Source organism: Sminthopsis crassicaudata, chromosome 1, assembly GCF_048593235.1.
Source record: "Sminthopsis crassicaudata isolate SCR6 chromosome 1, ASM4859323v1, whole genome shotgun sequence".
Lineage (NCBI taxonomy): Eukaryota > Metazoa > Chordata > Mammalia > Dasyuromorphia > Dasyuridae > Sminthopsis > Sminthopsis crassicaudata.
This window is the reverse complement of record NC_133617.1, coordinates 426,325,673-426,397,761: the sequence shown is the minus strand read 5'-3', so window position 1 is coordinate 426,397,761 and position 72,089 is coordinate 426,325,673. Positions and strand designations below refer to the sequence as shown.

Genomic DNA, 72,089 nt, shown 5'->3' with positions numbered 1-72,089 from the left:
TTCTATTCCTCCATTGTAACGTGCTCTCCTGGCAGTTACAATTACTAGTCTGTCCTAGACCCACCAGAGTACCTTTGACCACTGTCCTTTGCAGTGTGAACTCTACCCGGCTTTTATTTTAGAGATTACTACATGTAGTAATCTCCTCTAAAATTATAATCAATCCTTGGCTTTTCATAACCTTGATGATGCTCTCTAAACATTTTCCTTGAACAGAAGGTGTTTGCCCCATTTCACTATAAGAGATTGCTGGTTTAGCCCTTAACAAGTTAAGTTCCTTATTTATCTATTAGCACACTCACTTAATCTTTAACAAAGTTTCCTCGCTACTCACGGTTCTGGGTCAGAGAGACTGAGATCTGGATGGGAGGCTTTTTCACTGGAATCAGGATCGTGTCTGTCCCTGTTCGGGCGCCAAATTGCGAGGGTCTGGTCTAGCTCCTCTTGTCAGAATAAGCAAAAGTCCTTGCCCCACGTGTGGACGCCAATTGTAGCGTGCTGTTGTCTCCAGAAGCTGCCGGATCCCTCTCTGGGAAGAGATCTGCTGTGTCTACTCAAATCTTTCAGACAGATTCTTCTTCCTGTAGTGAACCGTTGTCTCCAGGCAGTTGCTGTTAACTCTTGTCCTTAGAAGTGACTTCCCTTCCTGCAGAGAGCCCCGTCAAGCCTGATGCAATGCAGAGTCTTTTTTCTTGAATCCTGGCTCTGAATCTCCTCCAGCTCTTATCCTTCTCCAGGCCGATCTCTGAGGCCTTCTAAGGTCTCTGGCCACAATCTCTTGAATCTATAGCTTAATAACCGGTAGCGCACTCAAGAACAGCCACGTGTAATCTTAAAAGCCTTTATTATACCTACTCACATAATGCCCTAACTGATGCCCTGACTTGTTGGTTCCCGAGTGAACACCTGGTCAGAAGACCCATGTGTTCACTACCAAAACCCTTACCTCTTTTGGCTACCCATCTTGGTTTGGCCACCCAGGCTAGGGAGCCAGAGTGAAGAGCACCAGGTTAAAGAGGGCAGTTGCTGCCTGCAGTGGGCTTACATAGGGCCTGTGAGGTCACACACACAGCCAATCAGCGAGAGAGTCACCCATTACGAAACTATCTCAATATGGCCAGGATCCCGCCCAAGGGCAGTCCTAATATCCACAGAAATTACTTCTGGGCCTCAATCTCCCGATGCACTGTGTCTGCCCATTTAAAGGGCCCTTACACTCCATCATCTAAAAACTTGAAGATTAGTTTTGAAATAAGGAAAAGCTCATATATTGCTTTGCTATCATAGATAAATATGGGACAGAGGAGGCTTTGGTTGTTTCAAAAATCAAAATGACACTAGTGATCTGTTGTCCCATTTAACAAAAAAAAAGGAAGGTAAAGGTTAAACAAATTAGTTTAATTCTTCATCTTCAAACTTGAGAGCCAAATATGATACAATGGGAAAAGTTCTGCAATGAGATTTTTAAAAATATGATCTCTAGAACCTTAGGCAAGTCATCCAAGATTTAGTTTCTTGATTTATTAAAAAAAAATAAGATACTAGGTGATGTCTAAGCCCTTTTTTTGATCTGAGAGGTAATTGAGTGGCATTGTAGATAGAACAGTGGACAGGGAGTCAAAGACCAGATAGCCTCTGCTGCCTCAGTTTCTTTAACTGAAAAAAGGGATAATGATCATATCTTCCTCCAAAAATTATTGTGAGGATTAAGTGAAATGTTTGTAAAGCTTTAAAAACAGTGCTTGGCATGTGTTAAGTAATTGGCACTTAGTAACTGCTTGTTTCCTTCTCTCCTTTTCAGTTCTAAAATGTCATTATTCTCGTACAGAAGTTAAATTCCCAAATTGCCTATTTCAGTAACTTCATTAAATGAACATAAACATATCTGTACCTTTCCTACTCCTGATTCACTTACAGGGTTAACCTAATTCTATTTCTAAATCCCTATGTACACTGTAATCAATATAAAACAAAGTTGATGGGTGAATCACACTTAAGAATTTTGAAAAAAAAAGCTATGTTCACTATTAAGAGCTTTCTTTCCTAAAGCATTTACTTTATATTCTGCTTTTTCCTTTTGTAAAAGGAGGTGAAGAGGCAGGGGTGATTGATCAATTAGGGTCCAATCATTACAGCATGCTCAGATTTGGGCTTCCTGGTAGGTTTGTAGTATTGGGTTCCTGTTATACTCAATTAAATTTAGTCTTTTTGAAGCTTATTTCCCTATTCTCTTTATGTTTCTGAGCTTCATGGATCTTACTAGAAACATGTACCATCAACCTCTGAAAAACAAATTCACCAAGTCTTTATTAAGCACCTTCTGTGTATAAAGTAATGTGGGAGGTACTAAGACAGGTAGAAATGTAGTTATATTTTCCCCTGCTTGATAGATATGGTACCTATAGAAAAAAGGTGTGAACAATGCAATCTATCAGGCATGGGTGAATGAATATTGATTATTTTCAAATACAGAAATGAAGGAAGGCTTCCTGGCTTGGGTAATCTTTGATTTGGATTTTTATTAACAGGTAGAAATTCAAGAGGTGAAAGTGGAAGGCAGAGGCCATAAGTAAAGGTACAAATTGTCCAGAAATTACACATTATGAACAGAAAATAGAAAGGGATCTGGTTTGGAACAGAGGAAATGTGATTTTAGAGTAAGAGAAGACTTAAAAGGTAAGGCAATACCATTGGGGGGGGGGGGGCTAAAATACTAGCCAATGAATCAAAATTTGGGAAGAGATGGAGAATTTATAGAGCATTTTGAACAAAGTGGTGACAATGATATCTACTGAAGAAAATATGGGTTTCTTATTCTGTAGATTCTTTTGTTTTTGAGACAGATTCTTTCCTTCTTTTCTTTAGAGTGAGAATGTGAGAATGTAATTCCTTATTATTATTTTTTATTTATTTTAATTTAAGGTCTTCCTACAATAATGGCTCTAAAGAATATCTTTCTTTTCTCCTCCTAGTAGACATTGTCAAATGAGGTCACTGTCAGTTCTTCTGCCTTCTTACAACAAAAAGTTCAGAGATAGTTTTCAATAACTTCAAAATTTCAAAAACAAACCAGGCAGGTAATTAGCATTTATTAATCAACTCCTATGTGCAAGGCACTGTTACAAGCAGGACAAAGTTAAGATCTAAAACAGTGGCCTGAAATTAATTTTATATGTTTTTTTTAAGTTACATAACTCATTTATATTTGTACTTCTATTTTTATAAATGGTTGTGCATTAAAACAAGATAATATGATCATATATTCTTTTAAACAAAGAGTTAAAATCTCTTGTTCCCTTATTCTAAATGGTATCTATGCTATGCTTTAAGCGTCCAAAATATTCAGGTTAAAAAATTTATCACTCTCCTCTGAGTGGTTTAGTTTGGTTTTGTTTTGTTTTAAATTAACTGAAAGACCAAACTCAATTGAAGAGAAAATGCTAACTGCTTCAGATCTGGAGATAACATAGCCAATTATCAAGGCAAATACAATTTCCAAGTAACCCAAAAGCTGGCCTAGAAGCCTTTTATCACCAGGAGAGTGAAACTAAATATTTACTATGTGCCAAACAAAATTAAGATTTATTTGGCACCAAAGGAAAAAGAAAACTGCTTCTGAATGCTGGAATCCCAGAGCTGCAAAGAAGAGAACAGCTCCTTTGAAAGGAAAACATTTTAACAGTGTTTACAAGGGTCATTTCAATGTTTTTGAAACTCTGCTGCTAAATAATGCATGTTAGGCAAATTATAAAGGTGGAAAAAAAAACAAACCATCTTTGGAAGAGAAGGTTAGTTATCCAGGTGAGATGTAAAGCAACAAACTGTAGCAGTTATGCCCCCTTCTCTCCCAAGAGAGTAAAGGAGGGACCCCTTCCCTAGGCCCCTGGGATGTATACATAAGTTTCCTGCTATCTTTTCTTGTTGAGAGCAGAGCTGGAGTCTCTATATTCCCAGAAATAGAAATGGCCACTGTATTCATAAAGCAAGTTTTTTTTTTTTCCTACAACATATCAGACACTGAGTTTCCTCTCTTGAGAGCCCCAGCCATTCAGCTCATCAGCTGTTCCTAATTGCCTTGTTGATACCATTGCTCACACCTGTGTAGCACTTCGTCTTGCTGGCTGAAGCAAAAAAAAAATTCACAGACTTCCATCCTGACAGAGGTGGTTTAACTGATGGAAGGGCACTTAACAATTACCAGAGTTTAGTTTAGAAAATGAGGATGTATTCTGCCCAAAGATTTTGGAAGGAATGTAGATAACAAAAGTCATTGGCATTCTCTGACCAGGCTCAAATAAAAGGCCATTGCATTGCATTTTGGTAAGGAAAAGGTTTGAAAATATAAGGCAAGCATATTCATGCATGTGAAATACTTGGAAATTATAGGATCAAAGAATTAGAATTGAAAGAAATATTAAAAAGCCTTTTAGTTCAAGGATTCTTAATGGTTTTGAATACCAGATTCATCTCTGGCAATCTAGTGAAACCTACAGACCTTTTCTTCAAATATTTTTAAATGCACAAAATAAAATACATTAGGAATACAAAGAAAATTATATTGAAATATAGTTATCCAAATACTAGGGAGAAACTGAGACCCAAAGAATTCATGCAAGTAGTAAATTATCTGGATGAAATTTTAACCAGAATTCTTTCATTATAATTCCAGCAATCTTACCACTGGACCATGCTTCCTTCCAGAGTATAGCCAAAATGTATTTTTAAGTTGTGGTTCTTAAAACTTTCATTAACAGAAGGATTTTAAGACACAGCTTTGTTGAGCACATACAAGGTCCCTCGTGAAAAAAATAAGCTAGTCTAAGTTGAATGATCATTTTTTTGGAACAACCATAAAACAAACAAACAAAAAACCCACCCTTGAATACTAAATATGACATTTTGTTTGAATGTTTTACTTGATTTTATGGTATCTAATTTTTAAAGAGGTACTAGTTTCCCTTGATATATGAAGTGATAATCTTTATTACTAATACTGAAGTGATATGAATATAGAACTTAATTTGCCATCATAATAAGAATGTGGTAGGGAAGTTGAGAGAATGGTTTTTCCACTACTCTCTTTCCAAATGGATTTCTGGAATTGTCCCCTTTCATTTCTATATCCCTCAAACTAAGGATGATTTTGCTTCCAACCTGTAAAAAGACTTTTGATACTCAATATTTTTCACATGCTACTGAAAACATTGAGATCCATACACAAATGCATGAATAGGTAGATAGATAGATAGATAGATAGATAGATAGATAGATAGATAGATAGATAGATAGATAGATAGATAATTTTTGTTTCAGGCCTGATTACTTCAGTATGTAGGGGGAAGACTCCCTTTTAGCTCCCACATTCATAACATCTGGGCCACCCTTTGGATACTGGGGCATGGAAGAGGAGACTTAGAGGGGTAAGAGGTGCTTATGAACAATTTGATTAAAATTATTTTAAAATCTATGGCTTCATGTGAGATTTGTCCATGCAATTTTTAGATAATGAGTAAAGAAAAAGTACTTTTGTATTTGTTTATTGTCCAATCACCGAATCTTCTTAATGTCTAGGAGGGATGGGCATGACTTCAAGTTATTCTGAAGAGGTCCAGGTCAGTCTGTAGGTCTCTCTCTAGATAGGGAGATGGGGTTGGGAAGAAAGTTGCTGCAGTGTCTAGTTTCCAAAGATAATATCAGCTGGTGAGCATTTACAGAAAAGGTTGAGGTCCAATCTTCCTTTCTACCACTAATGGAATCTTGACTGATGCAGCTAACAAAGTAGTAAACGTCAGTATAGAGTGTGGAGACTACTGCAGTCATAGCCAGATTCTTCCTTTCTCAGCCATTCTATAGGTCACAGGGGCACCTATGATCTAGGTTAAGATCAAGAGCATAGCCAGTTCAAAAATAAGAGATTGATGCTGATTTCCTTGTCTCAGTTTGAGACTCAGATTTAAAGATTCATTGGAACTCTGTTGTTACTGCTGTCTGTAATGCTAGGGCCCTGCTTAGGGGAATTGAGAATAGAGACTGTATTTGCTTTTACTTCAGTCTAAAGGAGTTAACTTGTCCTGCCCCAATCCAATTTAATTCAATAAGCATTTCTTAATCATCTATTGACCTATACTTTAATCATGCTGAGGTTAGGAAGTCAAACTAAATGTTTTTGCTTCCAAAGCATTTTGGTATACTAAGGGGAAACAATACTTAAAAATAAAAATAAACAATCTTAAAAGTAAATTAAAAATACCCCCTCCAAATTAATACAAAATAAAAGAGCTATGCAAATGGGACATAGAGGAAATAGAATGAAAGATTTGGAGTCAGGAAGATGGGAGTTTGAATCCTATTTCCTATCCTGTCTATTACTTTGGGCAAGTAACTCTAGGCTCAAACTCAGTTTCTTTCTAAAATGGAGATAATAATAGACACCTACTAGGTCTATTAGATTGTTATGAGGACCAAGTAGAATAATATGAGCAAAGTACTTGCAAATCTTAAAGAACTATATGTTATTACTATTAGCTCTTTTTTTTTTAACTTCAGGTGATACAAAGAGGGGGATCTGGAAAAGTCTTGTGTAAGAAGTGGCACTTGAGAGGTCTCTTAAGGGAGCAAGGGTTGTTAAGAGGTGAAATAAGGAAGGAGAACAAAACATAGGAAGAAGAACTGGAAGGTATTTTGTAGAGAACACTGAGGAGGCCAATTTGGCCAAAGCAAAGATCGTTTGGGAGGGATTAAGGTGAAATCAGTCTAGAAAAATGAATTGAAACAGATTGCAAAGGGTCTTAAATACCAAATGGAACCATATGTTTTTTATCCTAGCAGCAACAGGGATTCACTGAAGCTTTTTCAGCAGGAGACTTAACAACATCAGATTTTTGCATCATTTCCCAATAAATGCATCACAACCAAACAACCATACTTCATCAAATTTGAAAATCTACTACTCTGAAAAGTTTCTTTTTCTCTTAGATTTGCTGTGGTCAAAAAAATAATCACCCTGAGGCTAAATATCACAAATTTACTAAATTTAATTTAAATTGTTTCATAACAAATTAATTTGTAATTGTTTTATAACCTTTATATATAATTATAGGATTGATAACTACACAGTGTTGTACATATTTTTCACATTTAATCCTCACAAGAACCCCATAAAAGTATTAGCCAGTTTGTCAATAAACATTTATGAAGCAGCAACTGTTATTTATGTTAAATCCTCCCCCTCCATTTTACAGATGAGGAAACCAGGACTTGGAGAAGTTAAAAACTTTCCTAGTCATACAGTTCATCAGTTACAAAGAAAGGATTTGAATTCAAAGTTCTTCTGATTCTAAATGCATACTCTTTACAAAATACCATGTTGCCTTTCCAATGGTGTCTTATTTCCAGGATAACTCATCTTCCTCTGATTGTTCCTCTGATCAATGGGTGTGATCAATGAGAAAACAGTTCCTTGTCACTCAGCACTAGTTGTCCTGGCATTTTCTAGGATATTTTCTAGACTAATAGTATGCATAGTTGCTGGTGAGTGGGTAGGTGGTTCTTACCTTGATTTCCTAAAATGAAGATAGCTATGTGACAGGTCTCTGTAATCTATGTAAAAAAGCATCCCTAAGATGAAATCATCTAGAACAAGGAAAAAGAAATTTGTATGCATATTTTTTTTAAATTATGGGAGAGTCAAGATAGCCCCCACCATGTGAATACATGAGGGTCATGCTTGGGGGACTTGTCTCCATGTCACCTCCCTGATGTCAACCACCTTGTATCTCTGAATCACAAGAAGGGAAAAATTACAGAGAAAAAGGTGCTGTATTATAAGCATTATATGTGGCCTCAGATCTTTGTTAAGTCCTAAATTAAGTTTTTATAGAAATTTAAATTTTGAAAGCCTGGGAATTTATCTCCCATTTATCATATTGTTCTACGGAATTAATTGCCTCTTGTTTTGTTGTTCTACCTAATACTGTCTTTTCACAGAATCAATTAAGGAAATCAGGTGGGGTATGCCTGTACATTCTTTGTGTTCAATTCAATTCAATGAATATTAAGCACCGTCTATATTCAAGTCACTGTGCCAGGCTCTAGGGATACAAAAACTAAAAAAAATAAATAAATAAAGATAAAAAAATTCACAAGTACACAAATCTGCATAGTGTAAGCAGGTGTTCTGAAACTACAGCCCGCAGGCCAGATGCTGTCTGCTGAGGACATTTATGTGGCCTACCAGGTTATGGCAAATGGGCTGAGGGGCGGAGGCAGTGTTAGTTTTTGTTTTTACTATAGTCCGGCCCTCCAACAGTCTGAGGGACAGTGAACTGGCCCCCTATTTTAAAAATTTGAGGACCACTGGCTGTAAGGCATGATATAAACAAAGGAGAGACCTAGATCAAAATCTCCAGAGAAATTTTGAAGATGGAGAAAAAATGCTTTCTGCTGAACTGATTAAGGAATTAATGGAGAACATGGCTACTGGAAAAAGAGATGAATTGGAAAGAAGAAATTGCTTCTAAATGGCAGAGACCCAGAAAGATTTGCTCTCAATGTGGTTGACTGCAAGGTAGCAAGAGATGGTTTGACAAGTTCAGGAATTATCCCCTAGTCCAGTTTGAGACATAGAATATTTGAAAGGAAATAGGATAAAAGGATAATAATGATGGTGATGCTAACTAGCACACATATAGTGCTTTGAGTTTTGCAAAGCACTTTGCAAATATTATTTCGTTTAATTCTCACAAGGACTCTGGAAGATAAGTGATATTATTTCTCCATTCCATAGATGGCATACAAACATGCAGAGATTAAGTGACTTGCTTAGAGTCACATGAGTAGTAAGTATCTGAGGTAGGATTCAAACTCAGGTCTTCCTGATTGGCCATCCAGTTATCTTTATCATTATGTAGATTCCTCATGATTCAGATAGATCATAGATTTAGAACTGACAATATCCTTGGGAGTTATCAAGAATAACTACCCTCCCCCATTTTATAGACAAGGAATTTGGTACAAAGGGTTTTAAATGACTAGGCTAATAAATAGGTAAAATATTATTTGAACCCAAAGACTCTTGACTCTATGTCCACTGTCCTATCCAGGACATAATGTGAAGTAATTCTGGAAATGTAGATAGAAACCAGAATGAAGACACTACATATCAACTTTAAAAGACTGAATTTTTTTTAATCCTCAAGGAAATGAAGAACCACTAACATTTGTTTATTTGTCTGAATTGGCAAGAGAGTAAAAGAGGTAACACAATATATTCCTTGGGAAGATTATTTTGCAAGCCATATGAAAGGTGGATTGGAGAAGGGATAGGCTAGAAACAAAGAGACCAGTTGAGAAGTTTGTACAATTGTCCCAATGAGTGGTTTTATCTAATTCATGAAATGATGTTAAGCTTCCTCTAGCAATTTGATTAAAGAACTGGGATTTGATTTTTGTATTTATATTTTCAGTGCTCAGCGCAGTATCTGGCACATAGTAAACCCTTAATAGACCTTTTGTTCATTCATTTGTTTGATCCATACAAAGCAGAGAACACACACTTTTAACTTTTTCGGTCACAACAACTCATTTTGGCTGTCAACTGAAGTATGAAGAGGTGGCAATGTATAGTGGTGGTGGGAATACTATGACAATGAAAGCATGGCTTTTTGAATGATTAATCACCTATTGACCAAAGCAATTTAGTTAGACTAGAGCTTGAGACATAAATATATTGTATAGGGAAGAGCAGGGAGACCACTGAAGAGATTCTAGATTGCTAGAACATACCAGCATTTGTATCCCAATGTCATTGCCTTTGAGAACTCATGAGTTTGGCTGATATCAAGTATCAGAATCGGATAGATAAAGTAGATAATAGATAAAGTACAAAACAGACCATAATAACATCAAATATATGGGATGTTTGATAGTGCAATTATCTTCATCCTTATGAGAATGAAATCAGTAGTCTTGAAGGGTTTACTTTTGTGCTCAACTGCCTGCAACCATCATTTTTAAATTGTTCTCTCAGCAATGCCATTCCATAATATCCATTCTCCTATGAACATAGAAGGAAATCAAGCTTTCCAAGAGAAGGCTTACAATTAACTACCATTTTGTTAAATGGTATGGCCTGGTGTAGAGCAAAGACGTCAAGTGCAATTCCAGACATCCTCAATATTTATGTACAGTTTGAGGATCATGAATATTTATCAGTGTCCCCTATAATGTGATTTATAGCATAAGCAGGAAAGAGTAAACTGTTTATTGATGCTATAAAAGTTCTCTTCTCTCCTTTCCCTGATAAGAGTCACTCTGGGGAGTTTAAGTGCTATCTATATCTATGTCTCTAAGCACCATAAGAGGAGCCCAACCACCACCTGGAATCCATGATTTGCCATTTAACTAGCAAGTAGATAGTAGCAAGTAGGTGAACTACATCAAGAAATTAACTTGGTTTCCCTTCCCTCACTTCCCACCTGTTCCCTGAACTTTCTATGATCCTTTAGAAAGTATGTGGCATAGAGCTTAGAGACATACCTTTCTGCCAAAGGGGAGTTATAGTTCTCCTACAAGAGATCAGTAGGATTTCCTCTATTCATTTGGATTTGGTGCTTATTTGAAAAAAACAAAAAAAATCAAAAAAAAAAAAAAAAACAAAAACCAACTCATTAACAGAATTCCTTACCCTTCACCGTATGTTTGTAAGGACCTAAAACTATACACCAATTTCTATATAAAGTGAGATATCAGGTTTAGCCTTCTTATGATTTGTTTCATAAAGAGGAAATTCTTATGTAGCTTTAAGACAAGTAGAAATTGATGATGAGCAAGCAGTTGTAGACCAGAGCACAATAAAATGTAAGGGCTGGAAGGGACCTAAGATGCTTATCATCCTCATTGAGAGATGAGGATAGATAAGAAAGAATGTGGAAGTGATCTATAAAATCAATGCATTGAGTTAGATGGCCTTTTAATAGATCTATGAATCCTGGGGCATATAACTAGTTAAAGAAAGAACTGACAGTAGAATCTAGGTCTCCTGATACTAATAAACTTGAAGATTTTAATGTGAGTCCTCTGAAATGTTCCTTTGGTCACTGTGATAATTGATAACACATAAGCTATAATTATCTTTATGACATTCACCAGTGTGATATAAGGAATAGAGGTCTGGACTCAGAGTCAAGAAGCCTTGAGTTAAATCCCACCTCAGATATTTTCTTAGTTATGTGACTCTGGGCAAATCATTTAACCTTACTGGTCCTATTTTTTTTCATCTGTAAAATGAAGAGCTAAACTGGATGACCTCTTAAATTCTTTCCATATTTAAATCCATAATGCTATTATGATCATTGTAGAGTGAGATAAATGGCCAAGGGTTCCTCAAAATAATGTTTCTTGCTATCTCTGAATCTATCATGAAATCAACTCTATCAACTCCTTTACTTTGCCTCTCCAGGAATAACCTGTGATTTATCTTTCAATGCATCTACAAATTATTTCACTTATGATGAGAATGCTTATGGTTTAATTCTCCCAAGAGTCTAAATTGATTGTTTATTGGACACACATTACATAACAATAGTAATAATGTTTTGTTCCTAGATAGCACCAAGCATAAAAAAAAAATGCATCTTATGCTTTAACTTTTATTGAAAATGAAACAGAGAAATCCTATGAAAAACCTAAAAATCTCTCCCAAATCAAGTCACCATATATTTTTAACACTCTGACTTCAAATTGAAGATGAGCAGAGAAGAGTAGTGAAAAACTTATTGGAAAACACAATTCAAGAGCCAGCAATGAAAGATACCAAAGGCTTACAAGCTATTCACAAGCCTCTTAGAGAACATTAGAGGACACTCTAAAAATACACAATATTGTCATAAAAGAGAGCAAATGACTGTTTACTGACGAAGCTATATGTAATCAAATCATCAATTAGAGCAAAAGTTACAATCAATACCAAATTAGAGGAATAAAGATGAGAAAACTTTGTGAGCAATTATAACAACTCTAACTAACCTTTTTAAATGACTTCTTGGTTTGGAATAATAGAAATGGACATCTATGAGTCTAATCTATTTTCTATGTGTTGTTCAGTCATTTCAATCATATTTGACTCTTTGTGACCCCCATTTAAGGTTTTCTTGCAAATTACTGGAGGAATTTGCTACTTATTTCTCCAGTTCATTTTACAGATGAGGAAACTGAGGCAAACAGTCTTGAGTGACTTGTCTAGAGTCATATAGTTGGTAAGTATTGGAGATCAGGTTTGAATTCAGGGAAGCTGAGTCTTCATGACTCAAAGTCCAGCACTCTACCCACTGTGTCATGTAACTGCTTTTTTATGTGACAGCTCTTCAAATATTCAAAGACTTCCAACATACTATAAGGAAAAGAATGTTTGGTTCAAATCCTGTACCTAACATAGAAACATGGAAATGTCTAGACACAATGCTTATTTAGCAGAGAATTGATTGAGTAGATCCTTTGGCCATTCTGAACCTAGTTTTCCTTAGCTATTAAATAACAACTTAGACTGGATTGGAAGTGCCAAATACAAGACTCATAGGATATATGCAGCCTATAAGTACAGCTTAAAACAGATTGAAATGTAATTAGGAAATATTTAACAAAATAAGTAAAAATACAATAAAACATTGATAATATTACATTTTAAAACTAAGTCAATAAGTGCCCTGCAGGGATCCTTGTATATGATAAAATGGCCCCTGTTTCTATTTGAATTCAACACCAATGGACTAGAATACCCTTAAGGTTCCTTCTAGCTCTAAACCTATGATCATATGGTTCTTTATTTTTCCATTTCTCCTAATATTTTGCTGCATTTTAGTGAGCTTAATTTATTATGTGTGCTTCATGCAACAGTAACTCCCCTAAGAAAGAAACAAACATATGTAACTCAAATAGTATTTTACTTGGCACAGAACTGATTTATTAAGAGGTACAATGCATAATAAAACAGTAACTACTTGATTTACCTCTCTAGTCTCTTTCTCAAGCCCAAACAATTCTCAGGCAACACTTAAACTTCTTCATATCCTTCAAGCAAAGACACAGTTTGAGGTTTTTTTTTAGTTCCCTACTAACATCCTTATTATTGGGCAAAGAAGTGTTAAACCAACCACCCATTTCCCAAATGACCAAACTCACTCATCCAGTAGGGTCAGTAGCTAGATGAAGGTCTCAGGATCATTTATCTATTTCACTTGAAACACAGGGTGTAGGACACAGGATCTGATGAGACCTAAACTTTTTGAAAAATGTAGTTTTTTTTTTTTTTTTCAGTCATATCCTCTTAGTAATATGAACTTCCAAAACTGACCTACTGAAGAGTAGTGTGAGAAGGTTCTAATGTACAGGAACATTTCATTCCACTTGCAAATCCATCCCATCTTCATTCTGTATTATTTTTCTCTAGTAAATCTATTTATTTTCAATACACATTGCATTATGAATCATTTGGGGATATAACAATCAGAAAAATGATAAAAACCATGAGAGAGATTTTAAAAAGAATAAAAAAGAAGTGAACATAGCATGTGTTGATTTACATTCAATCTCCTTAGTTCTTTTTCTGATGCAGATGGCATTTTCTGTTCAAAGTCTATTGGGATTGCTTTGGATCACTAAACCACTAAGAACCAAGTTTTTCATAACTGGTCATCACACATTCTTGCTGTTATTATGTACAATGTATTTCTGGTTCTGCTTGTTTCATTCAGCATGAATTCATGTAAATCTTTCCAGGCCTTTCTGAAATCAGCTTGTTTATCATTTTTTATACAATCATAATATTCCATACCAATATACCACAACTTGTTCAGCCATCCCCCAATAGATGGGCATTCACTCATTTTCCAGTTCTTTGTTACCACAAAAAAGAGCTGCTACAAACATTTTTGTACATGTGGGTCTTTTCCTCCCTTTATGATTTCCTTGGGATACAGACCCAGTAATGGCACTGCAGGGTCAAAGAGTTTCATTTCTTTATTCTTAATTATTTCTATTCTGTGGATTCATCTCATCAGTTCCTGTAGCCTTGTCCTCTCATGCTTTCCTTTTCTATACTAAGTAACTTACTAAAGCAAACATCTGTCAAAAACCATGTGATAACAATCTTAGAAGAATTAAAATTTCAAGTTAATCAAATGACAAATAGAAAACTATATGAGAGTTGGAAAGAAGCAATAGAATATCACCCATAATAACTCTTGCAGAATAAAAAGAAAAAACATAATATTAAGGAAATGGAAATTAAAAGAGAAGGTAGGCTGGATATACAGTAAAAGTGAATATTAAGTGATAGAGTGGCAACTAGAAAACATTGGAAAAACCAGAGGATATCCAGAATATTGAAAGATTAAAAAATGATATTACAATGCTCAAACCACAGAGAATGATAATGTATAGAGACCCAAATCATCAGTAGATTGGCTGGCCATTTGGTGATGTATTCTTTTGCTATAGTAACCCATAATCATTGTTATCATCATCCTCACCACTACCACCACAGATTTAGAACTATAAGGGACTTTAAGAGTCATACCTCCTAATTTTGCAGATAAAGAAACTGTGGCCTAAAAAGGTTAAATGATTTATCCAAATTCACAGAGTTTACAAGCAGCAGAGCTAAAATTTGAACCTCTGGGCCCACATCCACAAAGAACTCAGAGCAACCCTTTGAACTCAGAGCACTGAACCATGCAAATCCACTGTGTCTCAGGCCATTTCCAATTGCCTTGATTTTTGTCCTGTCACTGGACCTAGATGACTGTAAAGGGGTGAAGCTGATAATTTTGTGAAGCTCTGCTTCACTTAAATGCAGGTGAAACCCAAGTCAAGAGATCACCATCATGATGTCACTGGTCTTTGTCAAACATAAAGAACATTTGTTACAACTATAACACTCACTTGGTACATAATCATTAATGACTTTGCACTTTTGTTTATTATTTTATTTAAGCATGTATTTGGAAAACCTCCATCGAATTTGGTATTGATAAACATGGGTAAGTAACACAGCGGAGGAGCAGATGGGAAGAAGGTAGTAATCTGCATTGATAGAATGCCACATGTGTTCCAAAGATCTGTATGTGGTATGTAATGGAATTTTTTTATATTTATACCACAACTAAACTTTCAGTCTAGTCATGGTTTGGAGATAACATTTTTGTCTCTCTATCTCCTCACTGTATCCAGAAGAGGCCTAAATAACAGGAAGCAGCAAAATACAGTAGAAAGACTCAGTGTAACTGAGGTAAAATCTTCCCTCTGGTATTTTCTAACTATATGACTTTAGGCAAATTAATTAACCTGACTAACCTTTGTGATCCCTATGAGCAAGTGGGAAACATTCAAATAACTCCTCATTGAGTTAATGAAAAAGGATGTATTGTCCTACTAACACACAGAAAAAGATGGGAAGGGTATGTAGCACTGCTAAAACAAAGGATCTAGGTCAGTGACAAAGAATAGGAGAGATGAAAATATTTTAATTTCAAAATTACTTAGGAAAGGGCTACATAGTTTTGATGTACACATGCAAATGATTATTCAACTATATGTAATAGAACCCTATACATACTTTTTCATTTTTAATTGTGCATATATTTTTTTTTCATTTGATCAGAAGAGGAAACTGTGGTTATAAGTTATGTGTAAGGTCATAACTCAAACATTGTCCTGTATCAGTATTCTCTACCCCCAGTTGAAGTTCTAGATCTTCAGCCTTCTTGCCCAATTTTTAAAAAAACTTTTTAAAAATGTTGTTGTTATTGTTGCTTGTTGTTTGATCTTTTTCATCAAGTCCAACTCTGTGACACCATTTGGCATTTTCTTGGTAAAGATAGGAGAGTGGTTTGCCATTTCCTTCTCCAATTCATTTTGCAGATGAGGAAAACTGAGGCAAATAGGGTCCATTAACTTGTTCGGGGTCACACAGTTAGGTCTGAGGTCCCATTTGAATTGAGGTCTTTCTATGTCAGGCTTAGCACTCTATCGACTGTGCTGACTAAATTGTATATAAGTACATTTTATAACAACTCCTGGGTCTTCACCACTATAGAATTGCTAAGTACAAAATTAACAAGATAGATCATTGTATTTCCTTGTTCAAAGATAAGAAATAAAAGGGGTGATTTATCCAAGATCATCATTCTAATTAGAATTCCCAATTTTAGGAAGTCACTAAGAAGTAAAGTGAATAGAATGCTGATTTAGGAGTTAGGAAGACAAATTCAAATTTTCCTTCAAATATTTACTAGTTTTCTGGTCTCTGACAAATCACTTAATTTCTCAATCTGTTTTCCTTTCTGTAAGTTGATGGAAGTAACTCCAAATTCAAGGAGCTATAATACTCATCTCATTAGGTTCTTATGAGCATCAAATGAAATAATGTAAAGTACTTTGCAAACTTTAAGGTGATTTATGAATGCTAGCTATTTTTGCCATTGTTGTTATCATTATTATTTTCATTGTTTAGTGTTACTTTCAACTTATCTCAATAGCAAACAATATATAAAGGAAGTTGTGGTATAAAAAGTAGCTTTATTTTGCCACCGATATGACATCCACCCATTCCTAAACTAGGCCCTACTAGTCTACTATCAAGAAAAACCTAATCTTTTCTTGCAAGCTCTACATAAGAAATAAGATCAACTATTCTTCCAAACATAAACCATTCTACTACAGCCTCTGTTGTGGTTCACTGCCACTAGAGTAATTTTTAGCTGAATGATTGAGACAAACATTTGGCTCAAGACAGAGAGAAGTAAGATGAGTCTGTAATTGAAATATTTTGTCTCATTTATTCTTGAAAATGTGCCATATTCCACTTCATCAGCCAGAGGTGATTGTTTTATACAACCCAATATATTTGGCATTGGATCTTATGAAAATCAGCTATGAAAATTGCAAAATGTTCCTTAAGAAAATCTAGCTGTTTTCTTTTATTCCTCCCTTCCTCCTCTTTTTCTTCTGCTCTCTTATTTTTTCCATCCTAGTCTCTCCTAACCCTAGGACTTTATGTGGAACATTTCATTCAAAACCATGGAATATTGACCCATTTTACCTAACTTCCAAGATAACCTATTCTGAATTCATTGGAGGAAAGGTATAGAAAGAATACTAGGATTTGGGGAATTTATTTTCCAGCCAAGCAAATTTAGCCTCTTGTGGCTCCTATGTGGATGTAGCAAACACATATTACAATGTCTTTCCAACAAGGCACTGACAAGTTGAAGGAGTCCCTACTTAGCATTCTAGTAAATATACTTTTTATATGCTTAGTACAGAGTTAGGTGTACCTTCCAAAGGACACCAAAGGAATAGAAGGGACTGAGGGTGAAGATAGGAGCTGTCTCCGAGAATAATCCATCTGCTTTAAAGGCAAAAGAGAAAGGGTTAACAGAAGGGATAGTTGCTGGCTTATCAGTATATCCTCAGTTATATTATAGTTCAGCAGTCAATATGGTGACTCACCTGAGCAATGAGATCCTCAGAAGCCATATAATCATTGGAAATGGGGTGGGAAAGAAAGATCTCCCTAGGGCTGCTACTATAACAATACAAATAAAACCACAAGAAAGAACTGAGTTGTAATTAAGTGGAAGGATGGCTCAGATTAGAGATTCCTGACCTTGTTTGTGTCATAAACCCTTAGGGAAGTTTGGTGAATTTCCCGCTAGTATTGAAGTGCTCATAACAAGTACTGACAAAAAGACCATCATGAAGATAATTTCAGGTTATGCATATTTATTTATCTGTTCAGAAAATGAAAAGAAAGAAAAATTCTATTAAAAAATACTCAGTGATATCCCTCCAAAAGAAATCAACATATATTTTGTTACTACATGGTTTCAATGCAAGGATGAAAGTAGGATGATGAGAAGTATATTAGAAAATACTGATCAGTAATAGGAAAAAGAGAGATCAAAGACTTATAAAATACATAAAGGACCACATCTACACATAATGAATATTTTCATCACTAAGAGAACAGGGAGTTCCTAGGCATAGAGAGCATTGGATCTCACAACAAAGATGAAAAGTCTCTCTTTTAACACATAGGAAAATGTTTTATTTCTCATGTAAGAGTCATTCCTGAATCAGCTACCTTTGTATAGTCAGAATACTAACTTGTTAGAGCAAAGATTGAAATTAGTAGAATACTAACAGAAAATAAAAATGAGAAAAAATGATATGATTTGCAATAAAAAACTCCATCTTTATCTGTTTAAAAAAGTTCTTGAAACATAGTAGTTGGACTGAAGAAAAGGCAAATTACATTTACTTAATGAAGAAATTTAAATGAAATAAACCAATTGTTATAATAAAAAGACTAAAAATACCTTAGTTATGAAACTCTTGACTTATTTTAAAATGGAAAGAGAATGGTAATTAAAGGCAATGTCCATTTAGACTATAAACTCATCCATAACATATTTAAAAATACAGAACATCTTTTATCTTCCCTTCCCCAAATTATAATGTCCCTCTAGAAATTGTTATATTTAATACATATATCTACTTCCTATCATGTATACATTTAATTACATAAGTAATGATAACTAAGAATAGATAATATTTCTAGAACCTACTATAGGCCAGGCACTGTACTGATTATCTCATTTGGTACTCATAACAACCTTGGGAGTGAGGTTTTATGATCATTCCCATTTTATAGATGAGGAAGTTGAAATAATCAGAGGTTAATTGTTCAAGGTAAAATATGAACCCAGATTTTCCTGACTCAAGTCTCTGCCCTCAATCCACTTTGTTACCTTTCTGCTTCCTATAAAAGCTATTTCTCCTGTTAAGAAATAAAAATCTTGAAGGCAAAAAATATTTCACTTTTGTCTTTGTATCTCAGTGACTACCAAAACACCTAGCAAATAAAACATACATTATATGTTCTTTTTTAATGAATTGATTAGGGAAAGGAATGGAAGATTATAATCAATTATTAGTGTTTAACACAAACAGTGAAGAATAAAGCCACTTTTTAGAAAGATTGAGCTGTTATTGTTCAGTTATGTCTGACTTTTTGTGGCCCTATTTGGAGTTTTCTTAGCAAAGGCACTAGAGTGGTTTGCTATTTTCTTCTTCAGCTCATTTTACAGATGAGGAAACTGAGCCAAACAGAGTTAAGTGAATTGTCCAAGGTCACAGAGGTAGGAAGTGTCTGAAGCTAGATTTGAACTTATGAGGATGAGTTTTCCTGAGGTCAAATCCAATGTCCTATATATTGTGCTGCTTAGCTGTCCTCTCCCCCAGAAAATGGGTAGAGAATAACTAAGAAAGTGTCATCTTCAGGAGGCTTAAGAATGAAAAAGGAAGAAAGATCACAAGCAGAAGATAGTTCATATTTGCTATTTTCTTTGTCACACAGACTTTCAAAAAGAATAGTAGAAGCACTACATTTGGACTCTAAAACCCCAATCTCACATGTGCTTATAGAGGAAAAAGAATACGACAATAGCTAGGACAAATAAAGGAAAGGCAGATGTATTAGAATTCAGTGGATAAAGCATTGGACCTAGAGACAGGAAGACCTCAGTACAAATCTGCCTTCAGGTATTTACCAACTTTGTGACCCCTTGGTCTGCTTCAGTTTCCTCATCTACAAATGGAGATAGTAATTTTATCTACTTCATAGAGTCATTGTGAGGATAAAATGAAACATTATTTCTTAAGCACTTTGTATAGCACTGACAATGCTATCTAAATGCCAGTTATTGTTATTCTGATTCTTACACATAGAAGAAATATATATCAGAAGCAACATGACTGTGAGAGCACTGAAGGATTGAGTAACAAGGTATCAAAAAGAAGGGGAAGATATCAAAGATACAGAAACAATCTCATTTTTATCAATATTGATAAAAGACAATAGAGACTATCAACAATTTGCAACCCATATGCCTGCTTTCCCTGCTAGATAAAAATTTTATGAGATTCATTGCCACACGCATATTGAGGGCATCTTCCATGAAGGGATTAAGCAGGTTTTCACTAGGGAGACTCTGTTTCAGATCACATTTATTTTTCCATTAAACAATTGACTGAAAATGTAAAGAATCAAAAGTTTTGCTGTGTTAATTACTTGTTGATTATATAAATGTATTTGATTCAATAGAGCAAAGTTATCTTTTTTAGTTTTATTTTTTAATTATGAAGAAGCAGTAGACAGCAAAGATAAATATAAAATGGACAATTTTGATGTCATTAAATTAAAAAGGGTTTGTACAAATAAATGTAACCAAGATGAGAAGGTAAACAGAAAACTGGGGAAATTATTTTTCCATTTTAATAGCATTTTATTTTACCAAATACATGCAAAGATAATTTTCAACGGTCACCTTTGCAAAACCTTGTCTTCCAAAATTTTCTCTCTTTCCTCCCCATACCCTTCCCATAAACCACAAGCAATACAAGTTAAACATGTGAAATGTTTCTTAACATATTTCCATGTTTGTCATGCTGTGCAAGAAAAATCAGATCAAAAAGTGAAAGAAAAAAAAAAATAACACCACCCCCAAAAAGTGAAAATACTATGCTTTGATCCACATTCAGTCTCCATAATTCTCTCTCTGGATGTGGTTTTTTTCCATCACAAGTCTATTGGATTTGTCTTGAATCACCTTATTGTTGAAAAAAGCCATATCCATCACAGCCAATCATCACATTGCAGAGCAATTACTGTGAACAATGTCTCGTGGTTCTATTCACTTTACTTAGCTTATGTAAGTCTTTCCAAGCTTTTCTGAAATCAGCCTGCTCATTGTTTCTTATAGAACAATAATATTTGATTATATTCATATACCATAACTTATTAGGGAAATTTTTTAAAGTTTCTCAGATAAAGGTTTTCCAAATATATAAAAAACTTTTGTCAATCTTTAAGAATACAAGTCATTTCTCAATTGATAAATGGGCAAAATAATATCTTATAAGTTCTCTTCCAACAAGATATATCATATCCTTCTATTACATTACCTCTGAGTTACACTTAACATCAAACTTATTCAAGCTTCCTTGAAATATACAATCATAATCTTTTTTTAAATTCACTTATCATTAATAATAGGCAAGTCATGAAATAGAGAGATGTACTCCCCAAAGACATTTACCATTTTCATGGGGCAGTTTCAGTACAGAATCCAAATCGAAGAGTGATTCTCTCTGAATGGGCAAGTCTTCTAGAAGCTTATATCTGCAGATAATTCTGCTAATCACATCAAATCTTGGAACACTGGAAAGATTGAAAGAAGAGATCTGTAATCTCTCAAAAAGGATTTGGCCTATCCATGTGCAAAGGAAGTTGGCAAATATTTATTAATTACCTAATACGTGCAAAGCACTGTACTAGATACTCAAGCTACAAAGAAAAAAGTTATTTCTACTCTTGAGGAGTTTGTATTCTATTAGATGAATGTAGCATGTACAGATAAATAATACAGAAAACTTTAAAGAGATCTGAGAAAGATAGAGATCAGGAAAGGCTTAGTGTTAGGAATTGCAATCTAATCTGGGCTTTGGAGGAATTTAGGGATTCTATGAAGAAAAGTAGAGGGTAAAGTATATGCCAGGTTTCTTGTGCAGGGATACTAAGGCAAGAGAAAGAATATTGTGCACAGAGAGATGAAGGAGGTTATTTCTTCATACTGATCCATGTACAAATGGTATAAATGGAAAATAAGACCAGATACCTATATGGAAGCCAAAATGTGGAAGTCTTTAAATATTAGGATAAGTATACGTTTTCCTAACTTCAGAAGATTTATAAGTTATATTAGTCATATGATTGGATAATGGCATGATCAGTAACATGAATGAATTTGGGGTCTTTAGTTTTTCAACCTTAAATCTCTTCCATTCATAGGAAGTAAGAGATTGGAAAGCAGAGGAAAGGCAAAAACTTTTTAGGGAGTGAGATCATTGTCTACCTGTCTGGCCATATCTTTTTTTATTAAAGCTTTTTATTTTCAAAACATATGCATGGATAAGTTTTCAACATTAACCTTTGTAAAACCTTGTGTTCCAATTTTCCTTGCCCTTCCCCCACCCCTCCCCTAGATGGCAAGTAACCTAACATATGTTTAAAATGGTAGAAATATATGCTAAATTCAATATATGCATACATATTTATAAAATTATCTTGCTGCACAAGAAAAATAAAGTCAAACAAGAAAAACAAATGAGAAAGTAAAATGCAAGCAAGCAACAGCAAAAAGAGTGAAAATGCTATATTGTGAACCACACTCAGTTCCTACACTCCTCTCTCTGGGTGTAGATGGCTCTCTTCATCACAAGATCATTGGAACTAGTCTGAATCATCTTATTGTTGAAGAGCACTACATCCATCAGAATTAATAACTATATAATCTTATTGTTACCATGTACAATGACCTCCTGGTTCTGCTCATTTCACTTAGCAGTTCATGTAATTCTCTTTAGCCCTCTCTGAAATCATCCTGCTGATCATTTTTTATAAAACAATAATATTCCATAATATTCATATATCATAACTTATTCAACCATTCTCCAATTGATGGGCATGCATCAGTTTCCAGTTTCTAGCCACTATAAAAAGGGCTGTCACAAACATTCTTGCACATACAGGTCCCTTTCTCTCCTTTAAGATTTCTTTGGAATATAAGACCAGTAGAAACAATGCTGGATCAAACGGGATGCACAGTTTGATAACTCTTTAGGCATAGTTCCAAATTGCTCTCCAGAATGGTTAAATCCAGTCACAATTGCACCAACAATGTATAAGTGTCCCAGTTTTCCCATATCCCCTCCAATATTTGTCATTATCTTTTCCTGGCATCTTAGCCAATCTGATAGGTATGTAGTGGTATTTCAGAGTTTTTTAAATTTGTATTTCTCTGATCGATAGTAACTTTGAGCACCTTTTCATGTGACTAAAAATGGTTTCAATTTTTTCATCTGAAAATTGTCTCTTCACATCCCTTGATCATTTATCAATTGGAGAATGGCTTGAATTCTTATAAATTTAAGTCAAGTCATTATAGAAATGATGGCCATACTTCTTTTACATGTATATGCAAAGCCTGAAAAGGGTTTTGCCATCAATTTGTGTACATGTGCATGTATATGTGTTTATGTATGTGTGAGGTTCAGAGAGAGAAAGAGAGAGCTTATATTGTACAAAGAATATAAATGCTAGGAGTTTATAGGAAGAAAAATACTTTCTAGATTAGATTGCAAAACCCCATTACCAAAAATAATTTCTTTTAATGTTTTAAGTGAATAAGAAAAAGAGTCTGGGAAAACATGAGAGAAGTAGACAGTCCATCTCCATCATAACTCTATTTTAAGAGTATTTCCCTTCATTAACCTGAAGTGGGGCTGGCCTCTTCAATTTTCTTTCTCAAAGCTGGAAATTGAGAATATTCTTGCTTGAAAAGTCCCTAAGGAATATACTCCTGTTTCAAAAGTCTCCAGAAGGGGAACTAAGAACTGAAGCTCTCTCACATTTTTCCAACTCTTCCCCACCCCTATCAGAGTGCAAAACATTCATATGTCTACCAATAAGGAGAGAATTCCATGCTAATTGGCTTTGGGACCGGTGTTACAGCTACATATTCCATGTTTTTTATTTGTTTGACATTTTTATCATAAAGTTCTTGAATGGGGTTATTTCTGTTCTTTTATCTTCTAAGGAATCTTGCATGATTTTGAAAATGAATATGAGATGACCTGTTTCAAAAGGCACTGTATGGAGTTATTTTATTCTCCTGAAGTAAATGGTTTTTTCTGATGATCAACAATTCAATTGGGATGTTATATTTTGTGTGTGTGAAAAGGTAATGATGTGACACACCGTTGAATGTTATTTACAAAGGCTTGCTTCTTCCCTATTAAACCCTAATCACTGATACCCTCAATGTATGCATATATGACCTTCATAAAGATTTGGTATAGATGGGAATTCGTACAGTCTCACTTTTTTGCCCTCTATAACCTCAGGATAAAGTTAGAGTTGACAGATGAGGTTGACTATAGTGACTTTCCATTTTCCAAAGCAAAAACAAAATTTGTTTAGATAGAACCTAACTATGCAAAGTGAATCTTTCCTCGCCCCTCTTCAATCACTTATTGAGAGAAATAAATCATAACAAAATAAACAGATCTGGGACTCTTTTCTTAAAAAAAAAATTCTAAGCTAACCTCCTGTACTCTCTTTGTTTTCATCTTTAGCCTTACAAAATGTGAACTGAAGTTTCAAATGATGATACAAACATCCTGGGAAAAGTTCCAGGAACCAAAAAATAAAAATCAACAAGTACAAATCAATCACCTACTGTGGTTCTCACTTTAGGGAAGAAGATACACAGTCTCTGCTCTTGTCGCCAAGGAATTTGCAATTTAAAACATTTCCTGATACACTATTCTAGAAAGAAAATGGAATCAAGCCAACTAAGGACAAAACAACAATTAAGTTTTAAAAAGTTTACAGGTAAAATCTCAGTTAATCATAAAATCCCATAAAACATACTCCCTAGTCTTTTAGCATTTCAATTATTTCCACTTAAGTCAACAGAGAATTTTATAGAATGTTCATTTTGAAAAGACTTGATTTTTTTGTCTTTAATTATGAAGTTCAGTTCCTTAAGACTAGAGAAATGAAGTGATTTAACTAACTTCATGCAACTAGCTAGTGGTAGAGCTGGGATTACAACCTCCGGAGAGAGGAAAGGAAGGGAAAGAGAGAGGGAAGGTAGGAGAGAGGGAGGGAAGAAGGAAGGGAGGGAGGGAGGGAGACACTCCCATTCATATCTAAGCTTTTTTTATGGCACCATAATCTTTGTTAAAAGAAAGAAAAAGAAGACTCTCCCATTTCTTACATGGGAGAAATATGGGAGGCAAAAGCAGAAAAAGCAGTGGGTAAAGAGAAAGCAAAATCTAACCACCATCAATACTCAGTACATTCAAAATAAACTTTACTTCATAATCTAGCAGAGAAGTATTATTATTGGAACTTTCCCTTGTTCTCTCTTTCTGTTTAAGGTTCCTTGCAGAGACTATTGCAGATACAAAAATCAGGAGACCTAAAGATTTGAGGTGGAACAGAAAGTTCACCTCCTTTCTACCAGTGTGCCTCTTCTCCTAGAATTCATTTTGGGTTCAACTCCTATCTCCCCTTTAGTTGTCCCATAGGGTAAATATAAGTTGCTTTCTGTAATGGCTCAAAGTTCTTTTCTTTGTTAACAAAAAAATTGCTTAAAAGCAAAGCTTGATATATAAAAGCAAAACAAAAGCAAGAAGGCACTTATCCGGGAGTGCAGCTTTTCAAAGAGAAATGACATATTCCAACATGGACTGAGGTTTTGAACTTCCCAGTAATGGTTCCTAATGCTACAAAATATTGCTGAAAATTCATCTACCTCTTTTTTATGAACAAAGGAAACCTTTTTTTTTAAAGCATCAAAAAAGTTTTTTATTTTACATATATGTGTATATATATGAATTCAAATATATATATGTATATATATATATATATATATATATATGAATATGTATGTGTGTGTGTGGAGAGTGGGGGATGAGAGAGAGAGACAGAGAGACAGAGACAGAGAGACAGAAACAGAGAAAGAGCTGGGAGATTTGGGGGTGGTGGAAGAAACATGGGGGATAGCAACTTTCAACAACTAAAGGCAAAGGGATCTGGTTGTTCATTTTTTAAAAGAGCTGTCACCTTTAATTATATTGCTTGACTTCTGCAGAATACTACTTCAGATTGGGGAATTCTTTGATGTGAAGTAACTCCCTACTTCACCTTTTTCCAGACATACCAACATGGGGACAGATGAAAGAGAAAACCTCATCAATAAGCCTGGTGGGTGGAGTTGGAGATACACACACATACACACATATGTAAATATATGTATATGTATATTATGAATATATATATATATATATATATATGTGTATATATATATATATACATATATATATTCCTCATCCCAACCTCTTCCCTACTTCACACTCCCCTTGCTAATAGGCAAGATAAGGGATAATGATATTCTTTGAATTCTGATTCTACTAACTCAGTGGCAGACACTTAATGATTTTACCCTCCATTTCATTCCTTCATCCTTATAAAAATTTTTTGTAGAGCTAGCATAAGTGAGCAGTGCTGCAAAGATTCCTGGTAAACCTGGACCATAGCAATTGTTCTTCCCAACAAAGATTTATAGAGTCATGTAGTATTGGGGTTGCAGGAGACCTTTGAGGTCATCTGCTTTGATGACTCCCACCCCTGTTTTGCAGATGATGAAGTTGATGGTCAACTGTGATGTGACAAAACTGGCTCTCAAGCCCAGATCTTTTGCCTCTGAGCCCAGTGATTTTCTATTAAAGCATGGCACTTCCATTTTTGACTTCATAGGATTGCTAGATGGTTATGTGTGTTATCTATGTAACATGTGTCTATCTTCATGGAATGTTTAAATGTATAGTCTGGCAGCTCTTTAGGAGAAGCATATAGAAATATCTCTGGAATCCTGCCCATGGAAGACTGCAATTTCTGCCATAAGGGAAGTAGAAAGTGCCATAAGGCTGCTTATTTGGTTTATCTCAGAGGGAGGGAGAAAGAGAGAGAGAGAAAGAGGTACCAGATTAGAATTGCATCTATCTGCTTCTGCCCCTCCTACCTCCCCCAATATTGCTGGTCTAAAATCACATTTATTTTTAGATTCAAAAAGCTGTTTTTCTGGCTGTTATCTCTTAAAATGGAATATACCACGTCTATAGTTATCAACTGGGCCCCTTTCCATCAAATGCTAATTACAAAAAAGACCATCATAAATAGTGAATAGGAAGTAAATCTATTGATCCAAGTACTTAGCAAAAAGAAATTGGGAAGTTTTTCAAAATAGAGCATACCAGGAAATACACAAGCATGAATGAACTATTTAGATAGAAACAAAATTATATCTCTATTTGAGAGACCACACTCTCACCTAAGGAGAAATTTCCCTAAGTAAGGCAAGCTAGAAATCAAGAACACATGAGAAGGAAATTGTCACCTCAATTTGCTTGCCATTTCCAAAGGCATTTTTGGTTTTGTTTTTATGTCTGTCTCTCCTAGATGGTTGGTTTCTGTACATATTGCTTGTCCTTCATTATCAAAGAAAACCATAACCTTAGTCAGTGATGCCCTGTCATGGAAGTGAATTGGCTTTAAGTGAAGGAGGGCTGGGCAACGCCACCAGTATCACCTTCTGCTCTGGAGTCATCTGGGTCCAGTGGCCAGTTATGGATCAGGATGACTGGAGATGGCCTTGAGATCCTGAAATATTCATTCCTCTATTGAAAAAAGAATAAAGAATATCTTACCTCCCTAGCCCTTCACACTGGCACTCAGTGTTGGGTCAACATTCTTTTCACCCATTAGGAGAGTCTTAACTAAAATACTCTAGTTTTTGCTGGAAACTTGGGTTACAGGACCACAGGGTCATTGATCTACAGATAGAAGGAAAGCTAATAATGCATCTAGCCCTATTCTTTTGTTCATGAGCATAATGAAGTCTAAAGAGTATAAGTGGCTGGTGTAACATTCCCATCTGTACCTAATGTGGTGATCCTCATCCATAGTTCCTGGTGTTGGGGAAGCTAAACCTGGTGGACCTCTTGCCTTCAGGAGTTCTGAGCCGCAGTAGAATTAGAGCTCATTAATTGTTTGCAGTAAATCCAGCACCAATATTATGAGCCCCAAGGAAAAGAGGGCCCCCAGGCTGCCTGATGAGAAGTGAAAGGGACCAAGTCAAAAAAACAAAGCAGGAGCATAAAACTCTCCTTGAGCCCACTATTAGCTAGGGAACTTGCAGCCAAAGCTAGTTAGGGAGACCCAGTCTCAAAATAACAACGACAATAACAACATTTAAAACAATCATATAGATTTTTACGTGGTAGTGCTGGCTGGCATTCAAACTCAGATTCCATGCCTCCAACTCTGGGTTTCTTTCATCTTCACCATGTTGCTTCCTTTCACCGTAATATTTATATAAAATATTGTTGTGAATTTTGCTGCAGGAGAGAGGAGGATAGGAAGGATGGCTATGAAAATATAAGAGGGAAAAGGAAGCTAACCATTTTTTAAAACTACCAATTAAAAACATATCTGGTTTGCTTTTTGACACAAAGAATGTTACTTTCATCTGCCTCCATTCAAAAGAAAGCATTGGTTGTTTGAAGTCCCAGCTTCTGCTGTAATAACAGCGAATAGATTACATCAGATTTTGATAAAGTGTAATTGTGTGAAGGTTAAAAAAAAAAAAAAAAGCATGTCAGCAAGTTTGGAATTAGAGCTCAAGCAATTCTGCCAGCTAGAGGGGCAATCCCAGCGGCCTGTACAATTATTAAAATGCATTCTTATTGGAAAAGAAAGAAGCTTGAGTTGAGCTCGTCAGCTTAAAGGGCTTCTATGGAAATGTGTCAAGAATGGAGAGACTGAAAAGTTCACCCCGCCATGCTATTTACGACATTGTGTTTCACAAGTCACAGTTCAAATCCAGTTGTCTAAAGCTGATGCAATCCAATAGAGTGAGACTACTCCAGCAGTTGTGGCTATTCGACCTCATTATTCTTCTCCAGCAAAGCGGGTATGCCAGGTTTTGAAACTTTTGAACTGTGTCCTCAACACTCAGAATTCAATTTCCCAGACTTCTTCCCAGCAAAAATAGGGGTATTCTCAAAGTGCTACATATTACCAAGGCAAGATGATTTTTTTCTTTCCCCCCCTTTTTTTTTAACTTGTAAAAAATGAATTGCTTTTACTAGGATGCAGAGTTTAACCTTTAGTCGTTAAAGCCACCTAAGACTTGCAAAACTGTCTCATTTCTAACACTCTTACTGGCAGCTCAGTTTTTGGCTCCTGTTTCCCAAAGGTAGATGACATTCACTTATATTTCCTTGAGCTTCTCATTTGGCTGACTCTGCCTGCTTTGCGCAGTGAGGAATCTTTCATACAATTATTGATTCTTTTTTTTTTTCCTTCCAAGAATGGATCTCTCAATCTCACCCAAGCTAAAAGGCAGCAGTTCCACTTATCCCATGGGGATCAGGAGTGTTCCAATTGTCATGGAAGCTTTGACTTGCTCTGTTTCTCACCTGGGTAGGCTCACTTCTTCTTAGGCATTCTGGTAGCTTATCAATATGATACCACACATTGCAGACAACCAATTGGCCCTCCAGTAGCACAGAATAACCTAGCTTAAGCAATTCACCAGCCTTAAGCTTCCCTTTTATCAGATTACAGACATATGCTACCATGCGGTCATTATCAATTCTTCCAGAATATCAGCAATCTGGTTTTATGTTTTGTCTATCTGATCATAGGGTCTTGAATTCTATCCAGTAAAGGTTTCTCAGATTTAAAAAGTTATGTTGAATTAGACATGAAAGCAGAAACAGTAATTATCCATTTTTACTAAAATAAATTCTCAATCTTCAATTTCATGTATTCCATCTCTTCTACTCCCATCCCATTTATTTTCTCTTTTTGCTACTCCTCTCATCTAACTGAGAATGATGAAAAGAAAAACAAAACCCTTGCAACAAATATACAGTCATACAAAACAAGTTCCCACACTGGATATATCCAAAATTGTCTGTCTCATTCTACATTTTGAATCCATTTTTTCTGTCAGGAACTGGGTATCATGCTTCATCATCAGGGTTCTGGAATAATGGTTGGTTATTGCTTTGATCAGGGTTCTTAAATCTTTCAAAACTATTCTTTCTAATGCTTTTTTATTATATGAATTCTTCTTCTAGATCTATTCATGTCATTCTACATCAATCCAAGCAAATCTTCTCAGGTATCTCTGAAATAGTTTTCATTGTTCTTCACTCTCATTCATCTTTGAGAATTTCTGTGCTAGGATTCTCTGAAGCCAATCAAACCTGAGATAAGAAGTAGCTTAAATTGCTACAGGTATTAATATGGTCAAAATGACAATTGACATCAATTGATTAATGAACATCTATCAGCAAGCATAGTAGCATGCCTACTATGTGCCAGGCCCTTTGCTGGCTCTGAAGGACAAACAAAGAATAAATTACAATATACACACATACACATGTGCATAGGCATATGTATATAATGCATATTTTTCAGGATAAAAAGAAAGACCCCAAAATCTATATCCATAGTATGAATATTAAAATATGAAGACACAAACAAATCATAACTATTAAGTAGTTTGAAAGGGAAGATACTAGCATGGGAGGGGAGACAAGTTTTGTAATCAAGAAAGGCTGATAATTGAGCTTCATTTTGAAGGAAAACAAGGGCATGAGGTAAGGGTGAGATGGAAGCAGAGATTTTTTTTGGATCCAGCTTATACTAGCACAAAAGACATTGTTTAATTTTTCAATGTGAACATGTATTACTTCAAATATTAGCACATGCTACAAATTAGAACTTGATTTATTGTTTTGTTAATTTTCTAGACTTGAGGAAGTGATAGAAAATATTAATTATACAGATTAAACTTGAAACTTGGTCACACATAGATTTCTTTTATTTTCCCTCAGAGAACCAGTGACAAACTTGTAAAATTTTATTTTATTTTTAATTTATGGAATAAAATAAATATTTCTATAACATAGTATCATAAAAAAGACAATTGCACATGAAACTGCAAATCTACTGTATAAAACCTGCTATTCCATACAAATATACAAAGTTATCATGTTTTTTTAAATTTTTCTCTCAAGTTATTGACCAGTTGATAAATGGTCAAAGGAAATGAACAATTTTTAGATGAAGAAATTGAAATCATTTCTAATCATATGAAAAGGTGCTCTAAATCAATATTAATCTGAAAAATTCAAATTAAGATAACTCTGAGGTACTACTAAACACCTCTAAGATTGGATAAAATGACAGGAAAAAATAATGATGAATATTGGAGGGTATGTGAGAAAACTGGTGCACTAATATGTACTAATGAAGTTGTGAACTAATCCAATCCTTCTGCAGAGCAATTTGGAACTATGCCACAGGACTATCAAAATGCGCATACACTTGATCCATCAATGTCTCTATTAGGATTATATCCCAAAGTGATCTTAAAGGAGGGAAAGGGACCTGTATGTGCAAAAATGTTTGTGGCAGCCCTTTTTGTAGTAGCCATAAACTGGAAATTGAGGGGATGCCCAATAGTTAGAGAATGATTAAATAAGTTATGGTACATGAATGTTATAGATGATTTCAGAAAGGCCTGGAGAAACTTTCATGAACTGATGCTAAATGAAGTGAGTAGAACCAGGAGAACATTGTACACAGCAATAACAACATTATATAATGATCAATTTGGATGGACATGGCTCTTTTCAACAACAAGATGATTCAAACCAGTTCCAATGATCTTGTAATGAAGAGAGCCATCTGTACTCCGACTGTGGGGATTGAGTGTGAATTACAACACAGTATTTTCATTCTTTTTTGTTGTTGTTTGCTGGCATTTTGTTTTCTTTCTCATTTTTCCCCTTTTTGATCTGTCTTGTGCAGCATGATAATTGTGCAAATATGCATAGAAGAATTGCACATGTAACATATATTGGATTACTTGCCATCTAGGGGAGGAGGTGGGGGAAGAAAGGGAGAAAAATATTTGGAATACAAGATTTTGTGGGGGTGAATGTTGAAAATTCTCTATGTATGCGTTGTAAAAATAAAAAGCTTTAATTAATTTTTTTCCCTCCTCCCTCACCCTTGAGATGGTTAACCTTAGACACAAATAGTGTGTGTATGTATGTGTATGTGGTATTCTATACATTCTTCTATTTTTTCATTTTTTCTCTGAATGTAGATGACAGTGTTTAACATTTATCAGCATACTTCTGGAATATATGGAGTGTTGGGTGAGCTTCTGACTATCCTGATGCAATGTGGGCACACAGATTAATGGACATGAAATTATCATTCTCCCAATGAGTTTTCCTGCTTTAGGTCCAGGCATCCTGGAAAATGTATTCCCTTTCTGACCTTGGCCACGCTTGTTACAAGAGTAGAGTAGAAAGATTGTGAAACAATAGAAAGGGTTCAGCTGAGGGTGTGTGCTATGAATTTGTTCATTTATAAACTCAGTTATATGATTTTTTTTCCAGTGATGTTTTAGCAGCTGTGGAGCAATGATGGAGAAATTGGTGGAGATTATCCAGGAATGGGGATTCACAGGTAAGATACAAGTAAAGGTCAGGAAAACAAGGGATTCTAGTTTGTTTTTTTTTTTTTTTTAAGTAAAGTAGTAAATTATCAAGTTGAAACTAGCTATGTAAGCAAATGAATTGGGAGTTAGAGGGGATGATTGAGAGAAGTGATATAGAATAAAGTGAAAGTCTCTATAAGGGGATATGTAGGTTTAATACAAATGAGGATATAGAAAAAGCCAAAAATAAAAAAAAATAAAAAATTGGGGAAGTAGTGTTTTAGAGTTTCAGACCTTAGAGGAAATACAATTCAGAGATAGTAAGGGGAAAAGGACTAACTTATGTATAGGAACAATGATGAAGAGAGAAGATGAAGAGTTGGGAGGGGAAAGTAATTAGAGTTTAAAGAAGTTGAGAAATTATGTGGTCAGGTAGTATTAGAAACTGTCAACATGAATATTAAAGACTTAGTGGACGTTCCCACTCTGACAACCTTTTCTTGCCAAAGTTCTCTCATCTTGGATTAGAGAACTTTTAAGGTCCTTTCCAGCTATAAATCTATGATTCTATATTGGCTATAAAAATGTAATGTGATCTGGGTAATGAAATGATTGGAAGAGTTGGAACAATAATCTAAAAATCAATAAGGATGGAGAGAAGATATTAACATTGATAACAAGGACTCAAAAAAACCACACCACATTTTCAATGTGAATTTATTACTTTATTACTTCAAAAAAAGCACTTCAAATATTAGCAAGTACTACAAAGTAGGACTTGATTTATTGTTTTGTAGAATTTTTAGATGTAAGGAAATGATGGGAAAATATTAATGATACAGATTAAATTTGGTCACATGTGGATTTCTTCTATTCCCCATGTCAGAGAACCAATGATCAATGTTTAAAGTTTTATTTTATTTTTAATTTATTGATTAAAACAATAATTTTCATAACATAGTATAATAAAAAGACAAGTGTACATTAAACTGCAAATCTACTACATAAAACTTGCTGTTTCTTCTAAATATGCAAAGTTATTAGACACAGATTGTTATTTATTATTTATTAAATGTCTATTATGTTATGGATATAGTACTGAGATTCAGTGTCATTAGGGAAGAACCAGGTTTCTGTGAAATTGAGATAGTAGAAGGAATGTTTCAAAATATTAAGGCAGAAGGGAGTTTATTGCCAACTGAAGAAAGTTCCAAAGAAAACAGGGGGAATAGATTAGGCAAAGGATAAACTGAGTGGGAGAGGGATTGAGGAGGAGAAATGATTGGAAAAGAGAGTTTACAAAGAGTTAGGATGGGTACACCACTCGAACCTAGCCTAAGCTGTTGAGATTAGAAAATCAGGCACAGGGAGTCAATACATCAAGCATTTGATAGATCTGGCAAGTACTCTTGGATGAATTAAACAGATGGAGGATTTACAGCATATTTGACCAATGGTTGGAGATAGAATTTGGAACACAAGTGTTTTAGTAAGTTCTTCCTCCATGTTCTGGGCTTTCATCTCCAAGTTTTCTGGTTCCAGGAACTGTTCCTATTCTATCAAAATATTATTGGCAAAAAAAGAAGCAAAAGTAGTGAGAGATAACAAATTCATAGTCTAATGAAATATTTCATATTGTTTTCCATTTTTTTGTTTTGTTTTATTGTTTCCTAATCATAAAGTCATTAGCTTCCATTTGCTCAATTCTAATTTTTAAAGAAGAAGAATTTTCCTCATTGAGCTTTTGCACTCCTTTCTCATTTGGCCATTTTAACTTTTTTAAGACATTCTTTTTCTCATTAGATTTTTGTATTTCCTCTTACATTACTTTCATTTCTCTTCCCATTTTTTCCTCTACCTCCCATTTGATTTTCAAAATCGCTTTTGAGCTCTGCTCTGGCCTGAAACCAATTCTTATTTTTCTTGGAGATTTTGAATGTAAAAACTTTGATTTAGTTATAACTAAAGTTATACTTTAGTATACTCTTCTGAGTGTGTATTTTGCTCTTCCTTGCCATCAACGTAACTTTCTATGGGAAGAATCTTTTCCTGTATTGCTCATTTCCTCAGACTATTACTCACCTATTAATTTTTTTGTTGAAGTAGGGTTCTATTTCCGGGATGGAGGGTGTCCCAAGCTTCAAGGGTTTTGTGCAGCTGTTTTCAAAGAACCTTCTAGGGACCTACAGTGAGCCAGTACTGCAACCCCGATCTGAGTAGGGGCAAAGCAATAGAATCCTGCTGGGTGCTAGCAAAGCGATCCCTCTAATCTTCCAACCAGCTGTTTGGTCCCTTTACCCAAAGTACTGAAACCTCTGGAAGCCACTGCTGCTGCTGTTACTTCATTGTTCCTAAAGCCTGCTCCTAGTTTGCTGGGGCTTCCTTTACACCCTAGTGCAACCTTTCCTGACAACCTTCCAAGTCATCCTTGGAAACTTTGGGGGAAGAGGTCCAAAAACTCCTGCTGCTTTCACTGATTCAGAGTCCCCAAGGCTGGCTCCTCCTTGGCACATTTCTGGTGGCACATTTGTAAATATGCTTATTTGAATAGAATTATATCACTTGACATTCCAATGCTACATTTGTTGTGGTTATTTATTGTTATATGAGAATCAGAAAGAATACAATGAAACATTCCTACTTACATGAAGGTTCCTTTGAGGCCCAGAAATTTGATTTACTTTAAAATAATGAAAAGATTAATCTAAGTCAGTGTTAGAAAGAACTCAAGAATACAAAAGAGTTTAGTTTCTGGGGAACTTTTAAACTTGTTTTTATTCTCGTGGTTGTTGTTCAGTCATTCAGTCATAACTGACTTTCATGACCTTATGGACACCATGGGTTTTCTTTTTTGTTTGTTTTTAGTATGTGTATGTGATTTATTTTTTTCCTAGTAATTTTAATACACATTATGAATCAGGTTGGGAGAGAAAAATTGGAGCAAAAGGGAAAAACTATAGGAGAGATTAAAAAAAAAAAAAAACAGAATAAGTAAGTGAACATAGCCAGGTGTTGATTTATATCAGTCTTCTTAATTCTTTTTCTGAATGCAAATGGAATTTTCTATCCAAAATCTATTGGGATTGCTTTGGGTTACTGAATAGCTGAGAAGAACAAATCTTTCCTAATTGATCATCGCACATTCTTGCTGGCATTGTGTACACTGTATTCCTGTTGAGCTTGATATGCTCATCCTCAGTTCATATAAATCTTTCCAGGTCTTTTTAAATCAGTTTGTTCATCAATTTTTTAGAATAATAATATTCAATTACCTTCATATACCACAACTTGTTAAGCCATTCTTCAATTGATGGGCATCCATTCATTTTCCAATTCTTTGTAACCACAAATGCCATAAATATTTTTGAAGATGTGGGCCCTTTCCCCTCCTTTAAGATTTCCTTGGGATACAGACCCAATAATGACATTGCTGGTCAAAGAATATGCACAGATTTATGACCCTCTGGGCATAGTTCCAAATGTCTTTCCAAAATGGTTGGATTATTTCACAATTTCACTAGCAATGCATTTGTGTCCTGGTTTTTCTACATCACCGCCTACATTTATCATTATCTTTTCCTGTAATTTTAGTCAATCTGAGAGGCATGGAGGGGTACCTAGCTGTTTTAATTTGCATTTCTCTAATTAATAGTGATTTAGAACATTTTTTCATATAACTAGAGATGGCTTTATTAATTTCATCATCTGAAAATTGTCCATATCCATTGACCATTTATCGATTGGGAAATGACTTGTAAATTTGACTTTTTAATATATTTTATTTAATATATTTATCAGAAACACTGGCTGTAAAGATTTTTCCCAGCTTTGTACTTCCCTTTTAATCTTGTTTCTGTTGGTTTTGTTTATGCAAAAAATGTTTTAATTTAATGTAATCAAAGTTGTCAATTTTGCCTTTTATAATGCTCTCTAGTTCTTCTTTGGTCATAAATTTCTCTCATCTCCAAGGATCTTATAAGTAAATTACCCCTTGTTCTCCTAATTTATTTATTGTATCATCCTTTATGCCCATATCATGTACCCATTTTGGTGTGGAGTGTGAGATGTAGATCTATGCCAAGTTTCTGACATTATTTTCTAGATTTCCCAGCAATTTTTGTTAAATAGTGAGTTCTTATTCTAGAAGCTGGAATTTGGGGTTTTATCAAATACTATATTATTCTAGGTCTTGATTATTATGTCATGTGTAGCTAATATATTCCACTGATCCACCATTCTATTTCTTAGCCAATGCCCAAATGGTTTTAATGAATGCTGCTTTATAATATAGTTTTAGATTTGATACTGTTAAGCCACCATCCTTTGTATTTTTTCATTAATTCTCTTGATATTCTTGATCTTTTGTTCTTCCAGATGAATTTTGCTATTATTTTTTTCTAGTTCTATAAAATGATTTTTGGCAGTTTGATTGATATAGCACTGAAAAAAGTAGATCAATTTATGCAGAATTGTCCATTTTATTATATTAGCTCAGCATACCCATTAGCAATTTATATTTTTCCAATTATTTAGATCTGACTTTATCTGTATGAGAAGTGTTTTATAATTGTGTTTATATAGTTCTTGGATTTGTCTGGGCAGGACTCCCAAGTATTTTATTTTGTCTGCAATAATTTTAAGTGGAATTTCTTTTTCTATTTCTTGGTGATAGGCTTTATTAATAACATAGAAATACTGATGATTTATGTGGGTTTATTTTATATGGTGCAACTTTGTCAAAGCTGTTAATTGTTTCAAGTAGGTTTTTGCATGAGAAACTATAGATTTTCTTGACAAAAATACTAGAGTGGTTTCCATTTCCTTCTTCAGAGGATTTAGGCAAATGTATTTTGAGTTATTTGCCTGGTGTTACAGAGCAGTAACTCTCTGAGGCTGGATTTGAATTCTGTTCTTCTTGAGTCCATGTTCAGTATTGTTTCATTCTTATTTTTTTGTTTTCTCAGTACCTAAAATAATACCTGATACATAACAGGATATTAGTAGGCAATAAATTGATTGGACACTCTTCATTTAGGTCCCCTCTTACATTGGGAGGTGAAAAGTCTAATGTCTAACTAGAGTCATCAGACCCAGGAATGGATAGCTATGCTCAATGAGTTGACAATTTTTGTTGGCACAGGAGAGAGAAACAGAATACAAGATCTTGGATTAGATGCAGAATTGGAGAACATATCACCAAGGCAAAACCAGGGATCGCTGAACATGACAAATGGAAAAAACCACTGAACAGAAAAATCATCTAGACAGCAGAGCCAAGTCAAAGGAACTTTAGTGGTCAAGAGAGGCCAAGAGGAAAGAGAAAATCCAGGAGCTCATGGAATGCTAGAAAGCAGTCATAATTAGGGTGAGAACTTAGTACAGGAGACAGAAATGTGGTCATACAGTTTGTGCTTCTCCATGACTTTCACTTAAAGGTAAGACCTTGTGTGAACTGTATTGCCCACTTTTTACACGTTAAGATGCGTTTGCTTGTCAGAAAGTAGGAGCTCAGGGAATAAAAAGCAGTGGTTTGTCAATGAAAGGCTTGGAACTTCTGGGCTGGTGCATGCAGCGACCAGTTCAAAGGGATTCTCTGAGCTGAATATTTTAGTAAATCCAAAAACTAATCTCTGGAACTTTCCAGCTCAGAGAAAAATCTGTAAAGTTAAGTGTGTTTCGGGGGCAGGAGAGCAGGGAGGAGGCTAAGGATTCATTTAAGACTCAAGATAAATATGGATATGAACACAATGGGCAAATTCCTCATGAATAGGTCCTACTCTATAGCATAAAATTAAAATAAAAAAACAACAAAACTAACTTTGGAACTTTGAGTTATCTAGGGGAGTACATCTGAAACCATAATAGTGAAGAGAAGCTAAACTGAGGAACTTCTTCTATATAATAAGCATTTAGGGCACCAGACTTCGGTCAAGAAGATGTACTTTCATATTCCACTGCAGACACAGACTAGCTATACAATCCTTAGCAAATCAGCTTTACCTCTTTGTTCCTGCTCTTCCTTATCTGTAAAATAAGGACTATGAACTTTAAGGTTCTTTCTTTAATATATGATTCTGTAATCTATGTCCAATTTACTTCCTAGGCTTGATAGCTAAATTATTTGTTTGTGGGAAAATATATCCCTCAAAGTTGGTTAAATCTTCTTTAAAAGTGTTCATGTTTTCTTAGGACACTGACATCATGATCATCATTACTTATAGCTATGAATTTCATTCAGTGTTCTCTTTGTGTTCGCTTTCCCTAGGCTTACAATGCTAACATAGTAGCCAAACAGGAGCTCTTGCTATTCTTCCCATCTGGATAACTCTATTTTCTTTTTCATCTACACAGTCAGAAGTTTGAGGGACTGCTTCCAGTGATAGTCCGTGGCTCCTTGATTCTCTACTTTATTCAACCATTCCTATTCCTATTCATCAGCTTGCTTTTTCATAATGCCTATCACCTCCCTGTGTTTTTGAGTTCCTTTCACCCTCTGTATATAGGAACATAGATTTAAAGCTAGAAAGGACTGACAAATCAAGGAATACGATCCCCTCCACTGTACAAGTAAGGAAACAGGCTTCAAGAGGTAAAGTTATATGCCCAGGTTCACACAACTTATATCTAAGGCAAAATTTGAACTCAGATGTTTCTGTCTTCAGGAACTTCAAAGCATCCATCTCTGAAATAAACAAATGATTCATTTTTATGTTTGGTCACAATTTGTTTTCTGTTTTGTTTTTGGAACCAGTAATAACTATAAAGAAACCTATGCAATCTAAGATAAGAAATCAAAGAGAAAAACTGTCAAAGTCCTTACAATGTATATTCACTGAGAAGAGTTCATCATTGTGTTCTGCAAATACTATACATAGAATGTAGAATTCGCTGAGCCTCAGTTCCCCTGTTTTCATTTATCCCTTTATTTTAGTTCTCTAGCCAGTCAGCTTAACCCCAATTCTGCCTTATGCTTGCAACCGGCTTTTCTTTTTCCCTTGGCTTCCTTCTTTCCTACCCAGTCAACTTTTTTTTTTTTTGACTTAGCTCTGGTATTTGTATGATATCTGTGTTCAGATGGCTTTTTTAGATTGCCATCCTACTTGGATGGCTCAGCCATTTTAGAATCCCATCTTGCTTCTGGGAAGATATTGTGAATTTAAAATACTTTAATTGACAAGAAGAATGTGAGATATACAACACTTTTTAGTCAGCCATTTCTGAATGTAGTAGCTAGCAAGTTTTATTTCTTTGTTAACATAACTTCCCATATCTGTCATATATAACTTCAAGACTATGCATTCTGGGATGGAAATGCATATTTTCTCTTTAGTGATTACCCACTATGGTAACTGCCTTCCAACTCCTCATATCAACCTTCTAAAAAAAAATCCCTTGTTGAAGAGGAGAGTGTAGGCATATATTACAGATGGCATAGGGAAGGAAATAGTCACCAGGACTACAAATTGCTGAAAATGACATGTGCCGAAGGCTACTTTGGGATATTAGCTATGAATTTTGCTAGCTCAGTAATGTTTTAGCAGTAATGCACCACTTGGAGGGTTTTGTGTTTATTTCTCTTCAAAGAGATGTTGAGTCTTGCAGCATACAAAGCAATATCTAAGGCTGGCTGGATTTGCTTAGATTTGGAAGTGAGCTGAGAGAGCAGTTTATATCTGCTTTTGAATTCACAATCTGAAAAGAGAGTGGTGATTATTTCCAGCAACTTTGAAAGGCAGATTCTAGAATAAAAGAGACCAATACATGTGAAAAGGGAATAGAGAGCGACACAGAAACAGACAGAGAAGGAAGGAGAGAGATAAAAGGGAGACAGGGAAAAAGAGAAGGAAAGAGAGATGGGCAAAGATGAGTAAATATAGAAAAAGACAAGAGAGAGAGAAAGGAAACACAGAAAGAAAATGAAGAGGAATAATAAGAAATGGGAAGAGAGAGATGAGGAAGGAAGAAAGAGAGAAAGAAAGGAGAGACAAAGAAAGTACAGATATATAGAGAAACAGAGTAAGTTTCCCAAAGTTTTATTTCTGGAAATCATTTACTCAAAAATTTTTTCTAGTCCACAGTAATAACCTTTGGACTTCTCTGACATTTGCAGATGAGGGTTAACAAAAACATTATAACCCTAAACACCAAAAAAATCACATTTTTCTAAGAGATATTACTTACTAGATCTGGGTGAACCTCTCAAATCTTGAAAAAAACTGTGCATTTCTTGGTCTGTGGATTCACAGCAGAGACAACTCATATATGCAAATTGAAAAGAACCCCATGTTTCTAACATCTACTCATCTCTCCCTGTATCTCTAGTTATGCCAAGCTAGTTTGTAGAAGTCGTTTACATTTACATCTCTTCAGCTCTGAAATTATAATTGTGCTCTAGATGGTTAACAGGAAGGAGGTCAGTCATCAGGATGCCTTTACCCAGAGCCAACCTGTTTGATCACACATCTGGCTGAATTGTCTGACCACTTTGCTATCCCATAAACATAGTATCAGTGTTGTCTTGGGGAAACTTTATTCTCTGTTAACTCAACAGCATGGAATTCAAAATCTGAGCAGGTCTTCTATTAATAAACACAGGAAGAGATGACCTGATACTTGCATACCAATCCACCCTGCCTGATTTTCTTTAAGTTGCTTCAAAACCTCAGTAGTAATTATTAGGAAGGGGTAGGGGTGGAATCTATGGAGCATTTACCCTCTTGGCTGCTAAGGACCTAATTACAAAAATTAAAAACATAAATTTCACTGAGCTCCCTTCAGAGGGAGGAATGAACCCAAACCACAGCAATTGCTGCCAGGATATTGGGCTTCCACATGCTGGGAATAATGCAAACCACATTAAAACAATAAAGAGACAATGTGAGAACAAAGCTGCATCTGGCCAAAAGCAAAGTCAACCAAATGAGTTTATACACTTGAGGCCAAAGTCCAGCCCATAGGGATAAGAATGCTCAAAACAGAAGTCTGGTAGAGTCTAAGTCCTGGGAAAAATGATCAAAATATTTCAGATAATTGCACCATCTGAAGAAAAAAAAAAGCCGCATCAATGTGAATGCATAGTGCATTTTGCAAACAGAAAGTACTGTGTGAATGTCAGTGATGATGATGAGGAGGAAGAGGAGGAGGAGTGAACACATACTAGAGTAAGAATTCCTAATCTGGGCCATATTATTTACAGTCCCTCAAAAGATTTAAGGATAGATTTCAAGGAAATGGAAACCACTCTAGTATTCATATATTGGATTTAACATATTTCTACCATGTTTAACAAATATGGGACTACTTGCCATCTAGGAAAGGATGTGGGGAAAGGGGGGAAATTAGAACACAAGTTTTGCAAGAGCTAATGTTAAAGAACTGTCCATGCATATGTTTTGAAAAATAAAAAGCTTTAATTAAAAAAAAAGAATACCTGTCCTAGATTTTGAAATTTAACAGCTAATACTAGATTTTTAATTATACCAAGGGATCCATGAACTTAGTTCAGGAAAGATGATATCTTTATTTTCACTAATCTCTAACTGAAAGTTAGCATTTTCCTTAATTATTTAAAAATATGATTCTGAAAGGAAGTCCTTAAACCTCACTGGACATTCTGTGACCCAAAAGAGGTTAAGAATACCTGTCCTACAACTCTGAGATACCACTACGCACCTCTCAGATTGGCTAAGATAACAGGAAAAAAATAATGACCAATCTTGGAGGGGATGTGGGAAAACTGGAACACTGATACATTGCTGGTGGAACTGTGAATGAATCTAACCATTCTGGAGAGCAATTTTGAACTGTGCTCAAAGAGTTATCAAACTGTGCATACCCTTTGATCCAGCAGTGCTACTACTGGGCTTATATTCCAAATAGATCTTAAAGGAGGGAAAGGAACCTGTATGTGCAAAAATGTTTGTGGCAGCCCTTTTTGTAGAGCCTAGAAACTGGAAACTGATGGATGTCCATCAATTGGAGAATGGCTGAATAAGTCATGGTATATGAATGTTATGGAATACTATTGTCTTGTAAGAAATGATAAGCATGATGATTTCAGAGAAGCCTGGAGAGACTTAAACTGATGCTAAGTTAAATGAGCAGAACCAGGAGATCATTATATGTGGCAACAACTAGATTAAACAATGATCAATTCTGATGGGCGTGGCTTTCTTCAACAATAAAATGATTCAAACCAGTTCCAATCATTCAGTGATGAAGAGAGCCATATACACCCAGAAAAAGGACTGTGGGAACTGAGTGTGGTTCACAACATTTGTTTTTGTTTGCTTGCATTTAATTTTGCTTCTCTCTTTTTAAAAAACTGGTTTGATTTGATTTTTCTTGTGTGGCAAGATAATCGTATAAATATGTATTCATATATTGGATTTAACATATTTCTACCATGTTTAACAAATATAGGACTACTTGCCATCTAGGAAAGGATGTGGGGAAAGGGGGAAAATTAGAACACAAGTTTTGCAAGGGCTAATGTTGAAGAACTGTCCATGCATATGTTTTGAAAAATAAAAAACTTTAATAAAAAAAAAAGAATACCTGTCCTAGATTTTGAAATTTAACAGCTAATACTAGATTTTTAATTATACCCAGACATAGTGATGATTCTGTATTCAAAACCCTTCCAAAGGTAAGTCACTTTATCATTTTACTAACCTTGCCATGACCCCAACTGGACTCCTCATCAGGCAGGCAGTGTGTAGATCTTCCTGAAAAACCAAACTCTGCTCCCTTCTAGGGCAGATATATTTCCTTATGGTGTTACACTGCCTAACCAGGTAGCATCATCCATATCTGCATCCTACAACTTGGTTTCCAAGCTGGAGCATTCAAATGCCAGTAGAAACATTGCTGACACTGACTTCAACTGGCAAGCCTAAACAACCAGACCTGCTATGATGAGGAACTGTGGTCTGTCATCTTTCTCCCTAACTGTGATTGCCTATTACAGGTTCCCACTTCAGGGCAGGCCCTGTCTGCAGTCTATTTCTAAGGCTCACAGAACATTTTCCTCACGTGCACCTGGACCTTAACTCTGGCTTCCTTTGAAGGGGAGGATGGCTCTTTTCTGCCAAGGGTGACTAACATCCCCCCTATTCATCAGGTTGATCTGTCCAGCACAGTTGCCAAATCTGGCAGAGGGGCCCAGTGATGCCAATTGGTCATGCTGACCTGCTAATACTAACATTAGTGTGAGGGAGCCCTGAGCCAACGGCTGGAAACCCAGCCCATAGCGAGGAGTGCCTTGGACCAGCCAAAATGATCCTGGCCTTATTCTATTAGAGAGAAATTCCTTTTGCTCCAACAACAGGAACTCTATTGAGAATGGCTAATTCAATTCTGCCCATCTTATCAGATTTCTTTTTAATGAAACTGAACAATAGTTTCATTTGTTATGTTATTAGTTTTCCCTGTGGTAGCAGCAAGACTTTAACACTGTTGAAAGCTAAACAGTGGAGCCTTGCCAATGTCTCCAGTTTATCAGTATCGGGTGCCAGTTTGGAGGTTGTAGAGTTGCCTTAGTACTCTTTCTGGTCTCTCTCTCCTGTCCCGGGAGAAATAATGCCAGAAGGTCATCTCCTTCCACAATCTGCTTCATAGTTTAGTGTATATAGGTCAGGATCTAGATTTATACACCCCAAGAATTCTGCAGTGACCTCAGACCTCATGGGGCTACAAAAACATTGTCGATGAAATCAGGCAGAATCCTTATTATAGACTGAAAGGATTTGATTATCTTGGTGGCTCACAGCTCCACTTCCAATGAAAGAAGCATTGTTATATTCCTGGGTATACAGCAGAATTTTAAAAAAGATAACGGGTTCCCAAATCTTCCTCCAAAAATTTACCCATTTTAAATTTGAGCATTCATTTGTCTCAAACCATCAGACAATATAACTATATTTTTGCTCCATGGACTTTTGCTGCTAGACCCCCATCATATCCCTTATCTCCTGCCATAGTTCAGATACAGATATAAGATTTAGGGGAAAATGAATTTTATTGTCATATACAAATTCTGTTTCTTTAGCGTAGCTGGTATAGGGACATAGCATCAAGAACTACAAGGGGAAATAAAGTTTCAAGCTTAACTTTATATAGCAAGTAAGTGACTTCTTCATTTCTTCCCTGGGCTGTGATGGTGGCCTCCTAATTGCTCTCTCTGCTTCAATTCTCTCCCTACTATACACCATTCTCCACATGGCTGCCAAAAAGACTATGACACTCATATACCTAATAAATTCCAGTGACTCACTATTGCCTCTAGGACCAAATATAAACTTGGTTTGGCATTAAAAGTCCTTTATAACTTAACTCATACTTTCTTTCTAATCTTATCATATGCCATTCCCTTTCACATTCTCTCTGGTCTAGTTTAACTGGGTTTTATAAAACTGCTTTTCACACAAGGCACTCCATTTATATAGTTGTGCCTTTGCACCAGCTGTTCCCCATGCCTGGATGCCCTCCCTCTTCACCTCTACCTCTTAGAATCCCTAGGATCAAATTAAGATTCAACTCAAACATCAAATTCTACATGAAGCCTTTTCTGATCCCCACAGCTGGTAGCATTACCCTCATCTCAAGGTACTTAAATTCCACCCACCCATCCATCCATCCATCTGTATTTTCTCTCAATAGAATGTAAATTTCTTAAGAGCAACTAGACCATAGTAATTTAGTTTTTGTATATTCAGAATTTAAAAACTCAAAGCAGGCACTTAATAAATGTTTGTGAATTGATAGGACTCAAGGTGCTTGAAAATCATCCATATATCCCACTGGCTGTGCCATGATACTCTCATTCCCATCTTAGTTATGACTGAAAACTGATACAAACCAAAGGCAAAAATGTTTATTTTTTTAAACATAAGTTCCAATCATGTTGTAGTGTATGATGAAAGAAATACAGGGAAGTTGTTTTCTACAAGCAGGTACCTAATAAGTTTTTATTCAATCAATAATCAGAAGTGTAAAGTTCTGTGGAAAGCTTAAATGGAGAATGGATCACAAAGGGATGGGAGAGGACTGGGAAAATAGCAGCCAGGAGAGAAAATGAAACTTCTCTTGGAGGAAAGAAATAGAAAGACAGAGGAGTAAGGAGAGGTATTGAAGGCAAATTCCTCTTCATGATGTGGTCTAAGCATGAATCTGAGAAGCTCAGAGAAAGATAGTAAAGCATAAGGATCTTGAAATAGTTCCTTCCACACAATATCATTCAAGAAGGATAAAATTCTAAAAGCAACTGACATGAAAAAGAAATAGGTAAAGTAAAAAGACCCAAATTTAATTGTAACAAAGCTGTGGATTGGGAGGTTTCACCAAATTTACAATTTTTTCATGAAAAAAAAGTGTTTGGAATGGGATACATAACCACATAGCCTATCAATTAAATAACTGTCAGTCTGGCTACATTAACAAATATAGTTTTTAAGCCTGAAAAATCTAAATCTTAGTCATTTGCAAGGTCTATAGATAGCAGAGAAATGAAGCTTTCTGTCCTGTACTACTGCATTTCCTATGAAATGTAATGCCAGAGAAACTGAGGCAAGATAAGAGATTAGAGAGTTTTTAATATTTTATTTGGATTTCTAAGAAGGAGAGACTGTGCTGGGGACATGTTGCCCCCAGGGTTGATGTCCAAAGCAGTGAATATGGGTTCTCAGTGACAAATTTATAGTTCTTAGCTCAGGTAGCTAAACCAAGGCGGAGTCCAAACTCTGGGGAGGGGAATCTCCAGAGAGGGATCATCAATTGGATTCTGACAGGTTGGGGAGTAGGAGAATAAATTCTAACAAACTGGGAGTTAAGGAGGTGTCCAGATTAGATCCAGGAAGTCTGGACTTAGAGGTATAAACAATGCCAATTAGGTATCTGAAATAGGACACCTGGAATCTTATTTTCTGGAATGTCAGATCTCCACAGCCCTAATTATCTCAGTTCTAATGGACAAAAAAGGAGGATTGCAACCAGAGAAACTGAGGCAGAACAATTTGGGGAAACTGAGGCAGAGCAATTTAGGGAAACTGAGGTGGAGCAATTTAGGGAAACTGAGGCAGGACAATTAGGGAGACTGGGCAGGACAATTAGGGAAACTGAGGCAGGATAATTAGGGAAACTGAGAGAACTTAGAGAAACTTAAGAGAACTGTGGCAAAACAGAGAGGGAATAAAACCAGACATTTCATTAGATAATCTACTCCCTATAGCCTTGATAGCCTTGAGTCAAACCCTGGGACACCTTACCCCATGTCTTTCCAAATTAACACTGACTTTTTTTTTGCTACTATTCTTTTATTCATTTATTTGCAAAAGAAAAGTGTTGATTTATGTGGTTCCAAGTCTCTCTTGAATTCTGACATTTTGTGATATTTGGGCAGAATTGGTGATGCTCAAAGATTCCCATAAGATTTTGCTTATGAGATATTAAACATATTATTTCAAAATGACTGGGTGGGATGATATTATATGAAATAGTTCTGTATTTGCAAGAATTTTCCTAATGCCCTATCTGTACCAATTGCAACTCTTCCATATAAAAGTCATAAAAAGTTTGTTAGTAGCTCCAGTAGACATATTCCATTTGAGGTTGCATAATAATAGGCACAAGTCAATGTTTCTTACTATGAGTTCAGTGCTCCAACAAGGCATTTACAGAATCACAGAATTTCAGAATTGTGTGTGAATCTCAGCAGCTATTAATCCAGTCTATATTCCCAAAAGAATAACATATCCAAGTATGGTTAACTAGTTTCAGCATGAAATACTCCAATAAGAAGAAAGCCACTCTCAAGAGAGCCCATCCCAGTTTTGAAGGAATCTAAATCTTTAGAAGACTTTTCCTGACAAAATCTCAAAATTTGCTTTTGTATAGTCTCTACACACACATATCTCCTGCTTTGGCTATCTGGGGTCAATCAGAACAAATCCATAAAACAGTTTCTTAAGTACTTTTAAATAACCAGATAACCCTCTCATAATCTTCTCTCCTTCAGATTAAATATCCCCAGGTCCTTCAAGCAGTCTTTATTTGATACAGACTATTGCCTACCAGCATAACAGGATGAAAATGGCATAAAGGTCACCTACCTCACTGATAGTAGGTTAAAACTTTAACTTTAAAAAGCTTAGAAGCCAAGACTAAAGTAGAAGGAAGGTAGGAATATGACTTTTTGTTTGCAGGTGATCATGCCCTCAGTGCAATTCCTGAGGGTGAGATGTAACAGAGTATAGATTAATTCTTTGACTCTTGTGCTAATTTTGGCCTAACAATTAACATCAAGAAAACAGAAGTTCTCTACTAGTCAACGTACCATTCATATGTGGAACCATTAGTTACAGCAAATGTAGAGATTTTGAATATTGTGGATAAGTTCATTTATTTTGAAAGTATGCTTTCCATGGTTGTATACATCAGTAATGAGGATGATAGATACATTCATTGCCCTAACTAGCTTAGTGTTTTGGAAGGCTCCAAAGGAAAGTACCAGAGAGAAGAGGTATTGAGCTGTCTATCAAACTTTAGGTCTACAGAGTCATTGTACTAACTTCATTGTCATATACCTCTAAAACTTGGACAGTATATGAGCATCATGCCAGGCAACTGAATGACTTCCATTTTAATTGTCTTGGAAAGATTCTGAAGATCACCTGACAAGATAGGGTACCAAACACTGAAGTCCTTTCTTGACCTAATCTGCCAAATACTAAAATTCTGTTTAAGAAAGCACAAATCCAATAGATTGACCATATTGTTCAAATGTCAAATATACTTTTGCCTAAAAACCATTTTATGGCAAACTTACAGGAGGCAAATGGAGATCAGCAGAAGTGATATAAGGATACTGAACAACTTTGGAATTAATTATGAGACATGCAAGGCATTGGCACAGAACCACCCAGACCAACTTGTCCTAAAAGCAAATGAGAATTGCAGTAACTCAGAAGAAATGTATGTGCAAATTTAGAGACATCTCCATTCCAAATGTTCATATGGACTCTTTATGCCCAAACTGTAGTGGAACCTTTCAAGTTTGTACTGATCTCATCAGCTATAATCAATATACTTGATCTTAAAAGTGTTATCATTAGATATTAGTGACAAAGGACAACCACCAATACTGGCTATCTCTTTTCCTTAAACAAACTAAAAACACTTCACTTGATCCTATAGTTATTATTTTGTATTTTGACTCCCCTTTTCAGTCAGACTCCTTAAAAGTTATATGTAGTCAATAACTCCAATTCATCTCTTATTTTATTTTCAAAATTCTTTTCAGCCTGACATTTACCTCATCATTCAACAGAAACTACTCTCTTCAAAATTACCCATGATCTCTTAATTGCCAATTATATTGACCATTTCTCAATTATTTTTCTTGCATCCTCTGCAGTTTTGATCTTGTTAGTCACAATCTTCTCTTGTATACTCTTTCTACCTTCTCTTCATACCTACTTTTCTGACACCTTTTCCTCAAATTCTTTGATGGATCATTCTCCTAAATACAATCCTTCATTAAAAACTATACATCAATTATTTCAAATTTAATATCTTTAGGCATCTCAAATTCAATATTTCTCTGGAATTTATAATGACTAAGATAGTCAGTAAATATCTAGAAAAGGGAGCAAAAATCAGAGACTCAAATACAAATCAAACACACAAAACTCAATCAGTTTTGACTATACTTTGAGCTTCAACAGCCAACCATTTCAACTCCATGTAATACTAATATCTACTCCACATATCTCCATCCTAACCACAAAAATAGTGTAAGACAATTTAATTGTTTTACAATAATATAGATGAATATCTACAAAATTCCCATGATTTATCAGTTTAATAGCCCAGACAATAAAGGAAATTAGTGTAAGATTTGTTCTTAGTTAAGCTTTACTGGATCTCTCTGATCTTTGCTCTCTTTTTTAGATATTTACTGACCATCTCATTAAATAAGTGTTTCCAGGATTTTCTCAAGAAAAGAAAGTCAAGTTTACTAGCCTATTGTTTGCACAGTCTAGTCTCTTCCCCCCCTTTTTTATTAAATTAGGTTATTGTTTGCTCTGCCCTTTTCCTATACTTTTTTTTTCCTTTTTCACTAAATGACTCAGTTATTCACCAATCATATTGCTAATTTCTTCAATGCCCCCAGCATACAGTTTATCTAGATCAGGTGGCTTGGTTTAATCAAAAACAACAAAGAGCTCCCTTACAAGTGTTTTATTTATCTTGGGAATCAAAAACAAAAATAAAGAAAAAATAAAAACTAGAACCTGGAAGTAAAATAAAAATTCAACAGCCCTACTTTCTCAATTGTTAGATATACCAGTACTCCAAGCTGCAATTCCACATTTTATTTTCTCTTCCTTCCCTCTCTCCCTGCCAAAAGAGCTAAAAAAAAAAAAACCTGTTGTGTCTTCATTAGATTTCTTCAACAGCCTCAGCTCATTCTAAGCTTATGCACTCCTAACAGCATTCTTTCAGGACCATGCTACATTTTTGTACTTATTCTGTTACCAACCCTTACTTCCATTTTCTGGTTTATAAATTAGAAAAAGAGTCCACGCTGATTGTTGAGTACCCTGTGCATTCATATCAATCTCTTCAGACAATTCCTGTTTTTCCTCTTTGCTGGAATAGTTTCTTTTATGTCTTATCATTTCTTTCTTGAGAATCTCTCATCCCTAGTGAACTGACCTCTTAAAGAATTTTAGATCATGGGATTCTGCCTATCGATCATCTGAAGTCCACTTTCCCCAAGTCTTGCATACATGTCAGACTATAATCCACTTTCCTCTCCTCTATCAGAAGTTCTCATCATTTCCACCCCACAAATGTTGGGACTCCTCTTTGTTAGTGAGAATTTGGTCTAAAAGAGAATTTCTTCTTGTTAGTTCTTTCATATTTTAAAGGGGAAAGAATTGCATTAAAAAAAAAGAAATTATTAGCTTTTCTGATTTTGCCAAAAAAAAAAAGATTTAAAAGATATCAGAGTAATTGAGATCTGTTATTAATTCTATATCATGTTTTCAGCCAAGTTTGCAATCTTGTCCCAAACTATTTCTACTTTCCCCCTCTTTTATTTTTCCTTTGCAGTAGGTTTGTTGTTTAGTCACTTCCAACTCTTCATGACACCATTTGGAGTTTTCTTGACAAGGATATTGCAGTAGTTTCCTTCTCCAGCTCATTTGACTGATTCAGAAACCAAGGTAAACAAGATTAAGTGATTTCACCAGGATCACACAGCTAGTAAGTGTCTAAAACCAGATTTGAACTCAGAAAGATGAATTTTCCTAACTCCAGGCTGGGCATGTTATCCACTGTGCCACTGTTTCTAAAGTTCTCCGTTATTTCAATCCACCAAACCTTCATGACCCCTGTGACTTCAAATTTACCTACTTGAATTAGGACCTTTATTCCTTACTAATATACTTACTCTCAATGGGCAGCAGTAATGGAATTCTTCCATGCCTTATGAGCTCCAATCCTTATAGGTTCATCCTGTTAGCATCATCTGTCTGCATAAGGATAACTAAATGTAGGTTGTAATAATCTGTTCTGACAAATCTAGGGAGGTTCTCTATTATTTCTTAAAGATATGTCATCTGGAAGACAATAAACCTCTCTACTGTTGTCACCAGATTAATAAATAATTGCCTCGGTCATCCTGACACCTAACACTGATATTCTTTCCTCCTTCCCAGACCCTTACAAAAGGATTTCTTACCATTCAACACCTGTGAGCCTACTTCATTTTCTTTTGGACTACAAGCAGCTGCTTCCTCATCCTCAGAGCAAATAATTCGCTTCTCTCTAAGGAATGGAAGCCTTGGTTGGACTGAATATAAGAAGTTCGTTGATGTGAGATAAAACTGAAATGATTAGGTAAGAGTCAAATTGTAGAGTCTGAAAAATGAAAAATATCCAGCATGTTCTTGGGAGGTAAGATGTAACAATGGACCAGGGAAGCAGAATCATTTAGATATGACAGATTTGGGGTGGGGTGAGCCTAAGAAGAAAGTATTAACTGAAATCTAAAGCTTTTCAATGTCATATATCTAATGATAATTTGAGTAAGCAAATCCCTTCTTTGGGATCCCTTCTTACAATAGTGGTTTTAAAGCCAATTATATTGAGTTTCTGTTATCAGAATTTTTTTTAAACCATGAACATGGATTCTAAGTTAAGATCTATTGCATCAGAATGACAAGTTACTGGAATGGATATTGAAATTATCTACTGATTAGATACCTACATCCAAAAGAGTCTAATCCATTATCCCTTTGCCCTCGGTTAGAACTCATTATTGGCAGATAAGAACCTTCATTAATTGTGGCCAGATGTAATGAAAGTGTTTAGGGAACTTGAATGAAGACCAATTGGGACTGTGGATGTTTTGCCTTGAAAAGAGGAGACCTAAAGAGGTTCTGAAGAGCAGAGAATGGCTCCATTGTTTACAAGTGTTTGGAAGAATTTTGCTTTTGTTTTGTTAGAATTCTCCAGCTTAGTCTCATTAGGCACATAACTAGAAATTGACAGAAGTTATAGAGAGAAAGTTTAAATCAGTTTTGAGAAAAAGACAACAATATCATCTATTCACAAGCATTTATTAAACACATACTATGTGCAAGGCTCTCTTGCTAGGTTCTGGAGAGGCAATACAAAAAATATATGAAACAGTACCTACTTGCAAGAAGCTTATATTCTAATGGGTCAGAATAACATGTAAGTATAAGCAGGACATAAAAAGAATAAATCCAAACAATTACAGTTATATTAAAGGAGAATAAGCTGATACTATGGATATTGAGTTCCCCGTAACTGGAGGTAATTAAGCAAAAGCTTAATTTATGAGCGTACTGTTGCACTTCAGTTGCAGATGGCACAAGGTAGCCCTTGAGGTTGCTTGCATTTCTGATTTTGTTTTACACTTAGGAATAAACAAAGACATTCTAAGTGGTAGTCTCACTCCAAATGTACATCTAATAGAAAAAGCCTTTCATTCAAATTGTTCTTAGTTAGGAAGAACTCTTCTAAATGATTTACAATTAGCAAAGATGGGCACCTAGACAGTAGGCTTGATTATTCACATTTTTTTTAATTTTGCAAAAAGATGCTCATGCAAAATCCATTTAAGAACATTACAATTAAAATATGATTCAATTTATGGCAAGTTTGACCTATAATTTTCCCTGGAATTCAAGTTCAGCTATTGGATAAAACTTGGCATATCTACATGAGACCAGCTAGAATGCTTTTAGAGGAAAAGAAATATAAGTGAGAAAAAGGGGAAATGGCGAGGAATCAGAGAGACACAGAGAAGCCCCAATTTTTAAAATTCCTAATATTTAAATGAAGGTCACCCAGACCTTGGTCCACAGTAGTTCTATAGTCAATATTTAAAACCAATGTGAACATGTTCAATAGTTGGGTTATATGTTACCTTTTACATTTTGAGGGGAGGGAGTGGTATTTTGGCATCAGATACATGATCTCTTCCCCCCTTTGCATTCTGAACATGTTTAATTGGTGTGTTGTGTAATTAATTGCATGTCTGTTGCAATATGGTGTTTACTTTCAAAGCACTCTGGGCCATGTCAGTGATTAACCATTTTCTCTGATGTCTGTCTAAGCGCTAATTAAAAACAAATATGCTACACCTTTCATACAAAGACATAGTAAAGCAGAGCAGACGGCCTTTCTTTCCCTGGGTTTTCCTCACTGCATTAAAGTCCACAAAACTGCTATTGGCTAGGCAAAGCTAGTTTAACAGCTCAAGAATAAGAGCTGCCTGTGAAAGAGGTGGGGGTGGGGGGAGATTAAAAATAGGTAGAGAATCATCCCTGCATGACTACACCAATAGCATCACCAGGGCATCCCCCCAAATGTATCCCTAAAGAAACAACCTGCGACCAATAAATCAGGGAGCTGGAAATCTTCTGCTTACTATAGGATTCTGCCAAACAATTATGCAGTGAAATGTTCTAATTGCACTTCGATTTTAATGTTAAAACCCATTTCCATAATTTCACTGGATCTTTACAACACAGTTTAATATTTGCCAATGAAGCAAATGAGCTGCTAGTAACATTCACAGATGGTTCATGTTTCCCATTAAGTCTGCAAGCTAAGATTTGCTTTTGTGTGTGTGTGTGTGAGAGAGAGAGAGAGTGAGCGTGCGCACATATTTGTATGTCTGTGTATATTTGCTAAGTGGTGGCCAAAGGAGCACAAACTGAAAGCTTGCCCAAATTTGTAAATTACAATCTCCAAATCAGTGCCTCTCAAGCAAGTGAAAAGTTCAGGTAACTAAAATAATTGCTTATTTCTTATACATGGATGAACTTTAGGGAGTCACTCAAATAAGAAGTATCACATCAGATCTATGCTTTCATGCAATTCAAAGAGCAGGGCGCTTAAGGAATTAAGTATTGCCTTGAATAAGTGTATGTCTGCAAGCAAGTGCCTCAAAAAACACTTTTCATAAAACCTAAGAATACTGTTTAAGAAAAGGAAAATATGACTTCTTTTGCTTGGCAGGAGCAGAAATGGCAAAGAGGGAACAATAGAAAAGTTTAATCAAAGAATTACAGACAGGAATGGGAAGTCAGGATATCTGGGTTCGTATCCATCTCTACATCTGTGACCCTAGACAAATTACATACTTTCTCTAGGCTGCTATTTCTTCATCTGTCTAATGAAAGAGTTGTACTAGGACCCTTTAAGGACCCTTCTGCCTCTGAAATTTCCAGATTCTCTGGTTTGAAACTTGCCAAATTCACCTTGAGATAAATCTAGTAGGGAATGGTAACTTCATTTGACTGACATGAAATAAAGATTGAGGCCAAATGACTTGTTTTAAACCATATAGCAATTTCCATATTCATCTGCCCTCAGGACTCCCAGCTAAACCATACTATCACCAGTCAGATCTGAATGATAAGCCAAGGTAGCTGAGAAATAGTTGTATTTCATTGACTGTTATTATCATGAATACTGACTTGCTCAGAAAGAAGGAAGCAGTAGACCTTAAAAGTTGTTTGATTTCTTTATGTCTGAGGAAATTGCAAGGATTTCTCACCTTTATGACTATTATAGGACCTCAAATTCAAGTCAGTTGGTTTTTGTTCAGTCATTTTTCAGTGATGCTGACCCCATTTGGTAAAGATGCTTACATATTTGTCATTTCCTTCTCCAGCTCATTTAACAGATGAGGAAACTGAGGCAAACAAGATTAAATTGCTTGCCCAGGGTCACTACCCTAGTAAATCCAATGCCAGATTTGAACTTGGATCTTCTTGACTCCAGACTGTGGTTCTATATCATCTAATTGTCCTGTCAGTTATCAATCATTGACCAAGATTAACCCCAAAAGACAGATGACCCAGTAGAAGAAGTATGTTTGGCTGATTACAGCTAGAATTGGAGCAACTTCATCATCTGCTCTTAGAAGGCCCCATTTTTCTCTGAAAACATTTCTCTTAAATTCTCCACATGTTATCTGAGAATCCTATTCAATGTGTGATATGAAATAAAAAATGGCTTCTGGTCAAGTTTCTCAGTGCTTCATACATACATATATATATATATATATATATATATATATATATATATATATATATATATATATATATATATATATATATATATATATATATATATATATATATATATATATATATATATATTTTTAAATCTGTATTTTAGTTTTAATTTGGAATGAATAAATTACTTTGAGAGTAGCTAAGTGGTGGCATAGATAGTGTTAAATCTGGCCTCCCTAACTTTGGGCAAGTCACTTAACCCTGTTTGCCTCAGTTTCCTCATCTGTAAAATGAGCTGGAGAGGGAAATGGCAACCCACCCCAGTATCTTTGCCAAAAAACAAAACAAAACACAAAACTACAAGATGAGCTGAACATGATTAAAAAATGATTGAACAATTTATTTTTTAAACAAACCCCGGGTATCCCTTCATTAACATCTTAGCCAGAGTATTATATGAATCAACTTTCTATCCATTCTAATATTTCTTTTTGCAGTGGCTCAAAAACTAAAGTTAATCAGCTCATAGAACCTAGTGCACTTCCAAAACTGAAGCTGTTAATTCTGTTTGGCTCTTGTTGGACATAGACATAGAATTATAGTGATGAAGGAAACACAAGAAATCATCTAGTTGCAACCACCATCCCTCAATCTACAAATAAGGAAACTGAGAGCCAAGGTCATACAATGTGTTAGTAGAAGTTGGGACCTGCCAGTAATTTTTTGACTCATTAGCAACTTTTGCATATATCTAGCTCTAATAGATCACTCCTTTTCCTATCCTTAATTTTGGTTTGATGTACCTGTCCAGAATATTATCCTAAATTTTTTAAATTTGCTCTGGATTTCCTGCTTTTTGGGAACCATGAGGATTTTTTACCCTAAATTAATGGTGCTCAGCCCTCATCTCTCTGAAAAAATAGCAGAGGTTTGCTCAGGTACATAACTTTAACATTTTTTTTGTAGAATCAAGCCTACACTTCCAGGTTTGAAAAAAATGCACAGCAAATGCTAAACTTGGTGCCAAATACCTAATGTGGTTATAGACTTTGAGATACAAGCATGTCATTGTGGTATTATTTGTCAAATAGCTTGGCTGAGCTGTGGAGAGACATTTTCATTAGGCTTTGTTTAAAGTTATGTACCTGAGGAAAGAAGGAACAGCATTCAGCTCTAGCAGAGAGCCATTTCTGTGATTATTTTTTTCTTCCATTATTATTGGGGTGTATTTTTTTTGGCAAGTAAAATATTTAATTAATCTATACAGAGTTTTAGTATAACATAGCTGATTAGCATAGTAGTCTCTGTGCCTTTTTAATATAACAAATCTACTGAGAAATATCCTTAGTTAATGAGCTGTGTCATTTTGGGAAAATTTGCCTTATAACTAATGTGTGAAAATAGCATAGCATTTTTCAGGATATGGATTCATAGCAAAAAAAATTCACTTTAAGTAGGAAATAGAAAAAAAATTCTAATTTTTCAGCAGTCCATTCCTCTAGAGTACTCATGGAAATATGGGGAAAATGGGGGCATTAAGCCAGTTTTTACTTGAGTCAGTTGTTTCTCTTGTTATTATTCAGTTGTTGATAATGCTGAGCATTTAAAATTTCCCAAATAGTAAGGTGGTTGGAAATGTGAATAAAATGTAGGGGACTTTTTTCTTTCGTTACATTTCTCAAAATATGACTGAACTTGTCCTGCTAGGAGTGACTTAGACTTAGTGACTAGAGAAGAATGGAACACTTAGCCAATGCCAGCCAGAGGATTGTATTGTTCCATTGGATAATGAAATCAGGTTGGAACAAATAGTATAGCACCAGGAATTGATACAGAATGAGTTACCATTCAGTTCAGATTGACAGAGAGAGACAATTTGATGTTCTGACTTTGTTCTAAGTCAGTAAGAGTAGTTGCTGTTTTAAATAGACATTCCATCCCAGTCAAAAATTGATTCACTTGGTGAATGGCTCTTGTTTTCATAAAACAAACTAAAACAGAACAAAGTTCAAAAAGAATTATTTTTGGTGAGATGTGATGTTTTTGGTGAGATATGATTTTGCTAAGAGAAGGGACATCTTTGCCAATGAAGATCCCTGTAATTCTTGGTAACTTTAGTCTCAGAGTATCACCTGGAGAATTTAGAATTTCAGTAATTTGCACAACCTGGCACACCCCCTGTGTGATAGAAGGAACTTGACCCCTCTTACTGATTCTAAGGAGGGCTCTCTTTCTACTCTTCCATGCTGCCCTTCCAATAAAGGGGAAAAAGAAAAAGGGGAAAAAAAAAGTCAAGTTCAATTTGGAGTAATACAAGTATTTCGCTTTCTCTTATTTTTTGGTGTATGGTTCGTATAAGACCCCAATTGAGACAACTGAACTCTTGCAAATAATAGAAAGTTCTTAATTCATGATTTTTTGAGTATCAATGCCTTTCTCAACATGCTGCTTGAGCTCAGAGACGGGACAGAGTGTGTTTTTTCATCAATTTTCCCTCCTGGGTGGAAGCTGATACACTACTCTTAGCAGTGAGATTACAACTTGGTTATCAGCTGAGAATTGTGGTATGAAAAAAGCCCAAAGATCCCTGGGGTTCTAAATAGATGGTCCACACATTTGGGGATTCCAAGAAACATAGAAGTTGTGTGTACACACACACACACACACACACACACACACACACACACACACACACAAAATAGCTCTCTTTAGGCTCCATTGCATTTTCTTCTTTCTTCCACTCAAGCCGACAGACAGTATATTCGAAGAAACTGTGATCCCCAAACAGAGACATGGTTTCGATTAGGTTGGTGCTGAAATGCCTCAGGGCTTTTGATGGAGACTTTCATTTATTCAGCAGCAATGTGTTTTTCCCTTTCCAGTTTTTTTTCTATTACATTTGGAAATATGTCAGTAGAAAAACATTGCCCCCATGGAGAGACCTAGCAGGGAGTGAGAAAAAAATGCCCAACCATTGAGCAGACAGGGAAGTTATTAACACTTCTCTCTTGCCTCTGAGGATAGCCTGGTTGGCATCAACTAGTCTTTCCGTCCTGAATGTTTCTGGATTTTTCTTGGGACTTTCTTGGGACTGAGGTTTTTTTTACAAGGTTATAGTGACACATCTTCCAGTCACTGGATGGTATTCACTATAGTTGTATTCATAAAGAATTTCACACAGGGGAAGTAGGTAAGAGGGCATTGAGCATATTTTAAATAAAGCTTTCTTTTCAAGAAGACCTGTATTTGAATCCTGACAACCATCTATTCACTCTGCAATAGGGCATTTAAACTTTTGGTCTAAGTTTTCTTATCTTTAAGGAAGGATGGGAGTTTTATTGAGCATATTAGTCAGTCAATAAACACTTATTAACTCACTAGTATATGCCAAGCTCAGTACTAAATGTTAGGCACATAAAAAAAAAAGCAAAATGGTCTCTACCCTCAAGTAGCTAACAGAGGAGGTAACAAGCAAATAAATATATAAAAACAAAGTACATACAGGATATATAGGGAATTAATAGAGATGGCACTAGAATTAAGAAGAGTTGGAGAAAGCTTCCTGTAGAAGATGGGATTTTAGCTGGGACTTAAAAAACACAGGTAAGTTAGTAGATAAAGATGAGTAGGAAGCTCTTCAGTCATGGGAAACTGGCAGAGAAACTATCTGGAAATGGAGAGTTTTGTCTGTGGAAGTAAGGAGGCAAACATCTCTCTAGTGCACTACCTAGTTGCCCCTTTTATAAAGTAGCAAAGCAGTTAGGAGCCCAACCTTGAGTATCTGACAGCTTAGAACAATTCCAGTCAAGCTTCTGAGAAGGAATTACTTAAGTGAGGAGGAAGAGAATATCTATCTCCTTCATCTTCACCTTCCCACTCTACTTGCCCAGAGGATGAACTTGTGGAATTGAGAGGATCAGGGATGTAGACTTTTCATCATATCCTAGTAATATCCCCCATAATAGCCATGATAGGAAGCAGTGCATATTCTTTGAGAGCTGAGAATAAACTGATGATACATTGAGGAAAATATAGCTTTCAAATTCTATCAAGAGTTCAGAAAAAAAGTTACATCTTTCCTAAGAGAGGAATACCTTGAAGGGTCTAGAAAAGATACTTTGAGAAGTCATGAGTTCTCCCCTTTGTTGCATGTTTTCTAAACTTAACCTTATATCCCTGTGGGTTCTGTAACAATTTATGGAAGAATGTGACAGACTTTTGGAAGGAAATTTTGTATTAGTTGTAATTATACCACTTAAGTAAAAATCCTTTTCTAAAACCTAATTGAGTCTGACTCATTGATATTAAATAATAATCTCTGTGAAAAGGAAACTGATAATGCCTCATGACACTATAAACTGCCTCTAGTCCAGACCCTTAATGACCTCTAGAATGTTGAGGGAAAAGTTGGAGTACGTGCTCTTTGGGAATCCAAGTGAGGCTGTGAACTCTGTAAGTGCAGAGACTGACTCCTGCCTTTTCTTTTGTCTCCAACACATAGTGCCTGGCATATAATAGGATTTTAATATATGTTTATTGATTGACTTAGGAGAATAGCACCAGAGTATTTGCTATTTGAAAATGGGGGTAATGATGACACCGACTTCATAGAGTTGTCATAATCACCATATGAAATAAAGCACATATATGTAAAGTGCTTTTCAAACTTAGTTTTATACAAATATCAGCTGCTATTATCATCTTAGCAGGAATATGATTTTCTAACATTCATTAATATTGATCCCAGTTCCCACATGCCTAAAATGTACATGTAATACGTTAACAGATTTAACATGTATTATTAGACTACTTGCCATCTAGGGGAGGGGGTGGAGGGAAGGAAGGGAAAAGTTGGAACAGAAGGTTTTGCAAGGGTCAATGTTGAAAAATTACCCATGCATATGTTTTGTAAATAAAAAGCTACAATAAAAAAAATTTACATGTAAAGGTATATGGCAAATGCAAAAGTTACACAAAGAGAATTGCAGACCTTTCCAAAGTTGAGTGGGTGCTACTCAAAACAGATTGGATGAAACTCTGAGGGACAGATGATTCTGTTACATTTGGTAGAAAGGGAAACTAGACCACAGTGATGGGACCAACAGGGAAGTAAAACATTGTTTTTTCCACCTTATACTGCCCAAAGCTGCTGTGTCTTGTTAATTGAGTCTTTCACTTGTGACAAGATGGATTTGCTGAACAGAATCAGAAGCTCTTGTCAGGCAAGAGTTTTAATTTCTTCCAGTAATCTATATGACCTTTCCCATAGAGCCTCTATTCAGTGGGTATGTGAATGCTTGATTTCTCTGGCAACTACTCCATACAAAGGAGAAAGGGGAAGGATGGGGCTAGACAGAAGACATGTTCCTTGATTTCTTCCTAGTATGTGGACCAAGGTCAAAGGATTACATATTACAGTGTTTAGTTTGTGCTCATGATAGTCATGTCCTGACTTGTCTTACATGCCAACTATGAGGATAAATTGGTGATGTGGGGTAGAGGTGTTGGAAGTCAAGAATGCAGGCACTCTGACAATATTCCTTGGTCCTTTACTTTTGTTTTAGGACAAAGGCCATTGTGAATGGTATCCCACTAGGGTATTGACCTCCCATTCCATACTCTCTGGGATCTATGATTGTGAGTTGATATGTATGCTGCCAAATATTTTAAATCAGATGCATATCTGGCCCTGTGGTTGGCACTTTGGTCACCTTCCACTCTTTAAATGAGCCTGGGGCTTCCCAGCAGGTGACTTGTAAAGCCCTAATAGCCAACATCAGGGTGGAGACAATAAAAATGATACTTTTGAGAGATGGTCCTGAGGTTAGGGAGAGACAGAGCTTCCTGGTGGCTATGTTTCAGAGAACCCAAATGATATAGTCTACCCAGCTTTGAGATAAATAATTCACTTCTGTACTTGCAAAAGAGAAAGAAAAAAATACTGCTTGTTACTCCTCCATATAGAATCATCCCCCATTATTTGAGTGCCATTTGGCTAGAATGGAACTGTGTAGAGTTTAGGGAATTTAACTTAAACAGTTTGGCATTATATTAAGTCTTGATTTAAAGTTTTATTTTTAATATTTAAAAGATGAGTATTACTTTCATATGGCAAAGAAGCAGTGAGTAAACAAATAAAAAATTCATTAGAGATGGGCTGCTTGGCAGAGATGAAAGCTTGAAGCAATAGCTCCAGTTTCAAAAGTCTAAAATCCAGTCACTGGGTCATTAGCACAACAGACAGCAAAAATAAAAAAATGGGGTATGCTACTATTGGGTATGTTTGTGCTCCCCATATTTCCAGGTTTCAGAAAATTAGTGTAACTGTTTCTAAAACAGAACATGTGTCAGTCATAACCTGTCTGAGCACAAGAACTTGAAGGAGGCAATTTGATATAGTAAGAAAAATCTTTGGTTTTGGAGTGATGGAATCTGTGTTCAAATCTTGACTTGGTTATTTCTTACCTGCCAGATATTGAACAAGTCACTTAATATTTCTAGGTCATAGTTTTCTTAACTGTAAAACAAGGAATTTCAATGAGATGACCTCTGAGACTTGCCAGCTCTAAATGATGTTAGTATCTCAACTTTGTCTTTGCCACTCCAAAGACCAGCATAATTGTTGGCACATAATAGTTATTTTGAAAAATGTTTGTTGATTGATTGGTATTATAGTTTGTGTATGTGTGTGTGTGTGTGTGTGTGTGTGTGTGTGTGTGTGTGTGTGTGTGTTTTATCACCAACTACTAAATAGGAAACTCTAAAGAAAGGTGTAATGCTGGAAAAACTGAGGCAAGATAGAGATGAGAGAGTTTTTAATAATTTATTTGAAAGGGAAAAATTGTGCTGAGGGTTTGCTACCCCCAGGGCTGCTGTCCAACATAAATTCTAACAAACTGGGAGTTAAGGATGTGTACAGCTTAAAGCCAGGAAGTCTGGACTCCCCCTTATCTTGAGTTTACATGTTGACAATTTATAACCTTAGAGTAAGTAGCACTGAGTTATATCAGTCTTAATGAACTGGAGTGGAGTTGCAACTAAGGTGATTGAGGCAGAACAATTCAGGGAATTGAGGTAGGATCAATTAGGAAAACTGAGGCAGAATAATTTAGGGAAACTGAATCAGAACAATAAAAGGGAACTGAGCACAACAAAGGGATTGTTTTGTTTGTTTTTATTTGTAGTAGTAGTCCTTTGGACTTTATAAAATGCTTTTTGTGTTATATCATTTGATCCCCATATCAGCTTTATGAAATAGATACATAGAAGCACAATTGAGTTAACTGAAACTCAAAAAAAATTAAATTTGCCTATATTCAGATACTGGTGGAGGAAGAATGCAAACATGTATATTCTGACTCAAATCTAGTGTTCTTACCATTATACTACCTTGCCTTTTAAAATCTTCATATCTATGTTCCTCAGGGCCATACAGACATTATTATATAGGTAATTGGTCATAAATATTTATTGAAAAGGTGAAAAAATGAATGAAGTTAAATTCAAACTATGGAAGTCTTATTTTTTGGATTTTGTTTCCATTTTTATTGAATTCCTAGAATCCAATAAAAAGGAAGTTGTGGATTTGAGGAGCATAGACCCTATTTTTATATTTGGTTTGATTTTATGTTTTGTGATCGATAGTGTCATAATTGCCCAGGATTGTGATTCAATGCCAAAAAAGAAATCATTAAAGGAACAGATTGGTTTTATGGGGAGATTTTTGTTGTTGTTGTTGTTTTGTTTTGGGTGGGAGGGGGGGTTAGCCTCTTGAATAAGAATAGATTTTGACTAAACATTGATTTCTCAAAAAACAAGATTACAAGACACCTCTTTTATATGATATTCTATATATAGTCTATCTTGAGGAAGGAGACCTGGGAGGTCTTAAGTTCCCAAAAGAAAGATTAAGGAGAATTGGTAGTGATGGTGGTGATGGGGAATTAGAGGTAAGGGAAGAGTAAGTGAAGGTAAGCTTGGCAGGGAATCAATCCTATTTAAAAAAAAAAGGGGGGGGGATAAAAATAGATATAAAAACTACAAGTCCAGTAAGCTTGACTTTTACTCATAGTAAAATTCTAGAATTGATCATTGAAAAGATAATTTGTGAACATCTAGGAAAGAAAGAGGTGATTGTTAAAAAGCCAGCATGGCTTCTTGGAGACTAGATTATGCCAAATTTTTCTTTCTGTTTCTTTTCCCTTTTTTTTGGAGATTGGGTCTATCTTGTCCATGCTAAAGTGTAGATGCTAGTCATATCTCAAACCTTTATTTGATAGATACACTGGTTCTGGACTGATTCATACCTTCATAGTAACCTATTGTCTTGCTCCACCCTACAACCTTGATTCTGGGGAAACAGGTGGTGAAGTCAGTGGAGTGTTGGCTTGAAGTCAGGAAGATTCATATTTAAGAGTTCAAATCTGGTCTCCCACACTTACTAGCTGTGTGATCCTGGGCAAATAATTTCCCCCTGTTTCGAGTCAGTTTCCTAAAATAAGCTAGAGAAAAAAAATGGCAAAACACTCCAATATCTCTGCCAAAACTTCAAATAGGAGCACGAAGAGATTGAATAACAGTGACCACTACCCTATTGGTAGTTAATACAAAATTTTATTGATCTTATCTTTACAGCAGTTCAAAATCCCTCAACTCCAACTATCAGTCCTAGCCTTTCCAGTAGCAAAGACTAAAGAATCTAATACTATTCTTGTATAAAAGATAAGAATGAATTGATTTTTCCATTTCAAAATTTAGCTGATTAAAGAATTAGATGAATGCAGTCAATTGATTGAACTGGGAGTTCATTTGTTAATATTTCAAAGGTACTTGATAGGAAGGAGGAAGAAGTCTGGAGGAGGGTGTGGCTCAGGAATCAGAGTCTATACCTATGCTCTTTAATATTATTATCAGTGTCTTAGATAAAAGCATAAATGGTATGCCTATCAGATTTGTGATAAATGCACCAAGGACTAGCTAACTCATTAAACAATAGTCAGAATCCAAAAGGGTCTCAACAAACATTGAGCTAAGTCCACAAAGATTCAACAGGGGAAATTTTTAAGAAGGCTTACATTTGGGTTCAAAGAACATAACATGGAAGAAGTATAGTTAAAAAGCAGTTTGTCTGAAAATGATCTACTTATTGCACTTAAGCTTAAAATTAATCAGTAGTATGTTAGTGCAATGAAAAATCTATACATTGAGCTAAATTAAGAAAAGTTTTCAGATAGCTTTCAGAAATAAGAAAATAATTCCTCTGCACTTTGCCCTTGTCAAACAACATTTAGAATGTTGTTTTCAATTACAGGTGCCATAATTTGAGGGCAATGGTAATTTAGAGATTGTGCAGAGGCTATATGGCATGGTTTAAAAAAAAAAAAAAAAAAGGATTGAAGGATGTGAAAATAGCCAAGAGAAGACTCAGATGGAGTATGATAATTCTCTAAGTATTTAATGGGCTGTCATATGGGAAAAAAAGAATGTATTTGTTCCAATTGGAGATTAGAAAGTGAAACCAGAGCTTGAAAAGGCACAAGTGACAAATACGTTTAATCAAGAAAATTGCTAATGGTGAGTGAAGTACAAACATGGAATAGGCCCACTGAGGAAGTAGTGAGCTTCCTCTTTCATTGGATCTCCAAGCAAAGAGTGGATGACCTCTTATCAGATATATTATACTAAGGATTCCTTTCTCTGTGGCTTCTGAAGTCCTTCTAAACTCTGCAATTCAGAGGCTTTACACAGTTTAATAAAATTTCAGTGGGGGAGGCCTCTCTGGATTTTCATAAACTCCCCTAAGACTATCAGGCTCCAATCTCAAGTTGATCCAAAATTAAGCAATCACAGAACTCCATCATTTTTGTGATCCTTCTATTCATTAAACAGATGATATTATTACTTAGAGATTAGCCATTAGTAAAGATGAGCACATGTAGGAGTGGAAAGAAAAATCCTGGGTGAGGGAGGTATGCTATTAAGCCAGTTTCAATTATTTCATAATTGTAACAAGCCTGGTACATTTCAGTTCTATCAAGTAAATGAGTTTGACTAATTTGGCACAATCCACCATTTATTTAAACAGGATTCTACTGTTCCTCCTCTTCTCTTTAAAGCAATAGGGCACTGACCATTGCACAATGCAAACAAGATTTTTTAAATTAACTTTAAAATTTTGAGGGGAAAAAAAAGTCCTATCTCTTTTTCAAAAGGATTTTTTTCATATCTTGGGTATTTAGGATTATAATTGCAATATATTTCTGATTCAGAAAATGAATACTGTAAATAATCTGAATTTTCCTAGCACTTGGTATATATTGGGCAGCTAGGTGATATAGTGGTTAGAGTGCCAGGCCTGTATTCAGTTTTTCTGGTCTCAGATATTTACTAGCTATTTAACCCTGTTTACTTCAGTTTGCTCATTTGTAAAATAAGCTAGAGAAGGAAATGGCAAACCACTCCAAAATCTTTGCCTAGAAAAACACAAATGGGGTCACAAAGAGTTGGACACAACTGAAAAAACAAGTGAATAACAACTATATTTATGCAAATATAGGTAGTCTGAGAGTAAGAAATTCCTGAATTAGAATTCTGCCTCAGGCACTTACAAATTGTGTGACTGTGCAAGTTATTTAAGCTTTCTAGACTCTGTTTTCTTATCTGCAAAATGGAGATAACAATAGCATCTATCTCATAGGGTTGCAGTGGATGTCAAATGAGGTAACCCATAAAATGTGTAGAAAACTAAAGTGTCTTATAAATGCTAGCTATATCAAAGGCCCCCAAAGGTCTTAATCCAATTTTAAGTACTAAAAGCTTTAATGTGCATAAAATTCTTGGGAAGAGAAGGAAGAAATGGGGGTTGGGGGGTGTAGGGGAATGGGAGTGAGGGGGTGGGAGGAGTGGGGGGGTTGTAGCAGGAGGAAGGAGTGTGAGGAGGGATAAGAGGAGAGATGGGGGAGGGAGAAAAAGGAAAGAAAAGAAGATGAAGAGAGAGAATAAAATCTAAATTGACCATAAAAAAAAATCTTTCAATTTCACTAGGGTAAGCCATTCCCTCTACTGTCACAGGTAACCCCTTCCTGGTATATTTTCAAGTTATAGTGACCAAAACTATTTCTAAATTCATTACTTAGTCATGATTAGGATATGCTAGGAATGGACTTCTCTGAATTTAGACTGATTCTTGTAACAACAAACATGGGAGTTGTTTACTGGTAGTTATTTGGAATATCTTCAACTTGGGAGGATTTGGGACAGTTTGTACCCTATTGGTATAGCCTTAGCAAAGCCAGGTTACTTTCACAATGGCGCATTGTGTTCAAGCTTTAAAGCTGTAAAAAGACAATAATAATAATATCTATTTCATAGAGTTGCTAAGGGGATCAAAAAAGATAAAGTAATGCAATTTGCAAAACTTAAAATACTATATAAATGCTATCATTTTTATTAATTTGCAGTTCAGATAATATATGTTAAATATATTATGATATCTAAATATACATATATCCAAAATCAATTTATTACAATTAGAATTGATATTTAAGATATATGTATATCTAAAGATACATTTGATATCTAAAAATGATATCCAAAATGTAATTTTATCTAAAATATTTGATATCTAAAATGCATTTTGATCCATATTTGATATTTAAGATATGTATTTGATCTATAAAAAGCAGATCTTCTAGCACTGATTCCTTTAGACCAGATGAATTGTTAAAGGGCCAGGATGTCATTCAGTGATCTGTAGTGGGAATACTTCATAGCCAAATTGCTCAAAAACTCAAATAAACATTAAGGTTTTGAAGATTTTTGCTTGGGCAAGCTCTACTGTAAATATGCTTGGTATTTTATTATTTTGCTTTGTTTCTCTTGCAACCTTACCTGGAATTCTTGCATCTGGAAAACCTCATTATCGTAGTTTCCCCCCAAACTTGGATTCTTTATCTGTTATATGAAAGCCAAAATAATTATGGGATTCTTCCAATTGGATGTTATAGAAACAAAGTACTGAACATTTGACTCCATCACATGGAAGCATGATATACAGAAACCCAGAAAAGTTTTATGCCCCCGAGTATGTCATAGGTTTTATTTTAATGATTTTGATGAAGAGTATATGTATGTATAAATGGCTTTATTCTTGCTAGCTTGATAACTTATTTTCAAAATGAAATGACGACACTTAATGGATTTTGTTTTCTCTTTAGTTTATGTCCTGAGTGTTATAGAATTATGGAGTCTGAAGAGTGAGAGAAATAGAAAAGTACTTCATCAGTTAAGAAAGAAAACTATCATTACTGACATTTATTCAACTGTGCTTTAAGAATGGTCTTGCTACAATAATGGTGAAAACTACCATGATGGAGCTCAGAGTCTCTCCAGATTTCAGGAAAGATAAATTTACTGGATGTGATAGTACAACCTGTGATCCTTCCCATTTGGGGGAGATGAGTTCTGAGCAGGAGTAGGCTAAGCCAATCCTATGTCAACACTAAGTCCATCATTAATAGATTGAATCCTCGGAAAAGGACTACCTAAAGAGGAATAGGTTTCCAGATTGGAAAGGGAACAGGTCAAAATTTCCATGACAATCAGGGATCTCAAAATTTCCATGACAATCAGGGATCATCCTTTATTGTTGTTTTTTGTCTATCCTTCTTTAAGAGGACCAAAGGTGTCATGTTTTGACTTGCAAAGTAAAATTGGATTTATGTAAGACAGAGCTGGGCAAAGTCTTTAATCTCACACTCATGAGTCCAGTGGCAGTAAGGACCATTTGCAGCCTGTGCAAAATAGGAAGACTCATGGTACTTCTCCAATGCCTTTGTCCCTTTTCTTTCTTTTTCTTTTAGCTAAGGGTTAACTTATAAAATGACTTTTAAAAGATGTAGTTTGTCCCTGTGAGAATCTTCTCCTTTGATTCCAACAATTATTGCTACAAGTTTTAAGGTTGATTCTTAGAACACTAGACTAGTTTTCTTGAATCTATAAACTTCTTAATTGTTCATGTGCATTTGTTCCCTTCCAATTATTACTCATTAATAGTATAAACTATTTACTATTTCTTAGATCTTTTTTCTTTTTTTTTTAATTTTGGGCCAGTAGATTTCCTCTTCTTATTCAGAATTTTGTTTAGTTTTCACTACTATTAGGTTTCAGGATTATTCAAGTGACCATTTCTATAAGTCAGAAATTTTGGTACTTAAAAAGTCAGACCTAGTTCTATGGCTAAAAGGATACAGATTTTCTGAAGGAATGAAAACAGTGAACACTATTATCATCAATTAAATAGAGGTCAAAGTTGATCATTTGAGCAAAAGTGGAGGACAACATAAAAAGTGTCTTTAAGATGTGCACCTACATCTGCCCAGTATAATGTCATCCTGTTACTGTCATCATATTCATTATACATGTATATTGTAATAATTCACTTTGAGATTCTGAGGCACTATGTCAGTCTAAATTTCTTTCTACAGGACAAACATCTGCTAGATTTATATGCATGAAATGATAGATTTTTATCTAAGCCATAGAGTACATGAATATATTTTTAGTGTATCCTTAAGTTTTACCAAATGCTGATTAGTATGCAGCAAGCTAGGTAAGTCTGGGTTTCTCACAGGAGAATCATAAAAAGTGCCAGGAGAACAACTGTTCCCTTTCAATAGAAAACAAACATCTCCCATAGAATACAAATAACATTAATGAGAAAGTTCAAATTTCACAAATAATTCTCAGTTCTGCACAAAATATGAATTAAGAAATGAGCCAACCTTTTGAGAAGATCTGGGAGAATCAGAGAGTCTCTGACACCACACAAGATTTTCATTCACTCAGGTTTTTGTTTGTTTTTTTGTGTTTTGTGTTTTTATTTTGTTTATTTTGTATCAAATATTGTAGTGATTTCTAAAGATCACAGGGGAACAATATCTGCTTTTCAATAAAATGACTCAGTTCCCAGGAAACAGTATTTTGGATTATAGAATATTAAAGAAATGTAATGAGAAACAGAAATATATGTATAGGTAATTTTGTATGTATATATCTACATATTTTAGTGCTCTAATGCAAAAACCAACAAACCTATCAATTATGAATTACTAATTATGGACTAGGACTTCTCAGAGATGAAAAATATATTTGAACAAGTGTTCAGAGAAATGGAAGCTAAAGGGGGGAGGAGAAATTTGGTTCTAATAAAAAAACCTTTTCAGTGATTTTTATAAAGATTAAAGATAGGCCAGTCAACTTCCATTCATCATTCTATCATCAAATTAGAGTCCTAAGTGACAAAAATATAATACCTTGACCAAATCCTTCTGTCATTTTGTTCTTATGAAGCATTTCTTATAGGTTGATAGGGTGCAGCAAACACACAAAAAAGCTTGATCACATCCTAAAGAAGCTCTGGTCCCCTCAGTTTTATTTGAAAGTTGTTTACTTTTAAAGTTGCTCTTTGGTATTTGGAATTTTTTCAGGCTCAGTTTCAATATCCTTTACCTCTATCCATCAGAAAAAATTGGGCTATCCAGCCAAATGGTAATTATAGAATAGATTTCAAGCCATCTATGCAGCCTTTCTATGCAAATTTCCATATATCTTTTCTTAAAGTATTAGAAATCTGGATTATTTGCTTCTTTCTTTCCCCTTGATTATTACTTTATTATCCCAAAGATTGGAACTTTTTATTTATGGTTTAGTTATCTAAGATAGTTACCTAGAATACATATGCTTTTTTTTGGATAAATAAATTTTTTAAAAAACAAAACAAAAACAAGTATTGGGGGGAGTTTCCCCACATTGGTGATACCTGAGTTTAGTTCAATTTCTTAAGCAGCTGGGGTTTGTTTCATTTAATTCTTTGAAAAGTTAATTCACTAAAGGGAAAATTACTGGCCTCAGTGTGAAAGCACCTGCAAAAAATGAGTCATTTCAAAGCCTGGGCATGAATCTCCTGCTGGGAAGAGGGAGTAAAGCAATATGCATGCAGTATTCCTATCTTCTTGGAGAGAATGCAGGTGCAGTAGCCTACCCAATAATGTGTCTGCAAATATTTAAGAAACAGTAAAAAGGCAAAATGACTTTGAACACCAACTTACATATACCTTTTCAGACTAATCTTTTATTTTTTAATATTACAAACCAGTTTTCTTTATTCACAAACCACTGTAGTGATATAAACACTAATTTCTAAAGACAGATATACACATTTTCTGGGTTTGCAGTTTTGTTTTTTTTTTTTTGTTGTTTTTTTGTTGTTGTTTAGAAGTCACTATATGCCACACATGGTATTAATTTTCCCCATAATTCATAATATCAGTAATTATTTATATAAGTGAAAACATTCCCAATATATACTGTAAAAAAACAAACAAACAAAAAAAAAAAACCTTTTTTTTTTTCTTACATCTCAGACATACATTTTAAAATGACTTATTGGAGTCTTGTAGGAGCTTTCTAAACAAAATATTCTGCATCATTGGTTGGCACCCACATCTTTTAAATAATTTTATTAAAACTACTTAAATCACAGGGGGAGTAGATCTCATCAGTGGAAATCAAAATTGAAAATAATTACCAACATGTTTATTATTTTGTGTGTGTGATTTCAAAAAAAAAATGGCATTTCCACATTTTTCATTTGAAGCTACTCAGGAAAAAAAAAATTCCCCATTTTTTTATTGTTCCAATTGAGATGCCTTAGCATTTCGGCAAATTTAATTTCCTTAAGATCATTTTCCAGGCCACTTGTCTTTTCACACATTTGGTTTAACAGGTGGAGGAATGAGCATGTCATATTAGTTCTATATCATTCCCCAAGCAGTAGAATTTATGTCATATACCCCTTTTTTGTTCATTAACAGCTTTTTCTTTTTGAGAGTTTATTTTCAGTCTTAGATATCAATGCTACAGAAACTTTGTTTTCAAATCTTGTGAAACTTTATTGATGGTTTATTGTCCAACTGATCATACTGCATGCACATACGATGACAAGAGGAAGCTGGATCACAAACACTTTTTTTTGTTTTTGTTTTTTGTTTTTTGTTAAAGCAGAGTTGTTATAGCAAGTTGGCAGGTTCACAGCGGTGAGTTGATAACTTAGTAAAGTGCATGCCCTGGGGCATGCACTAGTACACATGAGAATATAACTATTAGCAGCAAAACTGCATTGAGACAGTTTCCTGCTTTATTTATTTAAATACAAAAAACAGGAAGACCCGTGACAAACACCCCAACTCAGGTTAACTTGTAAACAGGACAACATGGAAAGAGTCCAAACATATGCACAGACAAACTGCAAGTTTTTCAACTGTGTTTGAATCTGCCACCTTTGGCCCCTTCCCCAGGTGAAGTAGATGAGCTAGTTTCCAAGCAACCCAGGTTTGTCACTTTCGTGCATGATGCTCTAGAAGGAGAAGGTGGCCCTACTTTTGCTCCCATTTGAAATTTGTCCTGGGCCTGACAATAAACTAAAAAGGTGTTGATTGGGAGTTTTCTTTTTTTTTTTTTCTTTTTTTTTTTTTATTTATTTATTTATTTATTTTTTTTTGATAGGTGGAATATGGAAGGGAGGGGACAGGTTGTCACGGATTGAAAAATTGCAGATTGTTTACACGACACAGTCATGTTTCAAAAAGTACCAAGCTGATGAAAATACCATGATTATCTCTACTCAATGACTGCAATACTTGTAAAATGCTTATATAAATTTGAATATGATTATCATGTAATTCCGTAAAAATGATACGTCTGTCTCTAACAGTTTTTCTACTAGGCTAAATCTAAAGCTTCATAGGCTGTGTTTCTAGAACTTAACAACTCCACTGCACAGATGTAAATTTTATACATTTTTTTACTGGTACAAAGAATTTAAGTTTTTATTACTTTCTTTTTTGGAAAAAAAGAAAAAAATAGAAACAGTGCTTTTATCACCTTTTTATTAATGTTTTTCCCTCCCATAATATAAAAGTCAGCAATGATATCAATAATTTATTATACTGGAAGAAATATAAAAAGAATGCTTATTAATGGCCTAACTAGCAATTTTGCCTAAATAACTAGTTATGATTAAATAGCTGAAGACTGCTTGGTGGAATGGTTTAAAAGGGTAGGCTTGGACAGCTTTAATCAGATTGTATGTACAAGTGTCTCTAGAAGCACCCCCTATAACAACATAACCTTTGGCTTGGAACAAACAAGTGAATAATTTACGACAGCTGATAAATGATAGTTGGTGCAGTGGGGCCCGTTTTAACTTCATCAATTTAATTACTTTTTTTTTTTTTTTTTAGCCAACCCCCACCCC

The 72,089-nt window shown here is 35.2% G+C and overlaps 1 protein-coding gene across 14 annotated transcripts in view; it reads right to left on the bottom strand.

The window, feature by feature from the left end:
* Positions 1 to 70,700: 70,700 nt before the first annotated feature.
* RBFOX1 (RNA binding fox-1 homolog 1) overlaps positions 70,701 to 72,089 on the bottom strand; it is a 2,692,248-nt gene continuing 2,690,859 nt past the window's right edge. For all 14 annotated transcript variants that reach the window (XM_074280471.1, XM_074280469.1, XM_074280476.1 and 11 more), the window contains one exon: positions 70,701 to 72,089. This exon is cut by the window's right edge. The gene's annotated coding sequence lies outside the window, so the exon portion shown is untranslated.